The 70,686-nt window shown below is 49.0% G+C and overlaps 1 protein-coding gene and 1 long non-coding RNA gene across 2 annotated transcripts; one reads left to right on the forward strand and one right to left on the reverse strand.

Annotated features, from left to right (window-relative positions):
• Window positions 1–3,240: 3,240 nt before the first annotated feature.
• On the reverse strand, window positions 3,241–31,194 carry LOC137775907 (uncharacterized). The gene is made up of 2 exons (XR_011076082.1): window positions 30,762–31,194; window positions 3,241–5,091 (listed from the first exon to the last, which is right to left on the reverse strand). It is a non-coding gene; the product is annotated as an uncharacterized lncRNA (long non-coding RNA).
• Window positions 29,473–52,637, forward strand: CCND2 (cyclin D2). Its single transcript, XM_068562038.1, has 5 exons — window positions 29,473–29,947; window positions 31,746–31,961; window positions 34,529–34,688; window positions 43,326–43,474; window positions 52,192–52,637. Exons 1-5 carry the CDS (start codon window positions 29,753–29,755, stop codon window positions 52,339–52,341), a joined length of 870 nt encoding a protein of 289 aa, XP_068418139.1. The 5' UTR covers window positions 29,473–29,752; the 3' UTR covers window positions 52,342–52,637.
• The last annotated feature ends 18,049 nt before the right edge of the window (window positions 52,638–70,686 follow it).

The following is a 70,686-nucleotide window of genomic DNA, read 5'->3' on the forward strand; positions in this document are numbered from 1 at the left end:
GCAGGCGGCAGTGCCCGGGCCTGGCAGGGCTGGCACAGGAAGGGCTCCGACCCCTCCCCACCCAGCTCTCGACCCTCCAGCTGTCGCTCCCCCTCCAAGCCCACCATTTGGCAGGTGCAGTTCCCACTCCCACCCCAGTCTGGTCCAGCAGGCACGGCTCAAGTTTCCGCAGAAACTCTGCCTTTCCTGGGGTTTGGAGCAGCCCGGCAAGGAGGGCGGTGGGTGGTTTCACCGGCCACGGTTCCAAATGCTGCTGGCTTCAGGACCCCCTCTCCTCCCACGGCTTCTGGCAGGGCATGGTCACTGCCACAACAGGGCCCTGGCAAATCCTGGCAGGAGAGGGTGGGTGGCCTATTGTTTGTTCCTATTCCCCCTCGCTCTCTGAAACCCAGAATAGCAACCATCACACTTAAGGGTCACTTTCAACCTTTTAAAGGACTTTCTAAATTTTATTCCACTTGATCCCCATGAGTTCCCCAGGAGGTAAGCAGGATAATTCAGATTAACCCCTTTTGGCCAAAGGGGAAGCAGAGACCAGAGCGGGGTGAAATGACTTGCCCAAGGTCCCACGGCTGGTTTGCTGGCATGGGAGCCGTGGAGCCTTCCCCAGGCCACATTGCCACTGCCACACCCTTTCCAGGTGGCACGACATACTCTCAGAGGTCACGGTGAAAATGTCTTTGCACTTTTCACAGCCTCCCGTTTGCATAAAAGAACCTGGAGGTGTAGGGAGCTCTTGCGGGGCAGCGGTGGGCAAGGACGTCGCTCTTGGGCAGCCTCACCACGTCTGGGCACCAGAACCCACCCTCCCTTCTCTCCCCAACTTGCTGGAGACATGTGCTTTGTGATCAATTCTGTATCCTGGGCAAATCTTTTGATCGACATGAAAAGCGCCAAAGAAAGATGCTTTGTCTGTGTTTTTCCATAGGAGTAATGTAAGCTTCAGAGAGTAAAGGAAATTAGAAAATTTGGGAAGGAGGAGGGCAGAGGAGAAAGAGATGTGCACGCGTGTGGCTGGAGACAGGAATTTCTGGGGTTCGCTCCATACGTGCCCACCTCTTGGCAGTTTCTCGTGTGGTGGACTTATTAACTTGACCCCGCCTGGCTTGAGAAGAGAACCCTCCAAAGGCAAGAGGCTCATTCCTGAATCCACAGGACCAAAGTCATGGGTCTAGCCCATCCCTAAACTCCCCCAGTGGCGAGTCTGAACCCTGGTCTTACAAGTTTCCAGAGAAGGAGGTACCTTGATCAATTCCCAGGTCTCTACGTGCTACTTAGAGTCTAACCTAAATCCTTCCTGCTGCACTTTTAAAAGACCTTCGGATCTCTGCAGAGGAGAGAGCAGGCAGGGTGCCAACGGGCAGGAAATGAAATCATGAGGCTGGTCATTTCCCTCTTTTCTTTCCTCTCCACTCCCCTCCTCCTTGTGCTTCCCCCCACTACCCTCACCCCTGGGGCTGCTTGTCAGATGTTTCCACTGTCATGAGCAGCGCCTGTGTGGACAGTTCCTTTATGTGTTGTCGATTTTTGCTGTGAGCCTTCGGGCTTCTCCTTGTCGCCCTGACGAGGGAAATCCCATAATGACGGATTTCACAGAGCTCGCGGGCTGAGAGAGGCTTTTCTTTCCATCTGTCATCTTACTTCACGCCCTGACCTTTCTGTTCCCATGCAGGGCGGTACCAGGAAGAAGCTTGGGCTGGGGAGTAAATGTCTATGTTGGGCCGTGGACTGGGCAGTAAGTGAACCAAAGCAAGTAAGCTGGAGTCGGATGACCTTGAAAGGGTGCATTAAGGACCAGAGCACATCCTTCAGGGGTGTGGATGGAGGAGGGTGGGGTGAGGAGAAGGGTTTGAAGAAAGGAGAGAGGCTCTGGTGAGAAGGAGGTCCTCTGTAGAAGTGGGACCACGGAACAGCCTAGGAGCCCCTGGCCAGACACCCAGCGAAGCCACTTTTACCAAAGAAGCCAAGGCTTCGGGCTCCCCCAAATCTGGGTTTAAATGCTGGCTCCACCCCTTGCTTGCTAGGACCTTGGGCCAGTCCGTTAACTTCCCCAAGGTTCATTTTCCTCATTTGAAAGTCAGGGGTGGAGACTCTGACATCACCGGCAGATGGAACAGGCCACTGTCCGGCGCTCAGCCTGGCACCTGCAGGCGGGCAGTGCGTAAGCAAGGATGCTGGGCACGCTTTGGGGGAGGACAGAACCTCAGCACCTCCACCTGGAAGATCATAGAAACCAGAAACCCCAGCCATGGCCTCTGTGCAGACAGAATACCCAGTACCCTCCCCCTTCAACGGGGCCTCGGCCCCGGACAAGCAGCAGTGGGAAAGCAGCTCAGGGCTTTGATGACAGCGAAAAGGCCACCTTCCAACCGACTTTCCCATGTCGGGTCGAGACGGAGGCTGAAAAAAATTCCCAGTCTCCAAGGCTCCACCACCAAATACCCGCCCGGCCCTGTGCTTTGCAAAGGCCAAAGCCTTCGAGATGCACAAGAGTTGTGACTGTCTGCAATGCTGGTAACATTTCATCTTTCCAAGGACCTTGTTCATTTATCAGGGTTCTTAAAACCCTTTTGTTCCTAAGCTCATGGTGAGCACAGAAAACATTCTATCTAATATCAGAGCACAGCTGTTCCCTGACAGACAGACTTGGGGAGAAAACCCTTAAAAAAAAAAAGAAGGGGGGGGTTATCCCATCAGGGACAGAAACATGGGAGAAGCAGCTGGGGCAGCAGCTGCCTGACAAGAATACGCTGTGGGGGGACCTTTGAGAAAGTCGCCCCCAGCGACAGTGGGCCCCCGGGCTCTCAGCACCTAGACAGAGGCCAGGTCTCAAGTCGGGGCTCCACCTCCCATAGGGTTCCTGGCAGTTGCACCCAAGGCCCCAGCCAGGGCCCCTAAAAATGTTTGAAGTAGGTGTGGAGTCTTGAGTAACATCTTCTTAAGGTCCAGTGTGGCTGGGAAAAAAAAAAAAAAAAAAAAAAAGCCTAGTGGAAAACTCTGTCCATCCAAGGCCACAGACAACCAGGAAATATTTTCTAAAAAGGGCTTTGATTGCTCCTGAAAGCCCAAGACAGAGTAAGCAGGGCCAGGCCAAGGCGGGGACTCTGTGACCTTAGCCACTGGCCGGGGGAGGTAGGACGGGTCCAGAGTCTAGGATTTATTTTCAGCTCTTAATGATTTAGTCGGAAGTCGCGTAAAACTTCACGAATTCGGATAAAATAAAAATCACATCCACATCGATGAAATGTCTGAAGAGTCGAAGTTGCCTTAAACGGCATTTTATTTCATAAATCAAAGCCATATTCTAAAAGGGAAAAATGATAAAGTTAATCAAGGTGACTTCAACACTGAAAATTACAGTTGCCTTGTAATCGATACTAGTATATTACAGGTGGTGTAATATATTAGTATACTACAGAGTTGAGTTTAAATGCTGGTGCTGGGTGACCTTGAGGAAATGTCTCAGCCCCTCTGTGCCTGGGATTCCTCAGTGGAATGAGAATGAAGGCACCTACTTCACAGGGTTCCTGTGAAGGTTACAGGAGCTTCTCTAAAAAAAGCGTCTCGAAGAGGGTGAGAATCTCTTGAGCCTCTCCTTTTAAAAGGAGAGGCTAGAATTTTAATGAGTTGGAGGTTATCATGGTGCTTTGTTGTTTTCAGGAAACAGGTGGTCGCTGCTCGACCACTAATTGGATCCCATAACATCTCCAGACATGAAGGTCATGGGTCAAAGAAGCTTAGGAAGTATAAAGGTATAGATAACTGTGATCTATAATTATCATAAAGCATTTTTCTTATGTAATTTATTCCCTCTCATTCAGCAAACATCCTAATGCAAGAACTTGGAATGAGCAGCTAATCATTCTACCTGATACCTGCAACCCAACCTTCCGCTGGATCCTTATTCTAACAAATCAATTGCAAAAGAGTGACAGACAGACAATCGGGGAAATTGGATATTAAAGAATTATCGTTCATTTTTGTTAGCTGTGATCACTGTATTGTAGATATATATGTATGTATGAGAGGGTTCTTCCATGGGTACACTTGGAGTGTTTACAGATGAAATTGCGTGATATTTGGATTTGCTTTAAAATCATCTGTGCAGCAGGGGAATCTGGGGCTAGGTATAGATAAATGAAGATTGGCCATATGTTAATAATTGTAGAAGCTGGGTGAGAGCACATGGGAGTTATTTATATTATATTCTCTACCTTTACGTTCGAAAATTTTCCATAAAAACGGGAAAAAGCAATACCAAAAAAATCCAGAAGGGAATCAATGATTAGGCATCCATGACAGCAGCTGAGGGCGAGGCAGAGAGTCTTAACCAGGGACGGTCGGGTAGTGGGGATCCAAAGAAGGTGCCCAGTAACGGGAGAAAGCTGGAAACTGGATGGCCTGCCGCAGACAAAGCCTTGAGGTGCCACCAAGTCACTTAATTTCTCCAGGTCGCTGTGTCAGCTCCTTTAAACGGAGGAGCTAAGACTCAAATGCCCTTTTCAGCTTGAACGTGATATGATTTTTGAGGATTTCAAAATCAAGTACACTTCACCAGATTTTCTGAATGCAACAGGCAGCTCTCACTTTCAAGTGAATGAAGCCATTTAAAATGTGTCTGAAATGCTCTCAGTTTAAAGATGCACCGTGGGAGAGTGTCTAGCTCAGCAAGAAACCTTTTGGTAAAGTGTGTACCTTCTTCCCCAATTTATTTGTCTTCTGATGTACTTGTTACAGTAAAAGGTCCATTGGCCAAAGCCTACAGAGTTTGGAGAAGTTCTTCCAAACTCCATTTCTGGCAGCTGAAGGATAATTTGAAAAGAAAAATCCTTTAGGTTTCAATTCTTGTTACAAAAAACCTCTCGAAGCCAGGCTTTCCTAGCTTAGCCAGCACGGAGAAACAAATGCCACCTTCTTGGTGATCTTGGCGAGAGGCTTCTTCTGGCTTGAGGTCACCAGCAGGCACCAGGTCTGACTGCCCAGGACAGAGAGGGTAGAGACCAAGTCCAGTCTACACGGATGCCTGGGCATCTTCTGGAAGGTGAATTTTCAACATCAATCCTGTAGGAGCCAGTTTTGTCTTATGTCCTCCTACGAGTGGAGGACAGAAGAAAAGGACAGCAGTTAATAAAATGTTTTGGATTGGCTGCGTCAATCAGTCAACTGATGTGAGCTGTCTTCCTGAAAGCCTCACATTTCTCTTTGCTACTATAGACTGTGTTCACCCACAGCAATTCTGATGCCAAATCTGTGGGGTTTATCCCCACACCAACCAACTCTCCAGCTCTCTGGACACCAACTGGGTGTCTGACAGTTCGATACAACTCCGACTGTGACCACCTAGACTTAGCGCACACCCCGAAGGTGAAGGGCTCAGCCAACAAGACTTCCCCACCTCAGATGCCAGTCCCAAGTCCCAGGTTGCCACCGGGACTCCTGACCAATCGACCATAAATTCAGGGGTTCCCACGACCCCTTCCTTGGGTTTGATCATTGCTAGAACAACTCACAGAACTCAGGAACAGTTTACTTGCTATTACCGGTTTATTATAAAGGATATTATAAAGGATACAAATGGACAGCCAGAAGAAGAGGTACAGAGGGTGAGGTCTGGAAGGATCCCAGGCACAGGACCTCCTGTCCCCCTCGGAGCTGAGATGCACCACCTTCCCAGGCGTGATTGATTACATCATCGGCCATTGGCGATGAACTCAGTCTCCAGCCCACTCCCCTCCCAGGAGGTAGGGGGATGGGACACAAAGTTCCAACCCTCTAACCATGCCTTGGTCTTCTTGGTGACCAGCCTCCATCCTGAAGCTCTCGAGGGACCCACCAAGAGTGGCCTCATTAGAACAAAAGACACTCTTATCACTCAGGAAATTCCAAGGGAGTTAGGAGCTCTGTGTCAGGAATCAGGGACAAAGACCAAATATATATTTTTTTATTGTGTCATGGTTACCCCGAAGACTTGGAATAAAATTTTCTAGGACTCTGCCTGCAAACCTCTCACTTCTCCCAAGAAGTACCTGGTTTTTGTCTAGCAAGGACTCAACGCCATTCTGTCCTCTCAAAAGCACCCGAACTCACGGATTACCGAAAAAGCAGACTAGAAACGTCTTTGAACAATCGATTAGCCAACGTTTCTTGAGCAACTACTCTGCAGAGGCACTCACTAGGAGCTATAGGAGGTACCAAGAAGGTCCTTGACGTGGTCTTGTTGAGGACAAGTCGGAGACAAATCCCAGACTCTCATGCCTGACTGGGGTTTCAACACTGTGGTCCAGGGCCAGCTGGCTCCTTAGCTGCCGAGGACTGGGGCCTCGGGTTCCTCCTCTGTAATACGGTAATAATAGCGCCAACTCGTAGGGTTGTTGGGAGGATTAAATGAGATAATCCCTGGACATAGTGCCTGGTACGTGCTAGGTGCTCCGTTAACTGTCTTGTGAGCATCTGAGAGATGCATTCGTGCAAGAAGCTGCTATGGCCAGGAGACACCGTACCAGAGAGGCAGCAAGACATCAGTGCCCAAGGCCAGCTGGATAGTATGTAGGGAGGGTATGTTTGCTGTAAGGATGGGGTTTCTAGGGAGAGAGGTCCCGGGACTGACTAGGCTGGCTTCCAGAGTATCTGAGGCTTTTATCACCCGAACGTCTGGTCTGAACCTCAGCCCACGGGGGACCCTTGCTCTGAATGAACGTGGACTGGCCTGGACCTCAGAGTACCTAGGCTTTATACCCCTGGAACAGAACTGTGAATTCTACGGATGTGCAGGCGATGGTTGGTCAGGAAGGGCTTCATGGAGGAGGTGCCCATGGAACCAAGGCTTCAAAGATGGGTAGGGTTTCAGAAGACAGAGACAATGAAGAGGTCAGCTTCAGGGTGGCCCATGTCCTCTCTCTAGAGGCCCCTCCTCTGGGCAAGGACCCGTGGCCACCCTCTGCCAGGGTTGCCAGGTTGAATCCCTCTTTCTCCCTGAAATCCCACTGGTGCTGTCCAAACAGAAACCTACTTTTTCTCGCCTGGCTCTTGGAAGAGCTGCTCCCTACGTGCCCTCGTCCACAGAACAGCCCTTCTCAGATCTGAAGGCTGAGGTCGTGCCAGCCCTTCCCCCAGGCTTTCTCTTCTCCCAAGGACCATGTTCTGCTGGTCTCCTTGAAGCCACGACTCGTTTTGGTGCACTGCCCAGCTCAGGGGTGCCAACCCGCCAGTGGGCTTTGAGGTCTTCCCTGGCAAAACCCCAGGCTTGTGGCTGCTGTCTCATCGCCCTCCCCACCGCCCTCCATCTCCAGAGCTGCAGGGACTTGGCCATCCCTGGCACCCCTTGCCAGCGCAGCTCAGAGACTCTATTCTCAGGACCCTGGCATCCCACCCCCGGCCCTCGCAGAAGATTTCAAGGGAAAAACAAAACCCAAACTGAGGAATATCTTCCTATTTCATCACAAAATATAAGCAGTGAAGCATAATCTCAGCTCTGCCACTTACCAGCAGGGTGAGACTGCGCAAACGACGCACCCATTCTGTGCCTCAGTTTCCCCATCTGTTAAACAGGGATAATAGCGCCCCTGCACGGTGTTGTTGTGAGGACTGAACAAGTTACTATAACAGAAGGATTTGAACCGTGTCTTGTGCAGAGCGAAGGCCCTATTAGTAGACAGTCTGGTTGTGACCGTGTGGTTAAGAGAGCAGAGAACTGAATCAGGCATCCCTGGAGACATCACTTAACCTCTCTGAGCCCCCGTTTCTTCATCTTCTTAAAATGAGGATGATCACAGCACCTACTTCACTTGACTGTTGGAGGACCAAAGAGACCCTGCCCGCTAATGGTTTTATGTTAGTGATTTAGCACCATAATTGACATGTAGTAAGTCAGATCAAGGTTTATAGCATAAAAACAAAAAGAAGAAGAAGAAGAAGAATCCTGAAGGAAAGAAAAAAAGAAAGGATGATCAACCCTGGCTAGAAAAGTAATGACCAAACTCAAGAGAGATGTAAAAAATGCCTGCAGCTCAGCCCCCCGTCTCCCCCAAGGGAGTGGCCTCATCCCCAACATCCTTACATCCCCTCGCTGGGCTGAGCCAGGGGTCTTGAAGTAAAACCAGGGTTCAATGAACAGCATGTTTAAGCATGCCTGCCCGACGCCCAGGAAACCAGGGGGGTAAAAAGAATCCTTCGAAGGATTTTTCTGTACCTTCAACACACAGACCTTCTCCATCTGGGACAGTGGTTGCTGTGGGTGCCGCAGAGTCTGTGGACCCGCCACGTGGCTTTGAGTGCCATGGTCAGGAAGCCGGGCTTTGCTTTTGAAAGACTGTGGTTCAAGTCCATGATTCTGTCAGTTACTGGTTATGGAATTTGGGTACATTTCTTACTCCTTTCTAGCCTCAGTTTCCACCTTCCTAAAGTGGGAATTATGAAAAGTACCTCACCATGGAGCAGCGAGAAGTAAATGAATGTTTCCTAAGACTCCCAGCACACCGTCTGGTAGATGTTAAGTGCTTAACGAATTTCGGGCCATTATTATCCACTCTGGATTTCTCGGACCCCTGAAGATGGCAGGGCATTCCGTTCAGGAAGTATTTTTAGGGAAAATCTGCTCTCTTCTTAATTTTTCTGGTTGGGTGTCAGGAGAAGAAGTGTGCGGCCATGGCCCTAACCCCCGGAATGCTTCTGTACGGTGCCAGCATCACTGACGTGTGTGCCCATTCTGCTTCAGGGTCACGGTCCCCCTCTGGCTGCAACTGTCATTTCCATCACTATCAACACAGCTCCTTCTGCAGAGATGTGTGCACGCTGACGTTGTTTCTTCTGGCCGATGGCTTCTCTCTGGCCTGTGATTGGTACCCCCGAGATTCCACTGCGGTCCAGGCATGCCAGCTATGTCAGCGTGACTCCAGCTGTGTGTGTCTGACACCCACATGGCCCCGTAGAAGGCAGGCTCCAGCAGAAGGTTATTTGGAATGCTGCTGAACGTTTGATGGCTGTCAGGTTATCTTTTGGGGGTTAGGCCATTAAAGTCACATCTAATGTTTTATGGAACAAAGGAGATAAACTGCCTGTTGAAATTCATGGGGCACGGAGAGAATTTTTACGGACGCAGACACAGCAGCAGCTAAAAGTAGGTGGGTTTTTTTTTTCCCTAAAACTTTGTAGTTTCAGGACTTCCCTGGGGCGCAGTGGATAAGACTCCGTGCTCCCAGTGCAGGGGGCCTGGGTTTGATCCCTGGTCAGAGAACTAGATGCCACACGCATGCCGCAACTAAGAGTTCGCATGCCACAACTAAGGAGCCGGCGAGCCGCAGCTAAGGAGCTCGCGAACCACAACTAAGACCCGGTGCAACCAAATAAATAAATAAGTAAATAAATAAATAAATATTTAAAAAAACAACAACAACTTTGTAGTTTGTCTTCCACATGGCTATTTCACTTGAATTCAAAGCAGAGACAACCCCCCAAAGTGAAGCAGAGAGATGCCGCAGTAACAGATTCACTAAAACTGGGGCTGCGGGGTCACTTAGAAAGAATGTGGACCCATCTGTCTGGTTCCCATCATCCCATCAGAGAGCTGTCTGCTCTGTCCTTACACTCTCTGCCCAACCTTCAGCATGCATCTTGAACAAAACTCCTTTTCCGGCAAACTGAAATCCCTCCTGGGTGCCTTTTAGTCCATGCCCGTGACATCCTTCTATCCCTGCGCTGCCTGCAGGTGGCCTGTGCTCGTGTGCTCCGGCCACAGCAGCCAGTTCTTGGCCCTCTGAAAACCAGGCACTTCGTCACTTTAGTTCCTGGGCTATGCCTCCTTTGCTCAAAGCATCCTTCCCCTCCATCGCCACCGTTATTCATCCAACCAAATGGCCTAATGAAGAATCCAACCAAATGATAGGCACATTTCAAGACCATGATAGGAAGATGGGCAGTCCAAGCATCAGAGCCTTCCCATCCTCCACGGCTGGACTCAAGTGCCACCTCCTCCATGCAGCCTTCCCAGTCATCCACTCAGCTGAGCCCCTCAGTCTCCCTCTTCCTACACTTCCGTAACACTGAGGGGATTCCTATCTGCCTCACTCTTATGTTAAAGGGAAAGCTATGTGTGTACGTGTCTGCTCCCCTATAGACTGTGAGGTCATTGAAGATAGGGACCTCAAGGTGTTCATTCTCTATCTTGGACCACCTTTGAGGTCACAAAATCAAGACCTCAATATTTTTCTCCTCCCATGGACACCTGAATGCACGAAGAAGCAAAGTACGATGATGCTTAATGGCACATTATTTCTAAAAGCAAAAAAAGTGGTGAGGGAGGATGCCCAAATGCCCATTAATTGTAGGAAGTGGTTAAATTATGATACATTGTAACTATTAAAACCATTCTGTACTTACAATGAATGAAGCAGGTCTATACCACTGGCATAGAAAGACTCCAAGAGATTACTGTTCAATGAAAAAAATCAAGTCACAGAACAATATGTTTGGCATGATCCTATTTAGATTTTTCAATTCTGATACTCAGAAAAAGAAAACCAAAAAGTAAAGATCTCTCTGATGTGACTGGGAAGGTGGTGGGTTATCTAAAAATGTCAGGAAAGTGAGAAATCATTAAGAGATGAATTATACATACCTAAACATTTATTTGAAGTGAATGTACCTTTATTTACAAATCTCTTGATGTCAATTCAAAGCCGATTTTTTAGCATGGGTCTGATGATGGAGTTCTCCATCATCTTTCCTGGGCAAGCCACACCCATAAAGCACTGTCCATGATTGCTAGTTTCATTTTCTGTAAAGTGGAATGAGAACTTAAAGACACGGATGCAGTCATTTGAGAGCAGGTCCCTAAATTATGGTACGTAGAAGCTGCGTGTCCTACACAAGTTGAATAAGCTCTGTAAGCCTCCGTTTCTCATTTGTAACACAGGGCATGGTAATAATAACCATTGGTAACCGAGAAGAAAAAAGATGATTCTGTGTTCAACGCCTTGTTCTCAATAAGGTTTAGCTAATCTATGAAGCATTTTACTTTCGTATTATCTTAGCAAAGTAAGAAGATGAAGCAGCAGCAGGGGACCACCCTACTTGGGACTCTGGCCACCTTCTCATTCCGCCTCAAAGATACTGATGAGCCTAGTGGCAGGGCAGGAATAAAGACGCAGATGTAGAGAACGGACTTGAGGACACGGGGTCGGGGGGGAAGGGGAAGCTGGGACGAAGTGAGAGAGTGGCATGGACATATATACACTGCCAAATGTAAAATAGATAGCTAGTGGGAAGCAGCTGCATAGCACAGGGAGATCAGCTCGGTGCTTTGTGACCACCTAGAGGGATGGGACAGGGAGGGTGGGAGGGAGATGCAAGAGGGAGGGGATATGGGGCTATATGTATACATATAGCTGATTCACTTTGTTGTACAGCAGAGACTAACACAACATTGTAAAGCAATTATACTCCAGTAAAGATGTGGAAAAAAAAACCACAAAACAAGTAAGAATACTGAAGACCAGAAAGGAAAAAAAAAAAAAAAAGATACTCAAAATGCATAGTTACCAGGGGGAAATGAGGATTGTGGTATGAAGCACAGATGATATGACAGAACCGTGCCAGGTAGCACGGCAACACAGAGCTTAGGAAGTTAGTCTCTGCCCCAAAGGACATGACAGTCTAATGACAAAGTGTTGGATATACACGGGAAGGTAATAATAATAAGTATCGGTTAGGATATTTTCAGTTGCAAATGATAAAATAAACCTAGCAAAGTAGCTGAAATACTAAATTTTTTAATTGTCTCAAGCAATGGAAAATTCCAGAAGTTGGAGGGACTTCAGGAGATACTTAATCAGGCCTGTAGCTCTAGTTCTCTTTGATTTTTCTCAGCTCTGCTTTACTCTCTGTGTCAGCTTTGTTCTCAGGCTGGCTTCCTGCTAGTAAAACAAAATGGTTCTAGCAACTCCAGGCCTCACATTTGAGACCACATTGTCAAACTTCAGTCCTGAAGGTCGCTCTGGCCTAGTCAAGTTCGTGTACCCAAGTCTAGCTCAATCACTCTGGCAAGATGGATGGGATTATGTCCATCAGCTTGGGCCAATCAGGGCTTACCCCTAGAGCTGGTGATGGAATCAATTCACATTCATCCTCACAACAACCCTAGGAAGTAAGTGCTACTAGCATCTCTAGTTTGTAATTGAGGAAACCGAGGCCCAGAGAGGTTAAGTAATTTTCCCAAGGTTGCACAGCTTATAAGTAGTAGTGTTGGGATTCCCATTTTGGCCCTCTGACTCCAGACCCCACATTCATAACCACTAAGCCATAGAGTCTCCCAAGGCATAAGTCCCAAGGTGGTGCCTGATGTGTACTTCAGACAACACTTGCTGGGTAAATTGAGAGGAATGAGCAGCTGGCCAGGCTGAGTTGGTGGAGAAGGCAGGGCTTGAGCAAGGTATTAAGCAAGGGTGGGACAATTAGATCAGGTGAACTGTCAGAGACAGGAATCATGTTATACCAGGGATAACAAAGGCAGTGGGGTCAGACAGCTGCCAAGTCTGCCATTTATACACAAGCTGAGGGACCTTTTCTAAATTACTCGACTTCTCCGAGCCCACAGGTAAAATAAGAAGCCACCAGAGTGAATCAAAGGTCCATGGGGAGAATCTACAGAGAGAAGAGGGCAGAGAATACAGTCCTGGAAACCCTGAAAGGGACCAGTAAGAGTCCAGCCAAATCCTACGGAAAGTGGAAAGCCTCTTGGGAGGCTAGAGTAGGACATCACAACTCATGGACTCACTGTAGAGAGAAGTCTACAGCAACTATTCTACAGCAACCCTACCACTGCCAGCTGAAACAGGAAGGAGGGGGATCAAGATGAACCCTCAGGAACTATTACATAAGAACGCCCTAATAGCTCCTTACAATCACGCAACTCTGGAGCTTGACGGTACAACAGACAACATACGGTATAACCTGATTATTTTACAGATAAGAAAGGAACACATCTGAACACATATATGAGGCTTGTAGATAAAGTGCCTAGCACAGGGCCTGGTAAACGGTAGGTGCTCAGTAGACAGTATTTCTTATTATTTTTTGAAGTGACTTATCCAACGTATCAGAAATTGGTCATTGACCAAAAAAGATGAGAATCCATATATTTTAATACCCAGTACAGTTCCTTCCATTACTCTTAGCTTTCTTCTTCTATGGCGAATTCAAGATGAAGGATGCCAGGTACTGCTAAAAGAAGGGGGAAGAAAGAAGAGTTATTTAGCCTCTCTCTTACCCAAAGCCAGCAACCCTCCTCAGTACCAAAGTGGAAGAAACTATCATGGAAGGAAAATGTTGGAATAAGCACTAGGCAAGGGGTTTGGAAACCAAGATTATGGATGTTAGTCTGCCATTAACCAGCTCAATGATATAACCAGCTTGAGCCCCAGCTTACTCATCTATAAAATTAGAGATTTGGAAAAAAATAATCTCAGTTTCCTTCCAACTCTGAAATTCTATGAAAGTAGACTCTGCTCTTGCAGTTGTTCTACACTGCAGTAGATTTCTTTATAAGTGAACATAATTGAGTTCTAGGGAAATTTTTATAAGGCAAAGCCACATAAAAATTGAAAGTGAGAAAAGACATGAGAGTTGGCTTCAAATATTTGGAGAACTCTCTAGTCACAAAGGGGTTAGACTTACTTCGTGAGGCTCCAGAGGGCAGAAATAAGTACATGGAATAAAAGCAACAGAGGCAGTTTCCTGCTCAATATAAAACAGATCTTTTTTCATGTATTTTGGGGGCTCATTTATTAGGGGCATATAATGTTTATAATTGTTAGGTCTTCCAGATGAATTAACCCTTTTATCGGTTGTTCTTTTTGTCTCTAGTAGCAATTTTTGTCTTAAAGTCTATTTTGTCTGGTGTTAGTATAGCCACTTTAGCACTCTTTTGGTTAGTGTTTGCATGATAAATATTTTCTCATCTTTTTACTTTAAATTTATTTATGTCTTTGAATCTAAAGTTTGTCTCTTGTAGATAGCATATAGTTGGATCATGTTTTCTTTATTCTGCCAAACAGTTCCTTTTGACTGAACTGTTTAGTTCATTTACATTTAATGTAATTACTGTAAGGTAGAATTGACACCTGCCATTTTGCTCTTTGTTTTTTATATCTATTATGCCTTTTTCGTTCTTCTATTTTCCACTGATGGATTCTTTTGTGTTGAATAGTATTATCAAGTGTGTCATTTAAATTCTCTTATTGTTTCATTTCCTTTTTTTAAAAAAAAAATTATTTTCTTGGTGGGTGTCCTGGGATTACAGTTAACATCTTAAAACAATGGATTAATACCAACTTAATTTCAATAGTATGCAAAAATTTTACTCCAGTACAGCACTGTTCCCTCTCACTCCTTTGTGCTATTATTGTCATACAAATTACATCTTTAAACACTATAAGCCTATAGACAAAGTTTTATAATTATTGCTTACTGCAATTGGTTTTTAAATTAGATAGGGGAAGAAAACTGTTAACCAAAAAAGAAACTACATCTATATTGCCTTTTACACTTACCTATGTAGCTACATTTACTTTTTATTTTGTGCTTTTTATTTGTGTGGATTTGACTTACTATCTAGTGTCCTTTCACTTAAACCACAAGAACTCCCTTTAGTGTTTCTTGTAAAGAAAGTCTGTTAGCAACAAACTCTCAGTTTTTGCTTATTTGAAAACATCTTAATTGCTCCTTCATCTTTGAAGGATAATTTTGTCAGATACAGAATTCCTGGTTGACAGTCTTTTGCTTTCAGCACTTTGAACATGTCATCCTACTGCCTTCTGGGCTACATGGTTTCTGATGAGAAGTCAGTTGTTAAAATTACTGAGAATCCTTGAATGTGATGAGTTGCTCTTTTCTTGCTGTTTTCAAGATTCTGTCTTTTGAAAGTTTGACTAATATGTGTATAAGTGTGACTATCCTTGAGTTTACTCTAATTAGAGTTTATTGAGCTTTTTGAATGTGTAGAGTACTGTTTTAAAATAAATTTGGGGAGTTTTCAGCCATTATTCCTTCAAATATTCTTCTATCTCTTTCTCTCTCCCATCTCCTTCTGGAACTCCGTTGGTATGCTTGATGGTGTCCACAGGTCTCTGAGACTGTTCATTTTTCATCATTTTTTTCCTTCCTGTTTCTCAGACTCCATTGGTTTATCTTCAGATTAGCTGATCCTTTCTTCTGCTAGTTCATATCTGCTGTTGAGCCCCCTGCCAGCGAAATTTTCATTTAGTCATTATATTTTTCAAATCCACAATTTATGTTTTATTCTTTTTAATAATTTGTCTCTTTATTGATATTCTCTGTTTCTTTCTTCTTTTTTTTTTTTTTTTTCCGGCCATTCTGCACGGCATGCAGGATCTTAATTCCCCAACCAGGGATCAAACCCGTGCCCCCTGAAGTGGAAGCATGGAGTCTTAACCACTGGACTGCCAGGGAAGTCCCAATGTTCTCTATTTCTTATACTTTAATTATTCAGAGATGGTTTCCTTTACTGCTTTGAACATATTTCTATCTAAATAACAGATTTAAAGTGTTTGTGTAGTAAGTGTAAGATCTGGGCTGCCTCAGGGATGATTTCTATTCACTGCTTTTTTTTCCTGTGTTTAGGCCATACCTCTCTGTTTTTCTGTGTGTCTCATAATTTTTTATTGAAAACTAGATGTTTTAAATAATATAAGGTGGCAACCCTGCAAATCAGATTCACACACACACACACACACACACACAGAGCAGGGTTTGTTGTTTTTACTGCTGTTGTTGTTGCTGTTGTTTGTTTACTTAGTGCCTTTCATGAACTAATTCCATAAAGTCTGTATTCTTGGTCATGTATAACCACTGAAGTCTCTGTTTCGTTTGCTTCATAGTCAGCTAATGATTACATAGAGATTTCCTTAAATGCCTTGAACCAGTATGTCTCCTAGCCTTTGCCAAGAGATCCAGTGTGTGCGTGTGTGTGTGTGTGTGTGTGTGTGTGTGTGTGTGTGTGTTTGTTGGGGGTGGGGGCATGTCTTCAGCAAGTGGCAGACAGTTTAAAACTCTTAACTATCACTTTCTGTCTGCACAGAGGCTCAAGGTCCCCTGGTGGTGAGTAATTAGGGCTTTCTCAGGTCTTTCCTGTGTACATGCAAAGCCATGCACATGCATGTGACCTTCTAGATTCCCAAGAATATGTCAGAGCTGTTCAAAGCCCATATGGACAGCACATTTCCCAGTGTTCCCTTTTACTTTTCTTAGTCGCTTCTTGTTAGCCCAATGGATATCACCACCTCAGGTAGTTGAAATGTTAAACAATTGCCGCTGATTGTTTTGGGCAAACACTCCGGGGATAAGGTTGTTCACAGAGAGCAACCTCTGAGTCAGGTCAAATAATGACAAGCTTGAGAAAGAAGCTTTTCCAGAGAACTGATAGATAAGTCAAATAATGACATTTCGCTGCCCTTAAAAAGGCAGAGACGTTTGGAAAGGTGATAGGACAGAAGGAAAACCTACTTGGAGAGGCAGAAGTAACAGGCAGTTGTGGTCTGGTAAAAAGCAAGGCAGTCAGTCCAGAAGTTCAGAGTAGGGAAAATCATTAAAACAGAAACAATGAACAATAAGAAGTATCTAAAGCCATTCAGAAAACAGAATCCATTTGTGAGTCACAATAAAATACTGACAGAAGAAACAAGAAGAATGGGTAAAATTTTAACGATATAGTTTACATGAAAATAATCCATGCAAAGTCTTAACTTCTTTAGTTTCAGAAGTGAGAGGTGCTATTTCAGTCCCAGACTGCCACTAACAGGCTGTATGATTATGGGTGTAAATGAGACGCTGTTCCTTAGTTTTCTAAGGAAGAACTGGAGTTTGTTTTCTAAGCTTTAATAATTTCATACAACCTTCCAGATTTTTAAAACCCGTATCTATATATCACTTCTTCAACTTACTTAATTTTTTTAAAATGGATTCTTTTTTTAAACTTAAATACCATTATAATATTTGTGAAACTATGAGTTTGATATGTTGCGTTTTTTTCTGATACTCATTAAAATAAACCTCAAAGCATTTAAACACAAATGCTCCTCCATGTACCAACTACCTCACTTTGATAAATAATGGATTCGATGTGTAAGGTTCTTTCCACTTCTATGACTGTGTAGATGCGTTTTCCCTTGTCCCTTGCATAGGTTGGAAGATTACTAAGGTTGGAAGGTTACCTCTGAGTACATGTCTCTCTGAGGACGAGGTAATAGGAAGTTTAGAATTAACTGGTTTGAGATTAAACCATGTTGGCAGAAGCCACTGAGTAACTGGCCAACAGTGGTGTAAACAGTGGGTAGAGACACCCCAGAGCCATGATCTGGTACAGAAATGTCCATACTTTCATAGAGTGTATGAAATACATTAATAATTCCATGGACTCCTAGAGCTGCACTGATTCTGAGAGAAGACAACACAGTAGAGTTTAACAGTAATAATAACTCCACTTAGCTTTATCTCAGTGCTTAATAGCACGCCAAAGCACTGTGCTAGGTACACTACAAACATTTATTCCTTACAACCACTCTGCTATGGATATTATTACCCCAATGTTACAGAGGAGGACATCTAGGCTCAGGGTCAATAAGTGACTCATCGATCTCCTTGTAACATCCCTAATTAGTTACTACTATTGGTCCTTTATGTGATTACTAAAGGTAACCCTTGCTATGTTGCAATGGATTGCAGAAGAAGCTCTTTAAGTGAGCAGAAATATGCCTCTTTCTAACGTTTTATCAGAATCACTCGTTTTGTTCCCTGGGGCCACAGAACATAGATAAGGTAAGATCACCCATAGTTTAACTCACCCAACTTATAGATGAGAAAATGGAGTGCAATTTGGGGTTTCATTAACAAAACCAGCCTCCAGAAGATGGGATAACCATTTTCTCTTTCCTGTCTAGACTAGTATGTCCTCAGTGTTACTGGGGGATGCCTCAGTGGTACCAGGAAAGTGGAGTGAGAGGAGCCAAAGGGTGGCCCAGGGCTGTAGTGTGTTTTTCTGTGACCACCTTGATGATCTGCAGGTTTCTGAAGTTGTTCCAAGATGCCCCTTCTCATTAGTGACACATTAAGAAAGATAGCACACTTTGAGATGGAAATCAATGAACTAGTCAGGATCCAGAAGAGGGCAGCCCGCTAATGAGGGGCCAGCATCCATCAAAATAGCTGAAGAGAAATGGATGAAGGGATGGCACCCTCAAATATCTGACCAACTGTCAGTGTAAACGAGGGAGACAGCTAGTTCTGTCTTGTCCCAGTGGCCAGAGACAACATATGCGGGAGGAAATTGCCTGGAAGCAGGCGGTTTTGGGCCCCTGACTAGCTTTCAATGACTTTGAGTAAGTCATCGAACCCCTCTGTCCTTCAGGATCCTAATGGCACATGGTTCTTGGGAAGATCCTATAAGGCAAAGCACCTAGCTCAAGGCCCATCAATAGTAAGCAGACACGCACCAGTGATGTTGATGGGGCATCTTGCTCAATAAGAAAGAACGTATAAACTTAGAACAGACAATGGGGATAACTTAGAGGACATGAGCTCCTCATCAGTAGAATATTTGAGCAAAGACATCACTTTTATCTGTCAGGGATGCTCTAAAGGTGTTCTTCTGTGATAGATGGGGGTAGGGACTGACAACCTTAAAATGTGGTAATCCCATAAGGGTCTTGCCCCAAGTTACACAGCCTATGGCATAATGGGGACTAGATCCCACCTCTCCCAACCCCAAGTCTAGTGCTTTCTCCATGACCCTATATACCATATGTTTAAAAAAATTACATAGAACACTGTCCCAGAAACTCTCCCAAACGTAATTGCTTATTAATTACTACCAGTTTCTCTTTCTCAGTAGCCACACTTTTAAGAGGGAAACATGTCTACAAACATATAATTCTATAAAGCAAATAATTTACATCTAAGTGGATTTTGGTGGAGTACAAAGAACCCCAATGAATGAAATTTGTCACATGTTCAAAGCAATGAAAAGTGAGGAAGAAAAGTGCAACAGAGCAGAAAGCTTTCCTTGCTTACTCCTAGCTATTAGGACATGCCAGAAAGCAAGGAGGGATATCTTGTCTAACGATTGCAATGCTGGGAAATTTGCTTCTCTTTTCACCAAACAAGCTACCTGATACTCCATGAGTTCCATGTAGCTCAGAGTAAGCCTGATTGAAAGAGGCCCACAGTCTCTGAGCTGTCACTTAGTCAGACCACCTAAAGAAGGATCTGGAAGTTAGGGTCCATCCAAAACTCTATGTCGATATGTGCTGTAAGGGGGGTTGTGTTTGACTTGTAGGAATAAGCGCTAGGTTAGTTTAACTTTTGTGCTGAGATTTTCTTAAGCCCCCTGGAACAGTGCTATATTCCGTATATTTTCACGTTTCAAAAAGTTTGAAGGCTGCCATCCTATTCTATTGACTTAGGACAAGGAAAGAAGTCTTTCCATCAGCTGACAACACGCAGCAAATGCTCATCTATATAAGGAAGTGAATTTAAAAGGTTTCAATCCATGATGAGTTAATATCTCCCAGATACCTATGGAGTGAGAATACATATGCCTAAATCCACAATTTAAGAATTTTTTTACGTAAAACATAAAATACATAAAAGGTGCTATAAGATATGATTCCTATTTTGATGATGATGATGATGATGATGATGGTGATAAAGCCACAGGAACTTTAGAAATTTAGGGCTGAAAGGGAACTTAATGATCATTTACTCCAGCTAGCTAATTTTGTAGATGAGGCAGGAACATCAGAAATGGAAACATTATGTACCCAGTGTTCACTGCAGCGCTGTTCACAGTAGCCAGGACATGGAAGTAGCCTAAGTGTCCATTGACATAGGAATGGATAAAGAAGAGGTGGTACATATATACAATGGAATATTACTCAGCCATAAAAAGGGATGAAATTGTGCCATCTGCAGAGACGTGGATGGACCCAGAAACTGTCATACAGAGTGAATTAAGTCAGAAAGAGAAAAATAAATATCATATAATATCGCTTGTATGTGGAATCTAGAAAAATGATAACAGATGAACTTATTTGCAAAGCAGAAATAGAAACACAGACGTAGAGAACAAATGTATGGATACCAAGGGGGGAAGGAGGGTGGGATGAATTGGGAGATTGGGATTGACACGTATACACTATTGATACTATGTATAAAACAGCTAACTAATGAGAACCTACTGTATAGCACAGGGAACTCTATACTCAATGCTCTGTGGTGACTTAAATGGGAAGGAAATCCAAAAAAGTGGGGATATATGTATATGTATAGCTGATTCACTTTGCTGTACAGCAGAAACGAACACAACATTGTAAAGCAACTATACTCCAATAAAAATTAATTAAAAAAAGAAAAGAAATGGAAACATTGACGCTATCCCCAGGTCACAGTGCTGGAACTAGAATGTGTGCATTCTGACTCCTAGCCTGGTGCCATTTCACCACCATGGTGCCAATGACAAGGACAATGTTTTCTGCATCTATTTTAGGAGATGTCTGAGCTTATAATCAGAGGTCTACATTCTGCCCTGTGAACATCTGGGTGATTCAGGACAAGTAAATGATCCACTCTGACCTCAACTTCCCTAACCAGAGGAGTGAAATGCTAATCAATAGTCTGTCAGATTCAGGGAGGGTTCATTCAGACGAGAAACAGATGCTCTGGGAAAAACAGCTACTCAAAGAAAGCACTGCTCGCAGTCTGATGGACCAAGAAGGGGTTTGGCTACTTTAAAAGGACTGACCAAACCCTAGACATGTAACCCAGACATCCAATCAACAAGTTCCAATAGTTTATTAAGAACAATATTCAAGAAAAATAATTTAAAAAACTACTATGCAATCCAAGGAATAATTACTTGCCTAGACTGAGTTTTAAAGAAAAGATAAATTTCCATGCCCCTGCGTTAAGGTAGGTGGTGTAAGATGGGTAAAACATGGCATCTTATTCTATGCCTTTTGTTCTATGTTTTATTATTTTCTTAAAGCATTCATGTATAGGATGTTAATTCTTTCCCAGGTTTGATCCCTAGACAACGGGCTTGTTAGGGAAAGGGACTGTATTATTCAACTCTTTTTCCTTCTTGCCAGCCTTACAAAACATTCACTGGGAGTCTAACTACATACCCACGACATCCCCGATGCCGAGCACACCGTTTGGCACCTGGTAAGGACTCAGCTTGTACCAAATAAATGAAAGAATAAAACACAAAAGCCAGAAGCAATCTCCAAAGCACAGAAACCTCCGCATATTTGACTCCTTCATTAAAACCATTTGAATTTTACCTTACAAATCTGAAGCGTGCCCCCGACATGCTCTGATGTATCTGTGCAGAGACCTGTGATGTTATCAGTTTAGCACATATGTGATCGCTCAGCATGAATACCTTGATGAATACTATATAGAATTTCAACTGCAGACTCCCAGACACAGAAGGCATATTCTGTGACGGGCCAAAATGTCATGAGGGTCCACAGCCCGTTCCCCTGTTGCCAAGCAAGACTACATCTAATCTATAACAGAGAGCCAGGCTTCCCTAAATCTGAAAAGAGTTCCACTGAGTGAAATATACAGGCAGCCTAGGTAAAGTCCTAAGTGTCTAAATGGAAGGTCAGACCTTGATTTCTCGAGATAAAGTATGGTTTTCATCCCAAGTATAGCAAATTTCACTGGAGTTCGATTACCAGCTTACTTAAATCATTTGCGAGATGACATAAAATTGCGGGTAATTACACTACAAAGAGTAATTATCTGAATAATTTCCTTGTACAAAGGCAAGTAAATTGGAGCCTTAGTCTATATTATGCTAGGGAAATTTTAAATTAGGTACACCATTTTATTTAAAAAAGAGAAACACTAGAAGAATATATATTCAGAAGTAGGGGGTAGAAAAACTTGCTATTCACCAGTTTATTGGAATTATACAAAAGGGAGCTCATGGGGTGCTGCTTGAAACAACTAAATTTCCTGAGTTTAAATGATTTCAGGAAGACCTCACACACAAAATGGCTGTCCAGATGTAATGCATGATCTAGACTCCCCTCTCTCTCAAAATATTTCTTTAAAATGATATTTCATGATCCTGAAATAATTGGTGACTGTGAGATGCCAGATGCAAGACATTTCCTCCAAAACCTTACGTAAACCCATACCATTCTCTTTAGAACATCTTCCTTGACACCAGGAAAGACTTTAGGTCCTGAGTTTGCATTAGCTAGATTGACCACCTCGCTACTCTCAAAAATGGAAACATATGTGGGCACGATGAAGGTAAGGAAGGATTTGTCAGTTAGGCAAAGGAATTTTCCTGTTCATTTTTAATCCTGTGCATTTTGTTTTCTTCCCTTAAGCAATAGGTCTACTAAATTTTGGTGACTTTTTATTTTCAAAAGCACAAAATTGAGCCCTTTTGGTGTTGTTTCCCAGGGCAAAAAACCTAACTTCGGAATCCATTTCCTTACAATTCGATCACAATTTTTAAAGAAACATAAAGTGAAGACTCACACACACTTATTGGAAGAGAAGGAGACAGCGGAATTATTATTATCGATTATCATCATCATCATTATTAAATAGGGCTTGAAGGAACACACCTCTATATGTCATAAAGAAAAAATTATTTGGTTTACAGCTGATGGGACCACAATGAAAGTGTGATTTGAGATGGCTAACAGCAGAAATAAATTAGGATTTTCTGTTCTAACTTCACCTTCCACATAAACCCCTCTCCTCTGAATTTGTGCTTTTCTAAGTTGTTTACACAATGCATAGGCGCAGACTTTGTTTCAAGTTCATGTAAGAGCAGATGCCCTTACTTCAGGCTGAGCAAAAAGGAAATGCATTCCTCCTAGGAGTCTAAATCCATCCTAGCTTGGATTGTCTAGCATACTTATACAAACTGCTTGCTTTCAGGTCAATCCTAAAATAGAAAGAACATCTCTCTCCAGAGGTGCACATTTTAAAGATTATAAAACTTTAAAAACAATCTATTTCACATTTCAAATAAAAAATGCCAACAAAAGACCACCAAGAAAATAATTTTAGAAAAATTTTCAATCTCCCTCCTGAATTTTGCCACCAGGGAAAAAAGCCACAAACAACAACAAAAACAACCCAAAACCTCAACAAGAAAATTATGTCTCCGGTTTTTATTAATGAGTTTTTTAAAGTTTGGAGAATATGAATTCAGGGTGTTGCAGAGTTATGCTATAAACTATACTAACAAATGCTGGCCATCCTTGTGTTTAAAGGCTGAAAAATAAAATATGAAATAAGGACTATTTGTTAGAAATAGTTTACATTGCTTCGATTTGGTTGTAACTAATACACAGCTGAATAAAGCCACAAAATCAAAAGAATATTCAATCACACTAGGAAAGTGGACATTTTAAAGGCAAATGAACGTTTGAACTTGGGCAAAATGTTTATAAAAACATTTTTAAGTTTTATAAAACAAATAAAAATGACTATTGCTCCAGAAACATTTCTGGTAGGGGTAGTCTTGACATTTTACTAAGGATTTAAACCTATAAAACGTTTAATATGACCTCCCCGAACTTAAATGTCTAAAATGAAGCAGGAGTAAAATTTAAAAGACATTTGTCTTTTTGGTTTTTCAAACACTTCTTTGGCTCCTTCCCTTTTTTTTTCCTTCAATAATTTATTCTGTTTTCTACCTTTGTACATACAAATCAAGTGTCCATCAAATCAGGCACCAAAAAGCAAAGCTCTCTTAAATATAGTTCACTCAGACTGACCTTCAACAGCAAGTATGGACATTTTCATTAATTTTAACTCTTTTTTCCCCCCAGAAGAAACAAAACAAAGTCTCTTGGGTCAGAACAGCAACCATTAAACGAAAAAGAAATAAATAATAAGTTAAAAATAGAGGGAATGTGTTAAAACGAAGCAAGAATGGTCATAACCAAAGTCTGTCATCTTCAAAAAGAAACAGTTCCACACTTCATAACTGATTCAAACAGAAAGCTCCTCCTTTACATTTGAAACAAGTAATTCCACCTCACAAGCACATTTTCAAAGAAGCCCCTAGCTTTCTGCCTCTGATTCTTGCAACATTCTCTATGCCTCATTGAGGTAAAACCCAGTTCACATTGACTATTTTTCTCCCAAATAGTCCCACAGAGCTCCTTGTAAATTTTAGTATAAGCTCAGCATTGTCACCGTGGGTTTTAAGAATGGCACACTTCTGATATCACCCCCCAGACTGAAAGATTAAAAAGACTTTGCCCACATGGAGGGGAAATGAAGGTGCGCGGACTCACTCTGCAGCTGCAGTGTTTAGCTCTTGGGGTCTAGAAGGTTCTCCACGAGCACGGACACCCTGGGGGTATCCAGCGAGTGGGAGGGGAGTCGCCCTAAACGCTTGCCCATTTATTTGTGGAACTCTTTTGACGGGCGTATTTCTGGACGGATTTGCTCCTAACAAAGTAAAATTCGTCCAAAACTGCTTCTATGCATCCTCGGGAGATGGATGTCACATGTAATTTTCACAGCGTCAGCCAACCCAGCTGGTATCGAAATAGTGGATGGGGCGGGGGGACCAGGGAGGAATAAGTCGCGCGTAAAAAACTGGCGTCCAAGTAAGTGCAGAACTCATTACCGAGGAACAGAAAGCACACCCACGTCACCCCCGCTGGAGAGACGGCGGAGAGCTAGGTGGCGGCGCGTCGCGACCAGCAATCGCGATATTCAATCTGACGTCGCCAATGAGCGCAACTGGACGGCAAGGCAAAGGAATCAGGTTTTCCCGGAGCTGAGAGCAGCTCGCGATTTCAAAGGGAGAAAACTCAGCTCCTAGTGGTGGAAGGTGCGGGGGCGCGGCAGGGAGGGCCCGGGAGAGGGTTGCCATTTGGCTCCGGGCGGGCGCGCGGCGGGTCCCAGCGAGCCGGGCGGCGGGGGGCGCGAGGCCGGAGCGCCCTCTGCTAGGGGCGGGCCACGCCGCCGCCTCCGCCCGCCCCCTCCCGCCCCCTCCCCTGCCGCTTCCTCTCGCTCTCCCAGCCCCTTCCCCCCACGTGTGGGTGACGTCAAAATTCCGCGAAAAAGCCGCGTGTTGGCTCCTCCGGCGGAGGCGCGATTCCGTTGCCCAGCGGGCCCCTCCCGGGCGCCGGAGGGGAGGGCGAAGGAGGGAGCCGGCCGGTTCCCTTTCCTCCCGGAGGCCGGGCCCCGCCGACGCCGGGGGGCAGACGCCCCCCGCCCCAGATCTTACTGGAAAAGTCACTTTTATAAAGCGAAGGCACTTCCAGGGCTATTTTCGGCCGCGTGAGGCAGCTGAATCAGACAGGAAGAGGGGGAAAGTTCGGGTCTCTTTACTTTTTATTTTTTTTCCAAGGGAGGGGAGGAAGATGCGAGGGGGGCGAACGGACGGCAGGCGTTCCTGACCCACGCCTGTCGCATCTGCCGCCCGAGGCACGCAGACCGGGTGCAAGCTCGGACCCAGGGAGAGCGGCTGGAGAGCGCAGGCCGGCCAGTGTCTATCCCCGCAGGGTCTGGGCGCCCCGGGGCTGCCACGGGCGGGGGGCTGCCGTGCGGGGCCCCGGAAGCGCTCTCACACCTGGGTCCCAGTGCCTGGCGCGGGGAGCCACCCGGCGGCTCGTCCCCACCCACCTTCTGTCCCCGTGAGCTCCAGTTCCCGACCTGTCCCTCTTCCTTTCGCACATTTTTCCTATTTGCTTCTACTCCCTTCCCACTCCCTCCCATCCCCTCCTTCTGCACCTCCTCGGCTTCCTCCCTGGTACTCCGGGCTCCTGGAGCCGAGACTCGGACCCTTGGCCATCTACTTTCAAGTGACCGTCGGGTTTTCGGTTTTGACTGCCCGTCCATCCCTAAATGGAGAAATACACCGCTCTGCTCTGGGGGGGGGGGGGGGGGGGAGGGGAGAGTTAGGGGTGGCGGGGGCGCGTGAGCCCGAACTCACTCCCCTCCCCCCACCCCGCCAGAGCGCCCGTAGGGGACGTAGCTTGTAGCCGACGGCGGGATCACCTGGCTGGGCGGCATCCGCCAGGTGAGCTGGGGCGTAAGTGTGCTTAGCGTTGCAGGTTCCTGCAGAAATGTGCCTATAAACACCCTGCACCTACAGGGGTTTGTACACTTTCCAACCGAAACTCCACAACGCGAGGGGTGGTGAGCCGGCCAGGGAGGGAATAAAAGTCCAGTAAAACTGACGTTCGCTAAAGGTTATCATTGATCCTACAAAAGGAAGGAGTTTTTTTTTTCCCCCTTGAGGGGTGAAAAAGGAATAAGGAAGAGCCAATATTTTGTGGGGTTTTTTTTCCCTACAGTGACCAGTTTTGACTTAAAAGCCAGAGCACAGACGTTTGTTTTTTTTTTCTTCTAAACCTAAGGCTACACTCAAAAGAAAATGCGCAGGTTTGCCCAGAAGGCAACGTGCCTTTTCCCGCGTGCGAGGAGGAGTGCTTTTTAGCAAGCAAAATTAAAGTTTTAACACATGGTCGGAGTGGCGACCGAAAGGGAAAACTCAGTTTCCAGTCCAAGCCTCGCGGAGACATTCCTGCCAACCTCCGCACCCTCGCACGCCCCACCCCGAGCCTTGGAGCCTGAACCACTGGGGGACGGATTCGCTGCGAGGTTGCAGTTCGGGAACAGTCCGTAATCGGAAGGGGAAGTCAATGGGGAACTTGAAGGGGCGAGCCTGCCACGCGGGGAGCGCCCGCACTCGCGGGTCTGGGTGGACGGAGAGGGCGGCGGGGAGAGGGGCATCCGCCCGCGCCCCTCCCCTTCACAGCCGCCTGTCCCCCGCCCCCCGGCCCCGCTCCCCGCCGGAATTTCTCAGTAAAGCCAGACGGGTTTGGGGCTGGGGGGAGGGAAGGGGAGAGGGGGCCCCTCGGCTCGCCGCTCCCGAGACTTGAGGCCTCACCACCCAGGTTTTCTCCCCAGGGTGGGCGAGGCCCGGAGGACGACCAACCGCCTCTTCCCCGCCCCCCGCTGCCCCTCTTCAGGGGAACTAGGGCTCGGGATGCTTTCCCTGCAGGGAGGTGGAGAAAAGGCCGTGCTGGGTTAGTTACCAAGTGATGTCAAGGGGCTGGGAGCCCTCGCCGGCTTCTGTCCTTGCCTGTCGGGGCAGATTTATACTTTAAAAATACCTCTCTCGCCCACACTGCCCCCCACCCCCTACCCCTACAGCTTTCTTTGATCCGCTCAAAGGTGGCTGAGCTGAAGTTTGAGTAAGTCCTTTATGGGGTCTTAAAATGTTAAGTTCACGTATTTATCCGGAGTGACTCAAGGCCTGAGTCGGGAAGTCCACGTTGACTGAAATCAATAGGTGATTGTTGGGGACCCGCTGTCTTCCGAGGAACACCGTACTCAGCCCCGACTGTCATTCGCCGCGCGGGACTGTTTCATTTTGAGTTTGCAACTTGGGTTTTTCAGCGAGCTTTTTTTCTTCCCGAAAGCTAATGGCTTCCACCGCAATTAGACATTCTCCTCGCCCGCCCCTTCCCTCCCCTCTCTTTACATACAGTCGATTGGATACTAATTCCCGAGGCTATTGATAAGGTCGCCGGCGCCCCGGCCTCTCCCCAGCCCTCGCCCGCCCCAGTCCCCGCTCTCCCTCCGCCCTCCCTTCCTTGGCTTCCTTTTGATGTAGCGGGGAACGCGTCCTACTAAAAAAAAAAAAAAAAAAAAAAAAAAAAAAAGTAATCTGCCCGGTAACAATCAGCGCGCAGTAGCAGGAGACCCAGAGCTATTGGCTATGCAAATAGAGGGAGGGGAGACGGCGCCCCAAACTCTTACTCACCCTTTTAAAGCGATATCCCCCTTCCACCCACCCACCCCTTCCGCCCCACCCTCGTGGAAAGGGGCTGGCCCCGGGGCCAGGGTTAATCGCTCGCACCTCTGGTTTATGCGCTCCCCGCCCTCTTTATTCCACCTCCCCCTCCTTTCAGGGAACAGAGCTCACAGCTCACCCAGCCTGCCCCCTCCCCCCGCTTGCCCTCGCGCCCCGGTTCGGGCCCCCTTTCTCAGCGAGGGAGGTCCTGGGCCAACCTCGGTGTCTCTCCAGAGACCCTACCCACGCCGCGCTCGGCGCACGTGCCAGCTCCGCCAGCGCGCCGCGGGCCCTGGGCCCACTCCCTTTCTTCCCGGAGTGAAATAGCACGGACGGGCAGTGTTGGGGGTGGCGGGAGGAAGGAGGTGAGGAAACGCCACCAGATCCCCTCTAAAAGCGGCTTTGACCCGAGGATGCATTGGAGCACGTGTCAGAGCCGACCGCGCTGGCTGCGTCTCCACCGTAGTTCCGCTCGCGGGGAGAAAGCCCTGGCTGCGAGCGACGCGTGAACCCGGAGGGTCCGCGAGGGTGCAGGCGAGGGACCCGGGGTGGAACTCTTGGGCCTCGGAGGAAAGGAAGGGGTGGTGTCGTTGGCGCCGGGGGAGAGAGGGGGAGCCAAACCTACCCCTCTTTCGCCCCTCTCCCCTCCTCCTCCCGGGCTATTTCCTAGAAAGCTGTATCAGTGTGGCCACGCTCGGCGCAGACACCTCGGGCGGCTTGTCAGCAGAGGCAGGGCGAGGAAGCGGGTTTTTCCTGCGTGGCCGCTGGCCGCGGCGGAACCGCTGGTAGCCCTGCCCCCGGCCTGCGGCGGCTCGGGGCGCCTCCCCGCGTCTCCCAGTGGCGCCTGCGGCGCCCCAAGAACGGGATGGTCTCTGCTCCTGGGTCACATTCTATCACGTCGGAGAAGCGCCCCCTCCCTCCGGACACTCACCCCTCCCCCCCAACACATCTGCGGGGGGGCGGGGGCGGGGGTTGGAGTGGGCGCCGTAGTTCTGGTCCCTTTAATCGGGTTTTGGAAACAGCTTCAACATGATCAGGAACATAAATTTCAGGGACATAACCTTTTTCTCTGGGTATGCGAAGTTGCTGTTTTCTCAAATCGCCCTCTTTCTTTCTCACGTAAAGGATCTGTTTCTCAATTGTCTGAGCCCACCTCATCTTCAAGTAATCTACCCGTCATTCCTGGATCTTAAAATACATGGGCGGGAGTATTAGGATAAGTTTTGAAGCAGCCAGAGTCGGAGGGTCGTATTTTGGCAGGATGCATCTACAGAATGTGCGCAATTAGAGGAAATAAGTAGGAATCGGTGGGTTTTTTTTTTTTTTTTTTGTGGGTTCCCCTCTCCGGGGCCCCTGGCTTGCGGGGCTGGATAGAGGGAGAGGGCCTCGGAGAGCTAAGGAGAGGGGGCCGGGGGGCGGGGGACTGCGTTTGAAGTTTGGTCGGGCCAGCTGCTGTTCTCCTTAATAACAAGAGGGGAAAGGAGGGAGGGAGGGAGAGACTGAGAGGAGGAGGGGAGGACCGGGAGGGGAGGGAAAGGGAGGAGGAACCGGAGAGGGGGGTGAGGCGAGAGGGAGGAGAAGTAACTGCCCAGCCAGTTTGCGTCACTGCCTCGGAGAGCAGAGAGCAGAGCGAGCTGGGGAGAGCAGACAAGTTTGAAGGGGAGGGCAGGCAGAGTCAGCAGCCCCCGGGGCGCTCCTCTCCCACCGCCCATCCCTTTCCCCTCTTCTTCCCCAGCTTCCCTCTCTGCCCTTCGCTATTTCCCCGAAAACCCCTTATTTAGCCAAAGGAAGGAGGTAAGGGGAATCCTCTCCCCTCCCCCTCTCCAAAAAACCCCCCAATTTTCCAGTCCGGAGATCGCAGGGGCGCGAGTGGGCACCCAGCTGGCCATGGAGCTGCTGTGCGGAGAGGTGGACCCGGTCCGCAGGGCCGTGCCGGACGCCAACCTGCTCCACGACGACCGCGTGCTGCAGAACTTGCTGACCATCGAGGAGCGCTACCTTCCCCAGTGCTCCTACTTCAAGTGCGTGCAGAAGGACATCCAGCCCTACATGCGCAGGATGGTGGCCACCTGGATGCTGGAGGTAGGTCTGCAGGCAGGCGCACCGTCCGTCCCCGCCCGGACCCCAGACCCCACGCGGGGACCCTGAACCTGCGAGAGGGCAGCCTCCGCGCCCGCCTCCCCGCTGCTGCGCGAGAGGTTACCCCGTGCCCTCGGCGAGACGCGTGGCTTCCTTTCTGTTCCTTGCGGGGTGCAAGATTAACGGGGGGAGGGGGAGAGGAGGGAGGAGGCAAATCTGGGAGCAGCGAGCCTGTCCCGGGGCGGGGGTGGGGGAGCATCCCGCGCGCGGGTGCCTGCATGTGGCTGCCTCCTCTCCCCCCACCCCAACCCCGACCTGTCTTTTGCGAAGCCGAGGCTGCTTTCAGTGCCTTGAAGAAGGGAGTAGGAGCGGGAAGCCGGGACCCCAAAGTTAAAAAATCAGCCCCCCCACAAAGGCCAGGGCAAATTCGTCCTAGCCTCGGGTCCCCCCCACCCCCACCCCCCGCCTGTGGTCGCGACTCCGCGTTGGCACTTAAGGGGGGAGGGCGGAGGGCGGAGGGAGGAGAAGAGAAACGGGGAATTCAGGAGCCCCGGAAGTCACACTGAAGAAACGTGTGTTTTCGGGGAACCCAAAAGAACCACTTCTTTCCCCTCGCTCCGAACCCTCGCGGACCGAGCCTTGTGCCCACGTCTGCACGGCTCCGGACCTGCCGTGGTTTCGCCATGTTGCTTTGTAAACTCGGGGTGGAGAGGCTGGAACGCGTCGCCCGCTCCCCCTCGCACCCCACTATCCCGGCCCCCCACTTCTGATGGCGCCCTCGCCCCCGATCCCCCCCTCCCTCACGAAGGTTACTTACGTTTCGGCCTTCAGTTTCCTGGGTGCGGAGATCTGGGTGGGGTGGGAGGGGGGAGGAGGTGTGTGCAGGGGGGATAGCGGGTCCCCCCCGAAGGAGAGGCTGGAGCCCCCCGCGCCTCTCTCCGGCGGCTCCCCGTCCTCGTCTGTCCCCCAGCTCTTCGCCACCGTCCCCGGCCTCTGCCCTTGTGGGCCGCGGCCGGACACTCCCGCCGCCGCGCTCACCCCTGCAAGTTTCCCCCTCGGTATCCAAAGCCCCAGGGGTCGCGGTCCAGACCTTCCCGGCACCCCAAACCTCCGCTGCGGGTAGCCTGGGTCCTCTGTAGGGTTTTCACGGCGAAGGGGCTTGTCTGGGGTATTTCCTCGATTTTTAATTATTTTTTGAACCCGTCTCCCCTGCTCCGACTCCGGCCGCCCAGTCTGCGCGGCGCTGGCTCCCTCCGCCCTCCCCCCGCTTCCCCACCTCTCCCCACCCACCCCCCCAAATGCGGCGCCTGGGCCGCGGGGACTGCCCCCGACAATTTTTTCAATTGTCGGGAATGATAGAGCAGGGTCTGGGGGTCCGAATGAGACCAAGAACGAGACCCCCGGAGCCTCCAGAATATTTTTATTGATTTTTTGAAAAGATGACGAAATCCAAAAAAAGAGAGTGAGTGCGAGCGAGCGGAGCGGTGAGCGGCCCACGGGGGCGGCGGGGCCGGAGCTGCTGCGCCGGAGCTGCTGCGCCCTCGGCCTCGGGGTCCTTAACCCACCTCTCCTTTGAGTTTTTAGGCTCCCGGGGAGGACCCCAGCGCGGATGGCCATTCAGATTGACCCCGATTTCCTCGCCTTCATTCTGATCGCTTATTCTACTCCCCTCCCCCTCCCCCCTCCCCCCGACAAATTCAATATTTTTGTCGTTTCCCTGGATTGTGCGGTTTCCCTTTTTTCCTCTTTTCCTGATACTATGGTCTCCCCCCACCCCGACCCTGTCCCACTCGTGTCATAGGTCTGTGAGGAGCAGAAGTGCGAAGAAGAGGTCTTTCCTCTGGCCATCAATTACCTGGACCGCTTCTTGGCCGGAGTCCCAACTCCGAAGACCCATCTGCAGCTTCTGGGGGCCGTGTGCATGTTCCTGGCTTCCAAGCTCAAAGAGACCATCCCGCTGACCGCTGAGAAGTTGTGCATTTACACGGACAACTCCATCAAGCCTCAGGAGCTGCTGGTAATGACTGCCTCCTTCCTCCCTGCCTTTTTGCTCTCCCCTATCCTGATAATATACTTTGATGCCGCTGCTCCCAGAACAGATCCGTAGGACCCCAAATTACCCATCACTGAAGTTTTCACACTTCTGGGAACTCTTTTAACAAGAGGCTCCTTGTGTTCCTACTGTGTGCTGGGCTCTGTGCGAAGTACCGAGACTCCACCCATGAATAAGATCCTCACTCAGGGAGATTTGTGTTGGTGAGATTCATTTGCAGTGTGTGCGCGCCGGCTTGCGTATGCAGAGGAGGCATGAAACACAGTGATAAAATATTTTAATTAAATTCCAAATTTTCAATCGCTGAATTCCGAGACAGTAATCAACCTCTCACGTGATTCTCAAATACACATGTGGCGTGTCTCCTAAGAACCGGGAGTTCAAAGGTAGGTCTTAGGCACCTCTTAGAGTCTCAAGATACCCACACATAATAGCTGTTCACTAAATAGCAGCTCACTGGCTTTTGAGCAGAGTCAAATTGGGCCCTTTGTCAGAGGGTTGGGAGGCCTGGATTCCTGTCTCCGGTGGGGCTGTTACCTCTACGTAGACACGGGGTCCTGTCTGGACTCTGGTTTCCTGCCCGCAAACCTTTTTCCCACCCAATAGGACTCTTTGCCCCTGTAGCTTCATACTTAAGACGGCCATGTGGCAGCAGCGTGGCATTGGTTGGGCGGCTCCAGAGGCCCACCTTCAGTGATCTGCACAGCCTATCTCCCAACTGTTTGGAAAAGGGGCCCCCTCTTCCCACCCCCTCCTCCTCCCCCTCCCTGCTGGCCAGGCCTGCACTAAGTCCACAGGCCCCGGGACTGGCTGCCTGAACTGAGCTCTTTGTGAGAGGCCTTCCTCCCTGAGGCTGTGCTGCCACCTAGCGGCAGACATGTGCAAGGATGGGGAGGAATCTCCGAGAATGCAGAGGGGCATGAATGACCTCACCTTTGAACAGTTGCCAGATTTCAGCTGCTTCTGGTTTGGTCCGAGAGGCCCAGAAAGGTGCTTTCTTCTAGGAGATCTGCTTCCTTTAATAATGGTACAAGTCCGAGTGGTTTATACTCACATTCCCCCGTGAGAAGGAGAGCTGGAATTTCAAGCCATCTTGGAAGACACTGACTGTTTAGTAGTCTATCTGGGTTTTCACCCCCAGCCTCCCATAAAAAGCCAAGGAAGACTTGAAAGCAGGTAAAGAGAGCATGGTTAAAATTGGGATCCAGTTATATTTCTCACGGGAGACGAGGAAAACAGATCTTCCTTTTTTGCTTCATTGTTTCAACATGATGGGGGACTCAGAGCGCCCCAGTTTTTTTCCAGGGGCTTGCCAAGCTAATTTATGTTGCTGCAGACAAATCTGCCTTTTTCCGGTCTCTGTCTCTTTATCCCAGAAGTTGAGAACTGGAGGAGTCCTCCTGTTTTACCAACAAGAAAGCCGAGGCCAGGGAAGGGGAGGGAATTGGCCCAGACTGCACAGCCAGCCGGTGCTGTGGGTCACAGGCAGAATAGGGCTCTGGTGGCCGGCTTAGCAGGCGGAAGACAGTCGGGATCTTGGGGTGAATGGGGGAACAGACGACACTGGTAAGCTGGTCGCTCATTCTGCTGCTGATGATAGATCGATAGGCCTGTTTTTCCCTCTGACTGCACGTATTTTTAAGGCTTTCTCTTTGGCTTGTTTCCCTTTGAGCACAGTTCCCCCCAACGTATCCCAACAAGGGAGAGAAACAAGGTTTTCCACTAGGTGGGCTGCTGGTGAGAGGCCCACAAGAGACAGGGTTACATGGTGCCAGCATTTGGGCTTCAGGCTTCTATGACCTTGAACAAGGACCTTCACCCTGCCCTGAATCACCTCCAGCTGCACAATGGGGTTGCCAGTGACCATGCGGTCCTTCAGTCATGGTAACAAAGGCCTGTGAAACATTTAAGTGGAAGGGTGCCCCGTGTCTGAGTATCATTTCCCAAGACTTCTGCATTACGTGTCCAGGGGAAAGTTTTAGCAGCAGAGAGAAAAATGGCACTTTTTGGCACCGACTACGAGCAAGCTAATTGGTTGCCAAGGATTTGGGCCAAGAAACCTAATTTTGAGCTTTATTCTGTGTACATCATTTTTCCACGAGGATTAAAAAGACTATTAATCTGGTGATAGATATACAATAAGTTGCTACCAAAGGGCTACAATGACCTTGGCGTTATCTTACTCTAGATTCAACCTTCTGGGTGGGCGGGCAGAAGCATACTGTGGAATGCAAGTCAGGGTTGGGTGTGGGTCGGGGAGCTGGAGAGACAGAGAAATAGAAAGTACCATCTTGGCAACAGCTACCTGGGCTCTCATTATTTTCAGTGGAGCCTGACCTTTGAAGCCTTAGAGGAGCCGTCACCCACTTCAAAGCTTTAGGGCCACTCTGATAAACGGCCCCGCCTTCCAATCTAGCCCCATGTCCTAATGAGAATCGTTATGAAGACTGGTCTGGATGCCAAGCCCCCAGTCCCGGATGCCAGGTCAGCCTGTGGGTTTTATACTCTTCCCTTCCTCCCTCCGTCCCCAGGAGTGGGAGCTGGTGGTGCTGGGCAAGTTGAAGTGGAACCTGGCGGCCGTGACCCCCCATGACTTCATCGAGCACATCCTCCGCAAGCTGCCTCAGCCCAGCGAGAAGCTGTCTCTGATCCGCAAGCACGCTCAGACCTTCATTGCTCTGTGCGCCACTGGTAAGAGCTGCTGGAGCCCAGTGGGGGCCGGGTGCTGGGGAGGGCTTTGCGGTGTGGGGGGGGGGGGGATTCAACGGGAGGAGGACCGCAGCCCTAACTTCCAGGGATTGGGGGGTCGAGGGGAGGAGGGTCCCAAGTAATCTAGAGTCCAAGGTTTCATTCCTGGGCTGTTTTCTTCCTTCCTTTATCTCAGCTGGTATATTTTCTCTCTCTGCCAAACTCATAAATGGTTTATGAGAACAGGTGTGGTGAGGGGGGAAAAAAATAGCGCCCGTTAAAATATTCTTTATGGTGTCTAAAGTGCTCTTTGAAGATTATATATACTGCCCTCTGGTCGTGTTTCAATCTTTCATCTTTGGAGGAAAAGGATGGCTTGGAGATAAGCCCAAGAGGAAATTTGGAGGGGGGCGGGATGCAAATACAGGTCTGAGGAACGCTGTCAAGATAAATACCGCCTGCCCTGATAAGTGGTAAGAGAGGCCAGAGGAATTCTTTTGGCTGCAGGGCATGTACTGCCTTCCGGCTGCTCCTTCTGCAGGGTTCGGGTGGACATGTGGGGTTTTCAGCAAGGACTGCTTCCTGAGCCTGGGCTCTGCTGCCCTGCCTCCACGTGTTGGGGTTTTGATTGCAGCCTTTAACACTGCAACCGCCTTTTCATGTTAAGAGCTCTACACCCACCACGTTGATCCCGCGATCCCGCAATGGATACATCGTCCTTGTTGGCCCGTTTGCTTTGCAATTAACTGATAAACTACAGGCAGTGGTTTGAGGCAGTCTCATCACACTGAACTTTGGCCAGTTTCCACCATCTTTTTTTCCCTCCCCCCTAACGGTAGTGGCCATGGGAGAAACTCCGGACCCATCGTCGGCCCGGGTAGAGCGTCAGGCGTTCATATTTTCACAATCAGAAGTGTTAGGGAAAGAACTTGCTTGGGTGGATCTTTCCCCCCCACCGGGTGAGAGGGCGGGGTTCACGGTTGCCAGGAGTATGTACTGGAATTGCAAAGGTGGGCCTGGGGCTTGACTTCTTTCAGTATCTTGTTACATGTTACTCTGGAGCTTGCGAAGATGAGCACATTATCTGCAATAGTGTTCATGCCCTGTTCACGGTCAAAAGGTCGGGCTTTGCTACTTACCACCCCGCGACCTCTCTGAACCTTTGCCTCTTCATCTGCAAAATACGCCTATTGACACAGGATGCTCTTACAGCCTTTTCAGGTGGTTAGGAAAACGGACATCAGAAGAGAGATGATGTACAAGGAGGTCCTTTGTCAACCAGGCAAGGTGTAGGCGACGTGCCCTGGTACTAAATGTGAAAATGTCTCCGATTCTGACTCTTTTAACTGAGTGGATACAATGCCTTTCCTAACCCTAACCCTGCTACCCCCATCTGAGTTTAGCAGGACGCCGTGCTCGGGCTTTGCGGGCTCAGATGCAGGGTCCAGCCCCCCACTGTGGATCCCAGAGCAGGCTTCCCGTCCCTGAGCTTCCCAGATCCAGGCCCAGCCTCGTGGAATGTCCGTGCCCTGTGCCTTTCCTGCTGCCCTGGGGGACCATTCTTTGCCCGTGATTCTTGCTGCCCTGCAGACCGTAGCCCTTCTTCTGCTTCCTCCCCTTCTGCTGTCTGGCCTGGCCCCTAGAGGTCGGCCCCTCATTGACTTGACATTTTGTCTCCCAGGCCCCGCTGTCCCTTCCTCTCCATTGTGATGATTCACTGTGGAGAAGGGGTCAACCAGCCCTTTTCTCTCTAGGATGGCTGACCCCCGACCCTGCACTCCCCCATCGCCCAGCTGTCGATAGCCAGAGCTCTGCTCTGACCTTGTCTCTTAACGGACGTACCTTTTGGGGTCCATCTGCCCACTCCTCCTCGCTGATCTCTGACTCGGGTCGGGAGGGTGGGTGGAGGGACCCAGGCCAAAAGCAGATCCCCGGATTGCCTAAAGGCCCATTCTCTAAAATTGGGGATCCCATCCGCCACTCCTGGCCTTCTTGGCCAGGTCCTTGGGGCAGCTGCCACGTTTGGGGCCCGAGGAGGGAGCCTGGGATTCAGGGACGGGACAGAGGTCTGAGGGGAGGCAGAGGAAGTCGGGAAGACTGCCTTTTGAGAGAGGAGCTAGCCTGGGGCAGGGGCAGGGGAGGATGGGAATGAGAACTCCTCCAGCCGGGTACTGAGCGCCACGTGTGGACCGCTCAGAGCACAGGGAGGGTCTCAGACGTTTCCTGGGTCTAGAGGGGATGAGCCTGCCTGAGAGGCATTTCTTCCCCTGATCTGCCCTTGACTGTGTCTGCGTGGCCGAGTCACGTGGCATCCCGCCGCCTGGGGTTTTAGGGCCGCGGGCCTGACGGAGTAAAAGCCAAGGGGCTTGCTTTTCTTGAGGGGAACACCTTCCGGTTAGATGAGATGCCTCGTTCTGGGGCCAGGGTGTGAGGAATGGGCGCGTGCCTAGGACAGGCCGGCGGGAGTTAACAGCAGCACAGGTCCTGCTCCGTTCCCCCCAGGGATCCTGGACGTTCTGCCTTGGAGCTCCAGGAGCACCGGCAGCCAGGGGCAGCGACCCCGGGGCTGTGTGGCTAGTTGAGGGGGAAAGCTGCTTGTGAAAGAGCTGGCGGTGGTCCCGCAGTCCGTGGAGAGTGCCTGTGTGTGAAAGGGGAAGAAGCGGGAAGGGCAGGGCTGTCAGTCCTCCGTCCCGGGGCTTGAGGCTTCACATGGTGGTGAGACGGAGAGAGGTGCCCTCTTCCCTCCCCTGCTCAGCCCTGAACAGCCTCTGGGGCAGGAACTCTGGCTGGTGCTGGTCAGTGGAGGCCATGGGGTGAGGGGGAGCCCTTCATAACCGCCTTCCCTAGAGCTTTGGACGCTGGGCAGCAGACCGTTCCTAGCATCCCCCTGGTGCCGCTCTGATGGCAGAGCCCCCAAGTCTGCCAACGAGGAAAGAGACCATTGGGATGACTCAGGATCGCACGCCGGCGTGGGGGAGATTCCTGATGCATGACATCATGCTGAACAGATGATTCCAGTTAGTTTAGAAGAGCCAGTGGCGTTGAGTTTGAACTTGGCGCGGGCGGGGGTGAGGGAGGACGTCTTTAGCCTCCCTACCCACGGCACCCCGCATCTCCCTCTGTGCCTAGGAGCCCCCCACCCCGAGGTGCTGCCCTCAGCTATGCAGGCTCCCTGCCCAGTGGGCCTGGGCCCCAGGGATGGTGGTACCCCAGTGCTTCCCCGTCCTCCCGGCTGTACCTAGACGTGTCTCGTGACGCTTCTTCCCTGGGTTATAGCCAGACAGTGGTGGCCCAGAGAGGGTCCACGACTTGGCCCCTGATCCAGAAAGGGAGGTCTGCCTGGGTGGTTGGAAGGTGGAAGGAAGAATGGAAAGCCCTTTCCATCTGCGACCCAATGAGTTCCGTTCACCGAGCAGTGGTCACGGGGCCCCGGGGAAGTGGACTGTTGAACCGGGAGTCTCAGTTCTTCCGTACTTGGGGACGGGCAGCTTGGCAGGGCCCATCTCACTTCCCACCTGGCTGTAAGGTGGGTGAGGAGAAGGCTGAGGGCCCTCGTCCAGCCCCGCACCGGTTCTGGCCTTTTAAAACCCCACCTGAGGCAGGTTGGAGGAGAGGGGGAGAAGGGCATCCCTGGTTCTCTCCCCCTCGGAGCGAGCGCCTCTCGCCCCCTGGTGGTGAACAGAAGCACAGCGGTCACACTTGCCGGTCAAGGCCTCGGCCACCATAGTCAAAACAATGGGGATAAAGCCATCCCCGGGGCCATGTAATCTGTGGTTTCAAACCCGCTTAGCTCAGAACGCTTCCTTCAGTGAAATCTTACCAAGCTGATGAACGTGGAGCAGCTCTCCTGCCCTTGTCCAGATTAAGGAGCCCAGCGGGGCCCCAGGAGGTCCTTGGGTGGTGAAGTGTCTCTGCGGGGTCCCACAGTGGGCTGGGGCCACAGACGGGAGGGGTTCCCATCTCCTGGACTCCTGAGCCCGGGCTCCTTCCTTTGGGCTTTTTCTCCGGCCTCTGATGGGAAAGATGGCCGTGTATTCCCAGCGGGGCGTGGGCGGTGCCTTTGAAGAGCTCTTTACCTGCTGGTGAGTCTCAGAGTGCACTGGGGTGCAGCGTCCGGATGCCTCTCTCCATCTTAAGCCCAGGCCCGGCATCAGACGTTAGACAAGTCACTTAACCTCTCAAGGTTTCGTCGATTCACCCGTAAAAGGGAGTGTCTTGAAGCAGGTGAATTTCACCTTGTTTTTTGCTAATTCCTTGCCAAGTAAGCAAACAGTAGGAACGCTGCCTGGGCTGGTCGGTGGAGCTGGGGTTCCCTGTGAGGCCGCTGCTGGCCTCACCGAGAAGGTGGAGGTCAGGTCAGGGCTGCTGGGGTGTGGGGCCTGTTCCTTGGCTCTGGGTGACCCCAGCTGAATGAATAGCCCGACTTCTCTTTCATTCCTTGTGTGCTTGTGCCCTCTTTCCATCCCCCTGTGAGGCCTCAGCTTCTCCCACTGCTGACAAAGCAGCAGGAGGCAGTGGGGACACGATGAGGCCGGTTCTGCGACACACGCGCACACACACACACACACACACACACACACACACACTGAGAGTGAAAGAGCCTCAGGGCGGCCAGAGCAGAGCCCTCGTTCTCCCCGGCCTTGCTCTACAGGGCCTGCTGTTTCCCCTTATCCCTGCAGACGCTGAACAGAATCGCCGACAGTCAGAACTGTCCATCCCAATCCCACAGCGGGCCCCTGGGGTAGGAACAGTGGGGCGATGACAGTGATGCTGGTGGTGGGTGTTGTGGATTGTTTACCAAGAGCCAGGCACTGTTCTCTTAGCTGAATCCTCAGAACTACCCTATGAGAGTATAATTATTATCTTTATCTGTGGGTGGAAAAATGGAGGCTCAGAGAGGTCAGGTAACTTGCCCACCTTCACACAGCTGGTAGCAGCCTCCGTGGCCTCCACCTTCCAGTGCTTGGAGCTGCTTGGCCCAAACCCTTCCCACCTCCTTTGGGGAATCCTCCTAAGCGTGTGTCTCTAATGCTCCTATCCACGTGGGCACCTCCTTTCTTTGAGACGTTTCTTTAGAAGTCACCTAGCCATTTAGAACGCGCCATGCTGTATTCTATTCATATGTCCCATGTCTTGGAGGAATCATCATCGTGCTGCCTGGAACAGGGAGGAACACGTCGTAACTCGATCGGAATGGGTCCGATCAGCTCAGCTAATTGCCTCTCACTCTGGGGGGGGGGGGGGCGGGTTCTTAGGAAGTCGCACACACTTCAGCTTTCCAGGTGGGCAGCTGAGGATGGAGACAGACCCTCACCACTGAGCACACCTACAGCACCAACGTAGAGCTTGTCAGCGTTTTTGACCAAGAGACTCAGAGATTTGGGAGAGATCGTTAACTTGGTATTTTATTTTTGCGAAGATAAAATAACGTTTCCCCCACTGAATGGTGGAGAAATTTACATACATTTTTGTATTCTAATTTCCCCATGTGCGTGCATGTCAATGCATTTCTATTTATATATTTATGGACAGTTGCAGTCTTGATCATAGCACGTGCTCATGAAGCCTGATTTTATTTTTGCTCCCTCCCTCAAGTAAATATTGTGAATCTATCTCCATCCAGTTCCATAGCCAAAAGTTTAAGGTTTCCAGAAATGGCTGAATGGGTTGGATGGAACTTTCCACAGGTGAGTGTGGAGGTTAGCTAACAAGAGCTAGTACAAGGACACGACCCTTCAGATGTTTTATTCAGGTGTTTTTCTCTCTGTCGTTTCCCCTACCAGCAGAGAGGGGGTGTCCCTGGGTGTGGTCTTGGGGCAGCCCCTGAGGCCATGCAGAACTGCTCGATGGAGAGAGATGTCTTGTGACTTTGCTGCCTGGGGGAAGCTGTGCTGTGTTCTATTGTCTCTTCCTTATTCTTTTCCTTGAGAGTCATTTTTACTCCAGAGCCTTAAGTAAAAGCCGGTTAGAGCTGGAAGGCCCCGGGAAGATTAGCCAGCCTACCGTCTTCCAACTTTTTGACCTAAACCATAAAGGAAGAAATACGTTTTATAACGCAACTCAGGATAACTGTCAATGTACGTCAAATCGATACAGATGTTTTTTAAGACAGTATTGACTCTCACTACTTGCATTACTTCTTGATACTTTCTGTTCTAACATTGTTAGAATTGTTCAAACATTTTGTTCAACTCAACAGCAACAAAAAATGCTGGTCACCACCTACAAATGAATTTCATGACCCTGTACTGAGTTGCAGGTGGAGGTTAGAAAAACGAACTAGTTGGTTCGCTGCTCTACCTCCACCCTCCTTGTAGACAACTGGGACTCCAAGGGGCTGGGAGGGAGGAAGTGACTCGCCCAGGGTCCCACGGGCTGGACCTGGCTTTGCGGGAGAGCCGGGCAGTTGTCAGGGCCCTAGAGGGGGTCACTGCCCTGCGGTTCAGCAGGGCCAGCCTGGCTTCCCTGGCCCTGTTGGTGCTGCCCAGAGGCTGCCGTGTTCATGCAGCTCGTGCTCCCCAGTTCTGGGGGGCGGGGCAGGGGACAGTGTCCCTCGGCATTTTCCCACAAAACGAGAAGGGAGGTACGATCTTCTCGGCAGCCCCAGGACCATCCATCCACACGCCCTGACTGCCAGAGTTAATTCATTTGCTGGAAGTGGGAGTTGGGTTTGCAGGCAGCGGGATGCAAAGATAGGCGTGTGTGGGCTATGCTTCCTGGGCTGAGGCCTGGGGCAGGGGGGCCGGGGATCCCCTCCTGCCCTGCCCTTCCCTGCCAGCTGCTCCCACCCGGGGCCTGTGTGGGCCCAGGGCCACGGGCTGGCTGCTGCCTCTGCATTGTGAATGTCCCAGGGGGGGAGCTAACGAGGTTACTGGGCAGAGAAACACTCCTGTGACTCCATGTGAAGAGACCTACAGCAGAGTGGGAGGCAGGGCGGCTGGCTTCGTCACTGTCTGGGGACAGAGAAGGCTCTGGACGAGTTAGAGCACAGCAGGCTTTGGGTGGAATGGCGTAATATATGTATATCCCTCGAGAGGTGGAGATGGTGCGTGGGCTAAGAAAAGAAGGCCATGGAGAAAGACAGACAGACGGCCAGGCCTGCTGTGTTCCTGGGATTCGGCCAGGAGGGGAAGGGTTTGTGCCTGGCTGAGCAACCCAGCGCAGTTTCTGAGGACGCCACTGACCTGATGTGGACAACGGGGTCACTGATAAAAGTGCGTCCTTGGACTATGTTGATAGACTAGCAAGAGGGGGAGATAGGAGGTTGAACTGTTTCTGTAGCTTAAACCCAGTGCTTATGCTGGGATTGGAAGCGTGACCCATGTCTTCCCTCTACAGCAATCCCCCTGTCTCCAGCTTTCCGCTTCTACATGCAGTGAATTCACTGGGATGATGGCAAAGCTAGAGAGAGCCCTTTGCGGAAGGTGCTCTCCACTCCGGGGCTGCAGTTAGGATCAGGGACAAAACTCTCACCTCTTTCACCTATCAGCACAGGGCGGGGTGAGGGCCGTGGAGACTCGGAAAGCTCGGTTTCTCATCCACAACGTTAAGGTACGGATTGTACACAGCTTCCGTGGTTGAGGGCTGGATTACGCAGGCTGTGACGAGTCAGGTCCTGGCCGTGTCGGCAGGTGGGAGCTCTTAGCAGCCGGAGCAGGGGTAAGGGGTGTGTATCCTTACCTCCTTTCCATGGACAGCAGTGGCCGATTTGGTTGCCAGACCTTCTGGGGCACCCCCCCCCCGACCCCCAGAAGAAACTGGTGTTTGGGCTCCCAGGCTGGTACGTAAAAGCATCCTCTGTAGTTGCTCTTGGAGAGATGGAAAATGAGGGGGTTCGAGCCCATCAAGTGTATCATCGTTTTTCCACTTGTCTCTAGCAAACCACTCTTTGTTTTCCCCGGCAAGAAAATGGGCTCTTCAGGCCTCAAAGCCATAAAATCTAAACCAAGTCGTTCCTCTGATTAGGACGGCTAATATTGGGAGCTCGATTGACTTCCTGTCCTGTCTCCTAACATTCTGAGGGCCTTTGACGCTGGGTAGACGTGGGGAATTGTGTGAAACTTGCCCCCCCAGCACCCGCGCCCCCCCCCCCCCCCATGGCTGCTTCTCCCACTTTCCTCGCATGGCCCGTGGGATCTTAGTTCCCCAACCGGGGATTGAACCCGGGCCCCCTGCAGTGGAAGCACGGAGTCTTAACCACTGGACCACCGGGAAAGTCCCATCCTTTTCTTTTTTTTTTTCAATCAAATCATCTCTTTTGTTCTGAGCCATCTTAGTCCTTGATGCCTGTCCAGAGAGTATGGCAGAGTCACGTCAGGGCTGTCGTTCTTCCTAAGATTTACCCGCCCGTACTTCCCCCTCCTTCCAACATCTGGAGCCCTTGGCTCGTGTCGCTTGTGTAGCACGTGGGTTACCTTGTCTGTACTGGTCTCAGACCTCCCCTGCTCTGCTCAGTCTCCTTTTAAATCTGGAACCGCCACAGTCATGGGCAAATGAAGGGCGTCTCGTGAAGGAAAGACTTAGGAGAGGATGCATCCGTGGGGACCAGGGGCCGCTTGTGCCATCCTCCTGCCGAGCGTCTTCAGGCTGGGGAGCGCCTGCCTCCGCCCCGTCCTGACCTTCCGCCTCTCGTCCTCGCAGACTTCAAGTTCGCCATGTACCCGCCGTCGATGATCGCAACTGGAAGTGTGGGAGCTGCCATCTGTGGGCTCCAGCAGGACGAGGACGTGAGCTCACTCACGGGCGACGCCCTGGTGGACCTTCTGGCCAAGATCACCAACACCGACGTGGTAGGTGGCCCCCATCCATCCTCTTGGCTGAGACCAGGCCTCTCTTTCCTCAGCTCGGGTAGAGAGACAGTTGGTTCGATGAGGAGGTGGCAGAGGTTGTTTGTTGCTGTTGGTTTCTGTTTTCTGAGATCAGCACCCACGGTCATAAGAAAATTCAGCAGGTGAGGCCTCATGTGCCATCAAATAGAGAAAAGAACTTCGCAAGCAGAGACAAGGGGGGAGGGCGGGCTGCTGACCAGTTTCCTGTGTGGCCCGGGCTTCCCCATGGGTCTGATTTGTTGCCTGTTGCTTGTTTCCATTTATGTACAATCCGCAGCCTGCCTCTCCTCCAGCGTGGAGCTTTCTCGCCTGCTCACGCGCGCTGAGGCTGGCAGGCAGGGCGGGAGCAAGCCCCCCCTGCACCTCAGGGCTTGGGAGACGGAGGGGCCCCCCACCTCCACAGACCTCTCCACCCCGCCTGCCTCTAACTTCCCTTCAGTTCAACGTGATGACGGATTAAAAAGCACTTTAAAAAGAGTTAAGTGCCGTACAAATGCAAGGAACTATTATTAGCTATAGATTTTTCCATTCTGGGTGCCCTCTGGACAGTGCAGAGGCTGTAACTCTGGTTGCCAGCATTTGAAGCTCCTTAGAAGAAGAGAGGATTGGGGGACAGCCCAGGGTCCAGGGAGGCTCTGATTCAGCTAGCTGGAAATTGTGGTCCTTAGAAGGTTGATTCTGCGAGGTCAGAGAGGGGGAGAAGCCGGGGTCACCGGCCTGGGACCAGAACCTGGAGGCTCTGACGCCCAGCCTGGGAACCCTGCATTCCTCCCTCGCTGCAGCTCCTGGGATCTTTTTGTTTGAAAAAGGCCTTTGGTTTAAAGGCACTCGAGAGAGGGGTGTCAGCTCTGAGGCCCTCTCAAGTCACCATGGAGAGGCTCAAGAATGCAGGGGAACTTTGTGATGACCCCTTCTGGATGGTCAGGGGGATTCTGAATGCCCTGCTGTGGGCATATATTGACTTATAAGGGATAATGTGGTTTACAGGCCTGGGGCCGGTGCCTCCACCAGGGATGCTGGGCAAAAGGGTAAATGTCAGCACGCCTAAGGCTGCAGTTGGCTGGCCTCCCCCCGACACCTCCCCCCCCAGATTTTGCCTTGGCCTTCATTACCATCTCAAGGAGATGGCACAGGGAGGGGTTCTCCTCTGAAACAGTTCTTAGAGATGCTTTTCAAATGCTGGCTCCAAACAGGCTTCTGAAGCATGGTTTCCAAAATATAGATCGAAAAGACCCTCCACTGCAGCTTCCTGGGAAGAATGCTCTTCGAATCCTCTAGAGGCAAATCTTGGACGGAACTTAGCATTTATAGAAATGATATGCTTCCTTCCTTTTCTGAATATCTCCTATTAAGGCTGCCTTGCCAAAAGGACTCCCAACCGGCTGAAGACCAGCCCCTCCTCGACCCCCGGGGACAAAAATGTCAGTGACAAGTGTTTGCCCCCCCACCCCCCACCCCCCCGCCAGCATTATAACCTCCTTCGGATATTTCTAGATGTGCCCTGATGGGCTGATTGTCCCACGGGCTCTCCAGCTTTCTCCCGCATCTCTGTGTCACCCCTTACTGGCTTCAGATGGACAGAGGTCGCTCCTGGGGTGCCCATGGAGCTCGTGGGCTGTGCTTTGCTTTTCAAGTCCACAAACCAGTCTTCTCCTTTCATACGGGAGACACTGCTTGCCCCTTTCAGATACTGTGTAGCCAGGCCATCCTAGTCCGCTGTCAGACTGGGTCAGCTAGATACAAAACTGGCTTAGAGGTTCCTTCTAAAAATCGCAGCTGTTGAATGGAGATGCACACATGCGCCTCATTCTCACCAGTGGGCCCCGGGTTAAACATTTTAATGTGAAAAACCAAGCATGCGTGTACCACGTTTTCAGAGAACAGTTGGAGAGCTCAGGAAGCTCCCAGCTTACCTCGGGTCCCCAGAGCCTCACTCCCACTCTCCCTGGGGACGTCCTCGGTGCCTCAGCTATTGTGCGTGCCGGACTTGGGGCGCTAAGTCCTCCCACCCATCAGCCTGTGTTCTCTGGCGAGCTCTTGGTGCAGGCTGTCACCTTGTGAGCAAGGCCCAGGAACAAGCAAGGCACAGGCAGCGTGGAAGAAGTTGGGGGGGTGGGCGGCACACGGAAAATAAAAGACGAGGTTCCTGTCATCCAGGAACGTAGCGGTTGTGTGGAGGATCCCCAGTAAAGCACGTAAAACCCCAGCAAATGAAGGTCAAACGAACGGATGCTAAGCAGGTGTTAGGAACTAGACATGCAGCAGGCAATCAGCCCTTGGGAAGGAGCTCTCCGGGCCTAACGTAAAATGCAGAGTAGAAGCCATCCCTTGGTGGTTGAAAATGTCCTTGGGATGGAGAAAGAAACTGTGGTATGTGCATGCCATAGGACATTATTCAACCTTAAAAAGAAATGAAATTCCGATACGTGCTACACTATGAATGAGCCTTGGACGTGTTAAGTGAAATAAGCCAGACACAGACAAATATTGTGTGATTCCACTTATATGAGGTCCCGAGGCCCCTAGACGTAGTCAAATCCATAGAGACAGAAAGTGGAATAGAGGTTCCCAGGGCCCAGGGGGTGGGGGAGTGATTGTGTAATGGGGATGGATTTTCCGTCTGGGAAGAAAAGTCCTGGAGAGGGGGGTGGTCTCACGACACAGTGAATGTACTCAAAGCTAACACTGTACACTTAAAACTGATGGAGACGCTCAATGCTGGGTGGTGTATATATTGCTACCACAAAAAGTTGTAGATACCCACGTAGACATATAATGTCCTTGGGCCACAGTGAAGTTGAGCCCTCCCACAGGGAAGCCCAGTGCCCAGACCACCTTCTGCCCTATGGGCCCTGGTGCACGGGCAAATAAGAATCGGGAAGTGCCGGCCTTTGACCCCAGAGTCCTACAGTGGTGTGCTAGCCCTGTGCACCTTGCACCTAGAGACCTGGGCCAGCTGACGGTGTCCTTTTTCCGTGGATTGTCAGAGAGACGACTGTAGGAAGAGGATCCCCTCTTTCTCCCCTGAGACAGCCAGAGCCATCTCTCTGGCTCTCTGGCCGGCGGCAGAGAGCTTTGATAGGAGGGACCCACGCGGCCCTGAGAAAGCTGCTCTCTGTTGCTTGCTCTGGTTGCCAAAATAAACCGGAACGCTTCATTCCAAAGAGAAAGCTGAGTGAGAAGCCTGACAGTTTTACAGGGAATAAAAGTCTCAGAGGGTGGTGTATTTTAAGTACTCTTTCCTTCTACTCCTAAGTGTTGCTAAAAACAGACACCAGCCAGAGAGGCCATTCTGGCTTCGGGGGAACGTCTACCGGGGCTTCCGTTGCCAAGGGTCCGCTTGTGAAGGGGGGGACCGACTGGGCCACTTCCCTGGCAGAATCGGGGTTCCTCTTCCGTCCCCTCGGCATCCTGCTGGAGCTTGGTGCCAGCCTTTATCTCCCTGTTCACTTGTATATAGACTCTTTTGAACGAGACCCAACTTTGACTCAGCCTTTTCTCCAGATCCCCTGGCAGAGTCATTGGGGAATGATGTGGGGAGGGCGGAGGAGGAAGGAAGGGGGACAAAGGCTGGGCAGGTGGGTTTCAAGTGTGTTTCTAGTGCTTTGGTCTCCCTAGGTCTTTTGGAAAAGCTAGATGGGTCTTAACATTAACAATACGTCAGGGTCCCCTGACTTTTACCTGACTTTATCTTAGAGCAAGTCACTTTGTTTTCACGTGACACCATTTTCCTGAGTCACTAATGAACAAGCAGAATTGGGGCTCACGGGCCATGAAGATGGGAAGTTATTGGAAGATGTTTAACAGAACAGGTAGAGATGTGAGTCGTCCTGTCATTATATGTATTCTTTTCTACCTAGATTACACCAAAACTCTCTGTTACCTTCTTTTTTCTTTTTTTTTTTTAAGTCTTCATTGAATTTGTTAATATTGCTTCTGTTTTATGTTTTGGTTTTTGGGCCAGGAGGCCTATGGGATCTTAACGTCCCTGACCAGGGATCGAACCCACATCCCCTGCATTGGAAGGCTAAGTCTTAACCACTGGACTGCCAGGGAAGTCCCTTGAATTCTTAACTATTGCCCAAGAAGATTCCAGGACATCCCTCCCCTAGGGTCATCCTGGCCATATTAGGATGCTGTTTGTCAATGAGCAGTCCGCAGCGCCAGGGAAGACTCGATTGTGACTGCATGTCAGAATCCTAGGGTCCCCACCCTTGCCTTGGTCCCCGGAGCCCACACAGCACACCTTCTCCTGAAGACCCCTGTGTCCCCGAGACTGTCCTTTGTGCCCTGAACAGGGCCTGTGGTCAGAAGCCTCCAGAAGAGTCGCTGCAAGGGAAGCCGGGGGTGGGACGGCAGAGGAAACAGAAATGGAGGCTGATGGTTCCCGCTCCTGCTTGAGCTTGATTTTTGCCGCGGGCCTCATTTGGTATTCAAGGAAATAAGCCCACCAGGCTGTGAAGAAAGGAAGAATGAGATAGTTTCCTAAGTTGTCTGTGCCTGAGTTGGCCGCGGGTCCGGGGCTCATTCAGCCCTTTGTGCCCCTGTTGAGTGCAGTGCGTGTGTGGTGACAATGCCGTGATGCAGTGACACTGGAGGCTGATGGTAGCAGTTCCGCAGCCCATTCACAGGGCCGAGGAGGGTGCGGGGCGCGGGGCTGGAGCCAGCACGCGGAGGAAGTGGGGCCGGGGAAGGAGCCGGGCATCACAAACGCCGCTGTCAGGGCTCCGGGCCGGGGGGCCGGGGGCGGGCGGGGGAGGGGCCCCAGCATCATCGGGCTGGAGGCCTGCCCGAGCCCCAGCTCTGTGGAGTGCCACCTGTCCAGGCTGACAGACGAGCATTATGGCTCTCCTTCTAATCAGCTTAATTTGGGGCATCTCGACACAACGGCTGGTGCTTTTGGAGGTTGCCGAGGAGCAGAGGGCCAGGAGCCGCGGCACTTGCCGTGCACGGAGGCGCTGTCGGGGGCTTTCCAGGCCACTTGGACTGTGTCTCCCTTTCTCGGAGATTCTCTGCCCTGTCTTTCCTTAGAGCCCGGAAGAGGCAGAGAGGTGCACAGGGAAGAGAGTTCTGGAATTGGGAGTCTCGCCCTTTGAAGGCCAGGGTTCGTTTTTAACTAGGTGTGATTGGGGGGAGGAGCCAGCTTCGGGTGGGTTCCCTAGCTGTGAAGTGGGCGCAGCTGGCTGTTCGATCTCCAGAAGCCCTCCAGAGCCCCCAGTTCTCAGATCCTGTAAGGATCTGTGTGTGTCGCCTTAGAACTCCGCCCCTGGACACATGGCCGTCACTCTTCTCCAGCTTCGCTTTGGGTTCCCTTCAGGCTCTGCAACTTGTCCCCCTTCTGTTTCCTTCTCTGGGCTTGGCCTCCTCCTTCCACCAGATCACCCCTCCCACCCCGGTCCCCCCGGCGCTCTCCTACCCACTCGGGAGATTGGGAGCCCCTCCGGCAAGACCGGGGCTGCAGGTAGGGGCACCAGCCCACCCTCCCTCGGACCTCACTTTCCACCAGCTCACAGGAAATTGGCATGCTCTTGGGACGCCCAAGAAGGGCTCCTGCAATCCTAAAGGAAGGTTTAAAATGCAGGGAGTGAGCTCTGTTTCCAGGAAGAGGGATGCCGATTTCCTTCCTGCCGCTGTCAGAGTAGAACGTGCAACATCCTTTATGCAAGACAAGCTCTTGCCCTTAAGTAGGTTTTCATCTAGCCGAGAGCCAAGAGGTCCCCGCAGTTGAAACTGAGATTAGGACAGCCAAGTCGTGAAGCAGTGGAACCAGAGGAGGGTTAGACGGAGACACCAGAGCGCTTTCCAGGAATGAGGGACACCACTGACCCACCGAGAGCTTTAGCTTCCTGCTCTGTCACAGCTGAGCCTGTGGGCTTCAGGGTCCCTCAGTTCTGGGGGAACTGCTATTGTCATCCCTTTTCCCTTGGAGTAAGAAGTATCAAAGAGGAAGAGCTGGCCATAGTCAGGAATGATTTCGATTGAAATTAAAATGGGACTGGAAAGATCAAGAAAGGAGAGTTTGTGTTTTATGTGAAAGCTTTCTTCATTTTATTCGGGAAAGCTGTTTTTGGCTGGAAGTTACATAAATATGACATTCGACGCCCGTGTTCTCTTGAAGTCCCGTAGAAGTCACTGCCCAGTGTGCCAGCCCTCCCTGTAGGCCTTTCTCAGAACTGTTCCTTTAGGGTCTAAGGCTGCTGGGAGGGAAGTCTAAATACCGGGAACAATAGGAACATGGGTGACCCAAAGGGAGACTGTCCGTGGCCCCAAATCAAGTTCGTTAGCTCTCCAGAGCCCGGTCTCCCTGTTTGGAGGACCATCCATCTCGGCTGCTGGTGTGGCTAAGGCAGTGATGATCACGGCATCCTGAGTTTGTCGTATTATTGGGGTAGCAGATGTGCTGACCCAGAAATAGAGCCTTGGAGGAAGGAAAGTCGGACAGGATTGGCCAGGAGCTTCCTCAGGGACAAGCCAGAGGAGTTTTGACTATCGCCAGTTTTTAACGTTGTTAACCTTGTTCTTTAAGATTAATTGTTTGAGATCATAAGGCTTTCGGGTCCTCAGGTACCTTCCGCTGAAATGCAGGTGCCCTTAGAAGCATCCTGCCTTTAGCCTTCACCACCGAGCACCTTCATGAGTGTTGAGTGACCAGAAGCACGGCCACTGCAGGACGGGCCTTGGAGGAGGAGTGCTGGGCGGGCAGAGCAGGCAGCGGACGAGGCCCATCGGCTTCTACTCACCAGTTAGGGGGTCAGGCAGGTTAGAGGACATGACCAGGCGAGGCCACAGGCCAGTCTGAGAAATGTTGGCGGGTCCTCAGTGGCCAGTCCCTGGCTGTTTCTCAGGGGGGACGGAGAGCTCTGGGCCGGGGTACGTCTGCCCTGCCGGACGCTCCATCCACTGTGCCTGCTGCACTGCCCGCCTCACCTGTCCTGAGCAAATGCTCGTTCGTACCTCGTTTCAAAGAAATCTCAGGAATTCTTTCACAGTCCAGGATGGACTTCTTTCTGTTCATAATAAATGATTGTCGTGTGTCGAACTCAGCACTTTGTCCAGATGATCTCAGTTGATCCTCCGTCTGTGAGCGTTTCCTGAGCCTTATTTTACAAGTGGGGAAACTGAGGTCAGAGAAGGAAAATAACTTAGCGGCTGCCTGCAAGTCTGGTGGGGCGACAGCAAATACCCCTGCCTTCTTGTCACTCTTTTAATTCATTCCAGGTGAAATTTCATCTCTGCCCTTAACGCTCGGTCTTCCATTGCCCCCAATCTTGATTTTCATAAAAAGCTGAAATGGATGAGGGATAAGAAAGGAAAATGTGGGCGTATGGAAACGGTGTTTCTGAGAACCCCAACTTTATTTTTAGATCTTTGGAAAATAGAGATAACGCTTTGGTGCTCGGCAAACAGTAACCTGTGGGCAGCTGCACGGTGAAACAAGCACAAGGGAAACATACATTAAACTGTGGCAAGACCCAGGCAGAGTGGATCTAACATATGTTCCATGTGTCTGTGCTGCTTACGAGAGCACAGGAAAGCAGGCTTGCCAAGGAAAGATGTTGGGAAATAGCTCCTACGAGCAATTTCTTCAGCTCACCTCCCACTTGCTAGTACCAACCACCATCCCTCCCTAGTGACACCCACGAATTGCCGCTGTGTCCCACGCCACCCAGCTAACAGAAACATCTGCCTGAGATCAACACATTCTGAATCTTCCCTACCAAATATAGACTAATATCAAAGCAATGCAGCAATTTTTTTTTTTTGCCTATTCCCAAATTAGATGGCTCAAGTGTCCAGAATTTTGTGAACATTTCTGTGTTGTATTTTTATGAGAGTTAAGGGAACGGTAAATAAGCGAAAAACAGATTGCTTGTTTTTAAGCGGTTCCGCAGTTGCTGTGAGGGTCAGTGTAGTTCAGTCCATTCTCTTATCTATCCCTTGGGTAGTCTAGTGCTGTCACACTGTCTGTACGGCTGGCCTTCCCCTTTTCCCTCTCACCTCCCAGTGTCCCCAGGCGGGAAGCATCTCGCTGGCCCTTGGATTACCAGGCACTGCGTGGCCACAAATGGCTCCTCATCTCGGCCAGCGCTGCCCAGGTCCTGTGCATACAACTCACCTGGGCTTCTGCTAAAATGCAGATTCTGATTTGACTGGTCTGGAGAGGGATGAGGTTCTGCATTTCTTTTTTCTTTTTTTTTATTAATTAATTAGGCTGCATTGGGTCTCAGTCGTGGCACTCGGGATCTTTCATCGCGGCACGCAGGCTTGTCTCAAGTTTTGGCGTGTGGGCTCCAGAGCGCGCGGGCTCAGTAGTTGCGGCACCGTGGGCTTAGCTGCCCCGCGGCCCGTGGGACCTTAGTTCCCCGACCAGGGCTCAGACCCGCGTCCCCTGCATTGGAAGGTGTATGCTTAACCACTGGACCACCAGGGAAGTCCCAGGTTCTGCATTTCTAACAAGCTCCCAGGTGGTGCTGACGCCGCCGGTCCGTGGACCCCACTTGGAGTGGTGAGGTTCCCCGGCACCGGAAGGATGCATCTCCCGTACGTTTCAACTTTCTTTCTACTGGAAAAGGAGCGCGGACTTAGGCGGGGCTTGAATCGTGTGTGTTTTCTTCATCAGTTGCTCTGTGTACTGTTGCCCTTGCTAACAGCTCTGGTCTGGACCGTTCTTCTTCTAGGATTGCCTCAAAGCCTGCCAGGAGCAGATTGAGGTGGTGCTTCTGAACAGCCTACAGCAGTACCGTCAGGACCAGGGCGACGGATCCAAGTCGGAGGACGAGCTGGACCAAGCCAGCACCCCTACAGACGTGCGGGATATTGACCTGTGAGAGGATGTCGGGCAGGCCGAATGGGAGAGAAGCGTCCAATCTGCTCTCTCCTTCTCTCTGGTTGTGTTTTGTTCTCTTATGTTTTAGGATGAAACTTAAAAAAAAAAAAAAAAATCTGCCCCCACCTAGATCATATTGAAAGATCTTTTAGAAGTGAGAGATAAAGGTCCTATAAAAACGGAATCATTAAAAGCATTTGGTGCCTATTTGAAGTACAACAGAAGGGAATCCCGTATATATGCGAACAGTTATTGTTTGATGATATTAAAAGTCATAGTAAAATGCTTACAGGAAAACCTGCAGAGTAGCTAGCGAAAATGTATGCCTGCACTATGGGAACAAATTAGAGACTTTTTTTTTCATGTTATGAACTAGCACGTATATACCCCTGGTAGGATAATTTCGAGGAATTGCGGATGCCATTTATGGCAGGATTAGATTGCAAAGCAATGAACTCGAGAAGGAATTAGAAATAAGGAGGGACAGGACGGGGAGGGAGTTACAAAATAATCTCAGTGCGATCGAACCATTTTGGATGGAGAAGCGCCCTTGCTCCCGACCACCTGTTTGTTACTAAGTCAGGAGCGTTGCTGGGTCTCTAGTGACAACTCTTGCTGTCTACAGTAGCTGCTACCTAAAAGAGATGATGTTTTGCCCGTTGGACACAGGTGATTGGATCCTGGGGTTTCACGTTTTTCAACATCTTGCTTCTTCTTCCAAACATGGTTCGTTGCAGACACCACCCAGTTTTTATCTAAAAGGGGCAATCTAGCTACGGGCCATCCCCAAAACTCCTATGAAATGGAGGCAGACGGAGCCCGAGGGTGGGATCTGGAATGGAAACTTTTCTCCTGATGTGTTCAAGAGAGTAATGTGACCTTGGCATCCCTCATTAGGAAACAAACGAATTCTTTGGTGCTGATTGGCATGTCTGGTCCACAGGTGAGCGTTTTGGTATAAACCATTCCATTCGAAAAGCACTTTGAAAAATTGTTCCCGAGGGATAGATGGGATGGTTTATGCAAATCATGCAGAGTAGTTGCCTCCCTTCTCCTCCTGTGCCCCCTCCCCTCCTGCCCCCCCAGTTGGGTTGCTGTCCTGTATCTGACACTCTCTGGCATCCCCACCGGAACTCAAGACACACCCTCTTCCGCTGAAATCCCCATCACAACATTCCTAAAAACAAAGCTCTGTTACCATTTTGATGGCACAGAAGGATCTTAATTCCCACCTCTATACTCCTCCTTTGGACATGGAAAAAAACGTTATTGCTGGTGCAAAGACAGACAGCGGGTCATCAGTGTGGCATTTTGTTCCCGTTTCCGTTTTTTTGTTGATTTCATTGCAAGGTTGCATTCAGCGTACTTGAATTTTTTTTCCTCTCCACGTCTTAGAGGCATTCAGTTAGCAGAGAGGTTGAAGCACCAACTTTTTTTTTTTTTTTGCACAATTATAATTGACAGGTAATGAAGCTATTAAAATATTTGCCTTTTTAAGTAAAAATAAGAAAAAGATCAGAACAGGGCTACTTTGAAGAATTGTTTTATACACAGATTCTGCCTTGTTTCGTAGTATAAGGGTTTAAGATGGAGAAAAATCTAAGGGTCTCTTATTTTTCATTTTATTATGTTCAGTTTTTTATTATTTTTTTTTTTTTGCGCTGCTAAGAAGCTAAGATCATTCATTGTTATCCACATTAACAGTACCTAGCTGTAATGTTTCACCGAGTGTGCTGCTATTTTATAAACAATTTTATAATATATTATTTTACCGCTTAAATTTCCAAGTCCTGAAGTAGATGGTTGAGATAGGAGTTCTTCGTACTGGAAAAGCCCTTCCATACATAGTTTGTTTTCTTCTGGTAGCGTATTCATGGATTTTTTTTTTTTTTTCCTCTCTGGTCACATCCTTCAAAGACAGAGTATTCTTTACCTCAGGTTTACTGGACAAAATCAATAGCTACAAAAGAAAATGGTTCACATTTTTGTTCTCATAATACCTCACAACCGTACAGTTTCTGCTTGGGAGCCCATTAGTCAGGAAAGGCAGACGGGGGGGGGGGGGGGGGGGGGGGAGGAGGCTGCAGCCCCTCCCAGGTGGAAGGTGGAGGTTTTGGCCCCAGGGTCTCACGCCCAGGGACCTCTTCCGTGGTGAAGGTCATCAGGCTTCCATTCTGACTCTGGTATCCTCATCATGATGGAAAAAATGCAATTGAACCAAGGGATTTCCCCTCCCCCGCAAGGCTGACACTTAGCACAGAGGTTGATGCAGTGGACTAGGTACCACTTGGGTACCAGCGATCAGGACACAGACTAGAGAATTCCAGCAGGCTATCGGGAGAGTCTCATCTTGCAGGCCTTTCTAAAGCAGGGCTCTCCTCTGCTTTGGGTCCTTTCTCATCTGGCACGTTTCCCCTCTCTCTGGCCCCTTCCCGGATACAGGCAGCCCCCGTTCAGGATGATCTCGGAGGGTTTCCTAGGTCTGAACCTGCAGCAGGTAGGGTTGCCATGGCAACCGCTCCCACCTGTCTGGCCTGCGGCAGGTCCTCGCTAAGTGGCACTAAATGGTTTTCAGGTTTTAGATCGTGCGTTGAATTGGCATGGTTGGAAAAATGGGTCCGATGAGTATTGGATTGGTGGTCGAAGGGAGGTAGGGAGGCTGCTTCTCTGCAGAGATGCAGTCCCAGCCGAGTCAGTCTCCCATGAAGTGTGTTAGAAGGGTTCAGGACTTGGTGAGTTACATGACCCTGACATTCTAGGGATTCCTGGTGCGCCAGTGGGTGCTGTATTCTGAGGTTTTGGAGAGGAAGGCCGAGCAGCCTGTGTTTTATCGGGAGCACACTTTGCACAGGCCACTCTTCTGGGCCCTGAGGGGTTCCACGGGATGGAGGAATGCAAGGGCCCTAGAGTTCTTGGGAGTCTTGGAACCTAAAGAGAAAGCCAGGTACAGATCCCTTGAACAGTGACCAGCCGCTAAGCTCAGAGGGAAGCAGCACATGAGAGAACCTGACAAATAAGGAAGGAAACAGGCCAACAGACTTCGCCAGAGCCCTTCACTTTCCACTGTCCCTGGAGCCCCCAGGGGGCCACTGGGGCCTTCTGGCTTTTTCTTCTTCCCAGCCCTGGAGCCCCCAGGGGGCCACTGGGGCCTTCTGGCTTTGTCTTCTTCCCATCCTCAGGGCCTAGTGTGATGGGAGGTGTAGGGTTGCTGATGGGGAGGGTGCTAGGTAATTTAGCTTTTCTGCATGCTCTCTCCTTAACAGAAAAGAAGGGACCCCGGCTTTGTTGAACTGGCTTGTACCCGCTCCTTGGATCTTGGTTTCCTCGGTAGGAGTTTTTGTCCCAGAGGAGTTCACTTCTCCCCGTGCATTTTTTTCTCTTTCCTCCCACTAAGAGGGTTCCAAACCTATTCTGGTCTTTCTCTACCTTGTTGTCTTTCTCTCTCTTCTTTACTTCCTCCTCTTTATGGTTTTTTCTTTTCTTTTTTTTTTCTTTTTGGTTGTTTGTTTGTTTATATGTTTTTCTCCATCAGTGGGAGCTAAGTTGTTCCCCTAACCTGCCAAATTTTGTTCCTTCCCCTATTTTGGCCAAATCCTGCGGGGGAAAATCCTTGTATGCCAAAAATATATGCTAAGCATAATTCAGTTCCATGCGGGTTCATAACAGCCGAGAAGCCTGCAGGCAGGGGCAGGGGACCGATGCCTCAGCAGAATGCTCCCCCTAGGCTGAGAGAAGGGGCTTCTGTCCGGGGAGGCTGTCCTCTGGAACTGCCCCACCCCGCTGAGCAGCCCACTGTGTCCCCCAGCCAGGTCCCTGTTGGTCTGTGTGCTGTAGCAGAGGCCCCGTCCGCCCTCCTTCAGCATCCAAGTCGGGCATGCGTGGCTCCGAGGGGACACCACCCCGGCTGCGGGCATCGGGGGCTTCCCTTCCGAAGGGGCCGCGGCCCGGCCCCAAGGCCATGTCCACGCTGCCCTGGGAGCCCTGGGACTGCCGGGTTAGGACGGTAGCAGGATTGGATGACTTTCTCAAAGAGGGCAGGGGCATTTTCCCTCCACGGGCCACAGGGGGCAGGGCTGGGAGAAGAAATAGACTCGCACCTTATCTCATGTAAATAATGATTTTCTAGCTCAAGAAGAGAATATTGGTAGAGTGGAAATGGGAAGTAAGAATGGGGGGGGACATCTGAGTAAGCCAGCTGGCTTCTAAGCCAAAAGGATTCCTCTTTGTTTATCTTTGAGACAGTCCGACCCTGAGAATAGCTTTAAAAGGGAAATTAGTGCTGAGACGGTAAAGTCCCCTTCAGCCAGCCAGATGCTCTGTAGCTACGGAGCACAGTGGGCTCGGGGCAGTTCCTGTCACCCGTTTGTACAAAATAGGGCCGGGAGATTCAAGAGGACGTGTATGGCTTCCTCATCCCACTTGGCTTTTCATGATTCTGGATTCTAAATGACCCAGAACCGTCACTTCAGCCAGAACCACCGTTCTGTATCCGTGTGTCTCTGCTTTTAGACTTGGCTGGGCTGTCAGACCCGATTCTTGGCTTAGGTTTCCAGAAGCCATCGGCAAACATACACGCGCATGCTGGAGCTACCACATTTATCCCTTTGCCTGCAGCCTACTTTGGGGAAAAAAGTGCCTTACTGACTGTAGCCATTACAGTAGCCAGTGTATTTTGACAGGTGCCTATCCTTTAAAAAAAAAAAGTTCTCGTGGTTTCTTTTGTTTTTTTTTTAATTGGTTGTATTTCTTACTGCTGGCCAGCTCTGAAATCCCCGGCAGATCACCAGGCCATTGGATTTTTTCCATTATGTTCATTACCATGTACCTCAGATCTCTCTCTCTCTCTCTCTCTCTCTCTCTCTCAGTTACAGTTTCTCGTCTTGGACTTTCTTTTATTATTATTATAATTTTTTTTTTTTTGCTTTAAAATGAGTGTGATGCCATATCCAGTCAATTTTATTCTCTCACCATGTACTCTGTAAGAGGTGTGGGTGTTTATTTGGTCGGCATGCGAGCAAGTGCTAAAGTAGCATGATCAGTATACACGGAAGGTTTTTAGGAAGTATGGGAAAAAAAATGTTGTATTGGCCATGATGGTGACATGGTATAGTCAAGCTGCCTTTTCAGAGGTCCTATCTGTTCAGTGTTAAGTGATTTTTAAAAATAATAACCTGTTTTTCTGACTAGCTTAAAGATGGATTTGAAAATGGTTTTGGATGCAATTAGGTTATGCTATTTGGACAATAAACTCACCTTGACCTAAATTCTCTGGCTCTTTTGACTTCTTTCTTGACCAGCAATCCTCAGCGTGGAACGCAGCTTTCTTGCGTCAGGACTCTGTTGGCCGCAGTTGGTGCTGGGGTAAAATGCAAATCCTAACCTGGAGGGTCATCTGTGTGTGTCATTGCAGTGCAACCAATTGATGACCTTGTTTTTTTAACTTTTGGATCACCCGTACAACCCTCTTATAAACCAGAAGCCTCAGGCCACCTTCAGAAGGTGGGTCAGTCACTGCTGTCGTGACCAGACCTCAGATGCTAATCTTCTGATTATTGCCAGCTACTCACTCCTGGGTATGAGTATCTCCTGGCTTCCGAGGTGCCACCTCTAGATTCGGTGGGGAGGGGAGGGCGTGTCTCTGGAGAACCCAACCTCCGCAGCTTTCCCGGTTGCCTGCAGCTCTTCCCAGCTCCCACCTGATTCCTGATTCTCCCTCTCTGTATCCCTCCTGTGAGGACTGGACTACCACTGCCTTGGTGGAAGGGTGGTGAGGTAGAGCCTGGGAAAGGGGTGGGAAAGTCCACACTTAAACAAATTGCCCGTTGCTCCCCGACCTCAGCAACTCAGACCAGCCTCTTTCCCAAGAGTGATGGTTCATGCCCTTTTGATGTTAATATGAAAATTCATTTTCTCTGTAGTTCCCTGTCTCTTTCAAAGTCACTGAATGGATAAAGAAGATGTGGTACATATATGCAATGGAATATTACTCAGCCGTAAAAAAGAATGAAATAATGCCATTTACAGCAACATGGATGGACCTAGAGATTATTGTACTAAGTGAAATAAGTCACACAGAAAAAGACAAATATCATATGATAACACTTACATGTGGAATCTAAAGAAATGATACAAATGAATTTATCTACAAAACAGAAACAGAAACTCACAGACTTAGAAAACAAACTTATGGTTACCAAAGGGGAAAGGTGGTAGGGAAGGATAAATTAGGAGGTTGGGATTAACATATACGCACTACTATATATAAAACATAATCAACAAGGGCCTACTGTAGAGCACAGGGAACTCTACTCAATAGTCTGTAATAACCTATATGGGAAAAGAATCTGAAAAAAGAATAGATACATGTATAACTGAAACACTTTGCTGTACACCTGAAACTAACACAACATTGTAAATCAACTGTACTCCAATATAAAATTTTTTTAAATGTGAAAATAAATGAATTTCTGTGAGAGTTACACAATGAAATATTAAAGGAAATAGAGCTACAGAGACACAAAATAATAACCTAATCCCTAAGGGAAAAAAAAAAGTCACTGAAGGCTGTTTTCCAGTTTCATTCCGACCTGAGTTGCAAGTGGGAAGATAAGTACTGGTCACGGTGCGACGGTACAGATGAAAACATTCCCTGTTACTCCCAAGGAACTCCACTTTATAGGATGTTTCATCTTACAAGGCCTCTCGAAATTCCCCTTTGTCTCCATCCCCCATTGATTTCCAGTGTTCTTGGAGAAAAGTAGGGATAACTTTTTTCTTGGGTTTCTGCCTAGTGGAGCCCGCTGGACCTCTCGGGAGTTTCCAAGGCCTCTGGTTGCCGCTCTTAACCATCCCTGGAATCCTCTTCTGCATGACCTGCTGTCCAGCCAGGTCCCTCCCTCCCTCCCCTCCCGATCTGTTCGCCCTGCAGTGTTGGTGCCGTGTCCATTAATAACACTCCAACACCGCTCCTTACAAATTCCATCCAGCAAGGCTGGATTCTCCCATCCGGGGCTACGGGTGTTGCAGGTGGGAAGGACGCTGAAGAAGCGAGTGTTCCATCCCACACAGCTGGCTCTGGGTCAATCCAACGGCCCCTTCACAGCACACTCTCAGATCCATTTCATCTTATAAGTGGAAAACCTCAAACCTGAGACAAAAGGGCCCTTTCTGCAAGTGGAAGTTAGTGATGGAGTGGAGACTTCGAAATCCCAGGTCTTTTGTTTGTGCTCTAGTGACTAACGACTTTTCTAACGACTTTGCAGAGATCTGGGACTTTTATGTCAGGACACAGAGGTCACACCAAAATGAAAGTTCCAGTTGCCTTAGTGATGTTCTCAACCTGCTGCCATGAGGCGAACATTCAGAGCTGGGTATTACACCAGATCATTTCTGCTCTGCTCTTATAGCAGCAACGGCAACAAACATGCTGGCGTGAAGGGTCAGCACATCACAAAGAGCTGACCGGCCACAGCCAACACGCGTGTGCAGGGTCTACACTGGGCCGGCAAGGAAGAGCAGAGCAGACAAAACCCATGCCCCCTGGTTTAAGAGGCTTTCCATGGGACACAACACACACACGCCCTCAAGACTGCACGCAGCTCTGACAGCAAACGCCGATGCCCTGGGTGGCAGGGGGCGCTTTCCGACAAGATGGGATGGGTTCCCTCAAGCAAATGAGTTTTCGGAAAACACGTGTGGAAAGATGCAGGAGAGCTTGGAAACAGAGTTTGACTTTTTTCCAAAAATAAGGGGATGGGAAGTGATTTTAAAAGTGAAGGGAAAATATAGCTTGAAGAGCATGCATAATATAATGGATTTTAAACACCATGAACACAGATGTTATCCTCGTGAAAAGGGATGAACTTGGCCACAGACGTCGATTCCCATGTACCTAATTCCTCCTGAGAAATACTTCTGGCCGTTCTGAGCTGATGGCTTGGGCTTGGGGGCCTCCTGCTGCCGTGGAGGGTCAGATCCCATCAGGTGGGCAAGCAAAACTGGGCGGCCTGAGAACACAGCAAGACAGCCCCGCTGATTTCCCTCGGACCGTGCCTCAGCATCCCACGGGAGCTTGGCGTTTACGCTTATCCAAAACACAGCTTCCATTTCATTGCTGGCGACTTGCTTTGGCTCTGGCTGGTGGCCCTGGAACCCCACCTCCTCCCTCTGGCCTTGGTGGGTGTCAACATGGAGCACTTCCTGGAAAGTCCACTAGGTGGCGCTAATGCCACAGGCGGGAGCAACTTGCAGAGAGAAGCGGGGCAGCCAGGTGTAGGGTGGGTCCTACCTCCCGCAGGTGAGCGGGAAGGCAGCTCCCTCCCCTGCACCTGTCAGCACTGCCACATCCTGACTCCACCTGGGAAGGGCTGGTGCTCTTCGTGACTTCTTGCCATTCTTTTCAGTGTCTAATTCAGAGATAGAAACGGCAGCCTATAAACCAAATCCAGCCTGCGGGCGTGTTTAGTTTGACTCCCATCATGACTTAACGGGCCAATATGAGATGAGAGCTTTCCCGTAAAAGTAAGGATTTTAACTCCTCTTGGGAAATACACTTCTGGCAAAAGACAGGCCTGCAAGGCAGTCAGGGCTGCTGCTGAAGACAGTCTGACCCCTTCCCCTCCCCCCATCCCCCCCGTGGAACCTGCTTCCCTCACTGACCTCAGCCACCTGTCCCCCAAAAAGTCTGCAGCTCTGCAGCCTGTCCCACCTCCAGCTATGAAGCAGGAACCCCATAAGCCCCAGGGGGACCAGAGCAGGCTTGGGACCCTCCCTTTTCTTTTCTACCCCAACTGAAAAAGACCTGCATTCCTCATTAGGCTTTGTCATCTCTGCTCTGTTATCTCTTCATGGGCTATTAGTTATCAGGTAACCGGGAGCTGGGCCAGATTCTTGAACTTCCTTTGAGACCCCAGAGTCAGCCCACACTGAGGTCTGCAGGTAGGCCAGGTTAAAGATCAGCTTTTTCTCTGTTGCTTGTTTGTTTGGGGAGCCACTTTTAGTTCTCCTAGTACCATAATGACCCCGTAAGAAGACAAACCTGTGAGATTTTTGGATCTGTTGAAAAGTACAAATCCCAAGACTGTTTCAATCATCCCAACCATCCACAATGATGACTTCTCACCACCCCTTCTTATGCGTGGGGCTCTCGGGCACTGCTTGTTCATTCAATAAATGAGGGCTGGTTATGTGCCGGGCATCCTGCACCAAACACCCCATTCGACAAATGTTTCTCTGGCATCTAGTTTTCCAGGTACGATGTCTTTGCACTCCCTGCAGAAAAAGACAAGGAGTCACAGGACGGCTGCTATTTCATGCAGTGGTAAAGAACACAAGTGCCTGCTCTGGGATCCCCTCTTCCCCCCCCTTCCCCTCCCACCCCTGGACCACCCACTGGCTGTGTAACCTCGGGCATCACTGAGCCCCTCCATGACTCGGTTTCTTCATCTTTGAAATGGGGTCCAACGCTCACAGTACCTCCTGAGTTACTCATTTTAACACGTCCACAGTGCCTGGCACAGAGCCAGAGCCTGATAAATATTAGCCATTGTCAAGGCTGAAGCGGAGTGTGATAAATTGGTGCAGCCACTATGGAGAACAGTATGGCGTGTCCTTGAAAAACTAAAAATAGAGCTACCATACGACCCAGCAATCCCACTCCTGGGCATATATCTGGAGAAAAACATGGTCCAAAAGGATACATGCACCCCAACGTTCATTGCAGTGCTGTTTACAAGAGCCAAGACATGGAAGCAACCTAAATGTCCATCGACAGAGAAATGGATAAAGAAGATGTGGTACATATATACAATGGAATATTACTGAGCCATAAAAAGGAACGAAATTGGGTCATTTGTAGAGACGTGGATGGACCTAGAGATTGTCATACTGAGTGAAGTAAGTCAGACAGAGAAAGAGAAATATCATGTGATATCGCTTATATGTGGACTCTAAAAAGAAATGATACAAATGAACGTATTTACAAAACAGAAATGGACTCACAGACTTAGAGAATGAACTTATGGTTAACAGCGGGGGAAGGGTGCAGGGAAGGGATAGGGAGTTTGGGATTGACATGTACACACGGCTATATTTAAAAAGGATAACCAACAAGGACCTACCGTATAGCACAGGGAACTCTGCTCAATGTTATGTGGCAGCCTGGATGAGAGGGGATTCTGGGGGAGAATGGATACATATATATGTACAGCTGAGTCGCTTTGCGTGCACCTGAAACTGTCACAACATTGTTAATTGGCTACACTCCAATATAAAATAAAAAGTTAAAAAATAAATAAATAAAGCGGAGTGTGAGAGAGGCACCTAATTCAGTCTTTTCAAAAGTTCATTTTCCAGACAGGTATCGATGATTTAGCCACTCAATACCGCCAGCTTAAGCTCTGAGACGAGGGAGAGTTCTTAGCAGCTAAGTGCAATCTTCAAAGAGCTTTCACAAGCGTCTCATGACCCTCACGACCCCCGATGAATCTGACACCTCGTCTTGGCGCCGAGTGACTCGCGGGACACACAGCTCGCAGCAAGGGTCAGGCTAGGACTGGGACCCAGAGGTGGCTGACTTCTAGCGCTCTGCATCTTCTGCCACGTGGCGCGGCTCTGTCTCCACCACCACCTCGCAGGAAGGCTTCCCTCCTCCAGGCAAATGTTCCAAAGGAAGGGTTCTCTTCCTTTACAGTCAGCAAGGAGCAACCAGAGGGCCTCCCAATCCCACGGCCGGATGGAGGGCTGTTGGAGAGACGAGGCTCGGCCAGCAGCACCCCGAGGATGGAGGCCAGTCTCTCTAGACCCTTTACTGGTCATCTGGTGGGGAGGGGGGGTCCCTAAAACGTCTCAGCCAATACACACAATTTCAACGAGGCCCCCGTCTAACTTGTGTTGCACACGTTACCATTTGCACCAACAAAATCTATTTTCTGAAATTCAGGATGCTAATTAAGTATCCATTGCAATCGAAATGCAGATAGAAGTTCCTGTGGACTACGGTTCTCCTGATTAGGACACCAGTGCCCCACCCTTAGAACCAGTGCGCCACCCTTAGAACCAGTGCCCCACCCTTAGAACCAGTGCCCCACCCTTAGAACCAGTGCCCCACCCTTAGAGCCAGTGCCCCACCCTTAGAACCAGTGCCCCACCCTTAGAGCCAGTGCCCCACCCCTAGAACCAGTGCCCCACCCTTAGAACCAGTGCCCCGCCCTTAGAACCAGTGCGCCACCCTTAGAACCAGTGCCCCACCCTTAGACTGTCCATTCTTGATTAGAATGTGCTCCAGACTGAATGTTTGTGTCCCCCCAAAGTCATAGGTTGGAACCTAGTTCCCAGTGGGATGGTATCTGGAGGTGGGGCCTTTGGGGGATAATTACGTCCTGAGGGTGGAGCCCCCATGAATGGGATGAGTGCTCTTATAAGAAGCAGCCAGAAGCCTAGCTGTCTCTTCTCCCTCTGCCATGTGAGGAGGACACAGTGAGAAGTTGGCAGACTGCAACCAGAAGAGGGCTCTCACTAGAACCCGACCGTGCTGGCACCCTGATCTCAGACTTCCAGCCTCCAGAACTGTGAGAAATAAATATGGGCTGTTTCAGCCCCCAGGTCTGCGGTCTTCTGTTACAGCAGTGCCAGGTGGCTAAGGCAGAATGGTTGTAGCATCTGGGTTATAACTTACCGAAATCCCACACATGGGCTGCATATTCCAAAATATTTTAAAGAAAGTTGCAAACACTGTAACTGTGGTTTTATTCTGGATGTAAAAGAAACATTCTGCTGCTCCCACGCTATGCTGGGGCCTGGAGCCAAAAGATTACCCCAGACTCTGTCTAAGGCTCTGCAAAGCCACTGCTTCTGTGGGGTCTCGCCACCTCCAGGGGCGCTCTGCCTGGGAAGGGGCAGAGGTCCTGCTCTCCTACCAAACCCCCAAACGTATGTCATTTTAAAAAATCGTATCTTGGGACTTCCCTGGTGGCTCAGTGGTTAAGAATCCACTTGCCAATACAGGGGACACAGGTTCGAGCCCTGGTCCGGGAAGATCCCACATGCCACGGAGCAACTAAGCCCATGTGCCACAACTACTGAGCTGCACTCTAGAGCCCGCGAGCCACAACCACTGAGCCCACGTTCCACAACTGCTGAAGCCCGCATGCCTAGAGCCTGTGCTCCACAGCAAGAGAAGCCACTGCATTGAGAAGCCCATGCACTGGAACGAAGAGTAGCCCCCGCTCGCCACAACTAGAGAGAGCCCGCGTGCAGCAAAGAAGACCCAATGCAGCCCCCCCCCCCAAAAAATCACATCTTTAGTTGGTCCTTATTCCTCAGGGACCCCACCAATATCTCTGCTCTCATCATTTCCCCTCCCCCAACAGTCCAGAGAATCTTTCTGGTCCAGGGATCAGGGAAGACCTCATCACAGTCTCTCAAAACTTTGCTCATGTCAAGATTACTTTCTTTATCCTCCAGGTGGTCGTTTCCCTGGCTCTCTGTCACCTTCCCTTCCCTGAAAAGGGGACACGGGATAAAGGGCCAAAAATGCAAGGGAAGAATGCTGGAGGAAATACACTGGTACTGTTTCAAAAAATGTATCCTACCATGGATACAATAACCTGAACCCTGCAAGGGCTCCCTGCTGTTCTCAGCAAAGGGTTGCCCAGCAACGGAGGTGTTAACGTGGGGAGAGAGCTCTTGGCTTGTGCAGTTTTCCATTCGTGGCTGGGCTTAATGAGTCTGGATACCTTGGTCAGTACCTTCCTGGAAAGTCTTGACACCTCAGATGTTCTGACAGCAAATCATTCACTTCTGTCTTACATACATCCCTATAGATCAGAATGAACAGTCTACAGAAGGTTTGCTTCGATAGGGCACTTCCTATGGCTTTACTTGCTTCACACCCTACATCTTTCCAGATACTAGGACCAGGAGAACGGGAGTCCAGGGTTTTCCTTAGCACTCTGTCAGGTGTCTGGGGGGGATCCTCCCAATCAATACCCCCCAATGCTTGCTATCTGTCTGGAGTGTTACTGACAGTATTGTACATTTATCTGTTACATAAAAATTGTCACAAATATGGTGACAGGGAAAGTCAGGATGCCACAGTGGAGAGGGAATTTCACTTAAGCAAGAAGATCTGTGTTTGAATCCCAGGGCTGCTGCTTGTTAGCTGTAAAGTGGGAAAACTTGCTGGATTATTAAAAAGATTAAATGAGGTAGTCTATGTACAGCGCCTAATACACTGGAAGCTTCAACAAGAATCTGAATATAGTCCTTCCACGTCCACAGGTTCAACCGAAGATTGAAAATGTTCGAGAAAAAATTCCAGAAAGTTCCAAAAAGCAAAGCCTGAATCTGCAGAGCGCTGGCAACTATTTCCATAGCCTTTACATTGCATTAGGTATTCTAAGTAAACTAGTGATGATTCAAAGTACACAGGAGGATGTGCAAAGGTGACATGCAAATACTGTGCCACCGCATATGAGGGACTTGGATATCCACGGATTGTGGTATCCAAGGAAGGTCCTGGAAACAATTCCCAGCAGACACTGACTGTATATGCAAACACATCAAGTACCTTGTTAATTATTTTTTCAGGCGTTATCAATGCAAATGTTAATTTTCCAAAAAGGCAGGGGCGGCGGGGGGTAGTGTTTTCCTGTGGATCCTGATGGAGGAGACGGCTCTCATCCACAGCATGTGAAGCATTTACAACTATGGAAGTTGTAAATGCTTATGAAACCATAAGCATTTACAACTTCCACAGCATCCCCTTCATTCTGCTGCCATTCTTCCAAATAGCAATGAACCTGGGCTTAGGGGAAGTTCTTTTCCCCACTAAGTGACAGGCTATAAGGCAAGGCATGAAAAGGGATTATTGGATACATGTATTCAGATAAAAGGGAGGTCCCCAGAAGCAGGCTGACAAGGCTTCCTTCGACTGCCCATCAGTAGAAAAGCTGTCTGACTGGCAGATATGTTTTTTTGGAACCAGCAATCATGGGGAACTCTGGGTGACAGATGTCAGGTGCTGGCAGAGTGGCTGCCAGAACAAATCTCTGTCCACCTTCAGACATCAAGCTGCTGGAGGACCGGGCACAGTTGGACTGGCTTGGATCACTGCTTACATTGTTATTTCTCAGTCGCTGGACAGACAGATGGTTTACCGTGTATTTGTGATTTTTTTGTTGGCCTAGAAATTCTGTTCTTCCGTCAGGGTACAGCATGTAATCAATTATGACAGTGGGTGGTGTAAGAAAATCCCTGCCAATAAAAGTCCAAGACCTTCTCTTTTATTAAATTTGCATAAACCACTACAATTTCCAACTTAAAAGCAATAACAGGAAAAAGCAATGTTGTGGGGTTAGAAATAACTTGGGTAATTGCAAAACCACAATTCTCAGTTGGTCCTGAAGACTCTTGTTAGTTTATACTAATACCTGATGTCTGTTTTGTCTGTCCATTTTTAGTCTTAAAATCTTCTTGTCTCTATTCTGATGAGTCTTAACGAATTTCATGTTAGAATCGTAATATAACAATCGTTAAGTAAACAGAACAAATACCAGGAGCACACATACCCACCAACTCAGATTTCTTTTTGAATATTCAGAGTTTTACTCTATTAAGTGCTTTTACGTTAGAACTTTGGCCTGCCTCAGTACATATGCGTGACCACATACATACAACAATATATGCGTTCTCCCCTATCCGCCCTTTGGGTAATTTTCTTTATGAAAAAATCTTAATTATACGCATACAGCTGAAAAGTTCTCTAACAGTAGAATAGCAGAAGCATTTTTAACATTATAAATATCACCTAGACAAACCCCTGACACAACCTATACGTTTCTTCTTATCCTGTTATAATGTATGTGTCTTTTCTTACAAAATCAGGCTCATAGTGAATAGTTTTCTATCCTACTTTTTTTTTTTTTTTCCATTTAACCACTTACCAGTATCAGAGATCAATGGAACAGAACAGAGAGCTCAGAAATGAACCCATACTTATATACACAATTAATCTATGACAAAGGAGGCAAGAATAGACAATGGGAAAAAGACAGCCTCTTCAATAAATGGTGTTGGGTAAACTGAACTGCTACATGCAAAAGCAGCAAACTGGACTGTTCTCTCCCACCATGCACAAGAATAAATTCAAAATGGATTAAATATACAGCTTAATTATATGACCTGAAGCCATAAAACTTCTAGAAGAAAACATAGGCAGTAAGCTATTTGGTATCAGTCTCAGTAATATTTTTTATTTTTTATTATTATTTTTTAGTGGCATTTATTTGAAACACATTTTTTTTAAGTTTATTTATTTATTTTTTTAGGCTGTGCCAGGTCTTAGTTGCGACATGCGGGATCTTCATTGCAGCACGTGGGATCTTTTTTTTAGTTGCAGCATGAGGACTTCTTAGTTGCGGCATGCAGACTCCTTAGTTGTGGCATGTAAACTCTTAGTTGCGGCATGCATGTGGGATCTAGTTCCCCAACCAGGGATTGAACCTGGGCCCCCTGCATTGAGAGGGTGGAGTCTTACCCACTGGACCACCAGGGAAGTCCCATATTTTTTAGATATGTCTCCTCAGGAAAGGGAAACAAAAGCAAAAATAAACAAATAGGACTACATCAAACTAAAAAGCTTTTGCGCAGCAAAGGAAACTATAAACAAAATGAAAAAGGACACCTACTGAACGGGAAAAGATATTTGCCAATGATATATCCGATAGTGGGTTAATGTCCAAAATACAGAAAGAACTCATAAAACTCAACATCAAAAAAAAAAACACCCCAAACAACCTGATTAAAATGTGCAAAGTATCTGAATAGACATTTTTTCCAAAGAAGACATACAGGCCCAAGAAAAGATGCTCAACATCACTAATCATCAGGGAAATGCAAATCAAAACCACAATGAGATATCACCTCACACCTGTCAGAATGGCTGTTATCAAAAAGACGACAAGTGTTGGTGAGGATGTGGAGTAAAGGGAACCCTCCTACACTGTTAGTGTGATGTAAATTGGTGCAGCCACTATGGAAAACAGTATGGAGGTTCCTCAAAAGACTACAAATAAACCACCATATGATCCAGCAATTCCACTGCTGGGTATACATCCGAAGAAAATGAAAACACTTATTTGAAAAGATACATGCACCCCAACGTTCATAGGAGCACTGTTTACAATAGGCAAAATATGGAAGCAACTCAAGTGCCCATCAATAGATGAATGGATAAAAAAATGTAATAAACATACACACACACACACACACACACACACACACACACACACACGCATTGGAATACTACTCAGCCATAAAAAAGAATGAAATCTTGCCATTTGCGACAACATAGATGGACCTAGAGGATATTATGCTAATTGAAATAAGTCAGACAGAGAAAGACAAATACTGTATGATTTCACTTATATCTGGAATATAAAAAAACCCAATGAACAAACATAACAAAACAGAAACACATTTATGGATACAGAGAACAAACTGGTGGTTACCAGTGGGGAAGGGGATGCTGGGAGGAAAGACATAGGTGAGGGAGATTAAGAGGTATAAACTTCCAGTTGCAAAATAAATGATTCATGGGTATAAAATGTACAGTGAGGGGGGACTTCCTTGGTGGCCCCGTGGATAAGACTCTGTGTTTGCAATGCAGGGGGCTGGGGTTCGATCCCTGATCAAGGAACTACATCCCAAATGCATGCTGCAACTAAGAGTTCGCATGCCACAACTAAGGAGCCTGCCTGCTGCAACTAAGACTGGTGCTACCAAATAAATAAATATTTTTTTTAAATGTATGGTGTGGCGAATATAGGTGACATGTTTAACCACTTACCTTGGTGATCACTTTGAAATGTACAGAAATATGGAATCACTGTGTTGCGTAACAGGAACTAATGTAGAGTTTTAGGTCAATTATACTTCAAAAACAAACAACAAACTCATAGAAAAAGGAGATCAGATTTGTGATTACTAGAGGCGGGGGCGGGGGTAGGGGAGGGAGAATTGGATGAAGGCAGTCAAAAGGTACAAACTTCCAGTTATAAGATTAAATACTAGTGATGTAGCGTACAACGGGATGAAGACAATGAACACAGCTGTGTTATATATGAAAGTTAAGAGAGTAAATCCTAAGAGTTCTCATCACAAGAAAAACAATTTTTTCTATTTCTTTAATTTTGTGTCTACGAGATGATGGAGGTTCACCAAACTTCTTGTGATAGTCACTTCATGATGTACGTAAGTCACATCGTTATGTTATACACCTTAAACTTACACAGTGCTGCATGCCAGTAAAACTGGAAGAAGAAAAAATGAATGAGGAGATCAGGGGAAAGTTGCAGACCAGAGACACAAGTAAGATCTAAACACTGGGTAAGGTCACCTGGGAGACTCGGACACGCACGGTCCGTACGGCATTGTCCGCACACTAAACATTTATGTGTTCCCCCGCACTCCCCATCACCTTTGCAGTTAGCTGGGTTGTGTGAGCAGCTCTGGACAGTGAATGGAGGAAGCGCCTAAGAACTGGTTCAAGACCCTCAATTGTCCTCATTTCCTGCCACAGTTGTCATGAATCCATGTACTAAGGTCATTGTTAACTCCAGTCCCTGAGGGAATTTGCGGAGTAAATTCACAAATTTACTCCATGTCACACACGTAGCATGAGAGAGAAATATACTTTTATGTGGTAAGCCATGGAAATTTCAGGACGGATTTGTTACCTCAGCATAACTTGGCCTGTCCTGACTAATTCAGAATTCCATCATATGAGCTGCCACAACAAAGCATCCTCTTATGTGATTTGATATGTTTTCAACAAAAGTATAGCAGTGGTTATTTCTAGCTTCTGTCTAAACAACATTTAAATGAACTCCTTGTTCATTTTATAAGCTGAAGGGTCATCTCTGAACAGTTGAGTGAATAATGCAGGATAACGTCCATTCTTTCAAAGATCCTCATTTCTCAACTGTTTTTTCCTGATTGTTAAAGTTTACGAAAACATCGTTTTTATACATAGCTCTTGGATAATTAAAAAAGTAATATTGATGCTTTATAATTTTCTAAATTTCTCCAAAAACAATTCTCTCCCCTTATATCAGCTAATTTTTTAGATGTTTGATTCATTTGACAAATTGACGATAAAAGAGATTCCTCATTCATTCATTTCACAAATTTTAATTGAGCCCCTACTTTGTTCTAAACATTTTGACAGGAGCCAGGGAAATAAGGAAAAGATCCAGTACTTACCCTCATAGTTATGGTTTTGATACCACCTGGAGCATTACCTACGGCCAAACTCAGTTCTGAGATCCTGAGAGATGGGAAATTAGTT

This window comes from Eschrichtius robustus, chromosome 13 (assembly GCF_028021215.1).
Source record: "Eschrichtius robustus isolate mEscRob2 chromosome 13, mEscRob2.pri, whole genome shotgun sequence".
In the NCBI taxonomy this organism is placed as follows: Eukaryota; Metazoa; Chordata; class Mammalia; order Artiodactyla; family Eschrichtiidae; genus Eschrichtius; species Eschrichtius robustus.

Excerpts from the sequence above, each read along its gene's own strand:
- CCND2 (XM_068562038.1), top strand. The coding sequence starts at position 29,753 with ATGGAGCTGCTGTGCGGAGAGGTGGACCCGGTCCGCAGGGCCGTGCCG. Across the intron at positions 29,948-31,745 it reads TGGCCACCTGGATGCTGGAG|GTCTGTGAGGAGCAGAAGTG; the intron begins GTAGGTCTGCAG and ends CTCGTGTCATAG. Across the intron at positions 43,475-52,191 it reads AGATCACCAACACCGACGTG|GATTGCCTCAAAGCCTGCCA; the intron begins GTAGGTGGCCCC and ends TTCTTCTTCTAG.